Consider the following 65,042-nt stretch of genomic DNA (forward strand, 5'->3'; position numbering starts at 1 on the left):
TGGCCATGTACACAACTAGATTTGCCAACTATTTATTCATAGACCAGCACCTCTATGTGGATGTTGCAGAGAAAATTGAGTCTCACTGTAACAGGTTTTCTTCTTGCTTTCAGTGGTTGAGTACATTTGTGCATTTAGTTTCTTTTGTTGGTTTTCTCTTCTGAGATAAAAACTTGCCATTGTTTCTGAGATCTATGAGTGAAAGCATTCACTTAGTAAACTACAGTCATTGTCTGCTTGTTACTTTGGAATTTAAATTGTTGACTTTATGTTAATTGTTGCCAGTAAGTTGATCATAATTAAGAAACCAGTTTTGATCGGAAGGCATCTTTTGCTTTGTTTTCTCCCTCTAACTCTTTAAACAAGGAGAAGCCCAACAGCTTTACTTTCATGAGTAGAGCCTCATATGGTATTGGCTATTATACTTAATTGCTTTAGGTTTATTTCAATGGACACACACAAAGATGAAAAAAGTGGGCGACGTGGCAAAATGTTACAAAGGAAAGAGGAAGATAAGAATAGAGGAGCAAAAAAGAATGAAAGAGATACAAGAACATTTTCCTAGAAATCTGCTAGTATTTCTTCCGCTGTATAGGAAATAGTACAAGAAATACTTGCCCAAGGAAACAGAACATACTGTGTTTTTGTTTTGTTCTGCTTCGAAACCTGATCCTGTCCTGAGAACACTGACTGTATCAAGTTTATTAACCCCATACAATGGTGTATGTGTCATTTAGTAAGGGAGGAAAGGAGAAAAATATTTTTAATAACCTCTAATCTGATTCTTTGCAAAAATCCAACATCTAAAGTTGCTGTTGTGACTTGTAGTCTTTGGTTTCTTCAAATTATGTGACCAAACCACTTTGCCTGGGCACACAACACACCCAACCAGATAGTTTAAGTTCAGTTTTGAGAGCCTTTCAATGTTTTTTATATTTGTGCAAAAGAAGTGGGCATAGTCAATAATATGACACGCTGACCTTTTAACATGTCGAATAACTGAGTAAATTGTGATTCACTCGAGGTGAATGATGCGAAGTTACTAGAGGATATGCTTAGCTTGAGTTGTCAGACCACATAGAATTCACTTTTAATCATAGAAGTTGAGCTTCCAGACTGTCTGTTGCAGACTGCGATTTGTGGGTGTGTTTAGGAAAACTGTTAAGAAAATGAAGCTTGAATTATTTGCTTTATTTATTTATGTAAAAATTACCTTTTGCCATCAAGAGGTTGTAGATCTTCTTGCTGTGTCTAGCATTTCAAGAAGATTAGATGTTATCTGAGTTGATGATGTAGCTGGAGACCACAAACTACTGTAGCCATGAAGTCAAAGCTAATTGCATTAGCCTGTTTAGATTAAAAAGACAAAAACCCTCATCTGCGAATTGTGAATTTTTTTTGTGTATTTCATTGCAATTAAGCTTGTTCTAACCTTCCTACCTTTTCTCCACTGAAATTTTAATCTTAACACCCAAATAAGATTAATAACCAATGTTATTAAATGAACTTAAAGAAAAAAATTAAATGACCAGGTTGTTTCACAAGGGTTTTCTTGTCAGGCTTGCCCATTTACTAGAAGTCACTTTTATTTACAACAAAATGTTTTTTTCTTTCAGCTTTGCCCTGCATTTAGCAGAATCTGTCTTCCAGTCTACTCCAAACACTTTCTTTGTCTGCACTGAGCACACAACATAATGAAGTCATCACTGAGGGCACAATCTACTCAGGGTATTGGTATTGTTCTGCTACACCTACCAGTACCATGAGAACACAAGTTTATTTTCTTTTCATGAAGAACAGGTTCTTCCATGTTTCAATTATGACAAAGTCTTGGCTAGTCTGAAGTTGTCATGATTAATTTTCAATTTGCATACAATGCGCTTCGTGCGCTTTGGTGCATAAAACATGGTATGCAGTTTTTTTGTCATAAATAACTAAACCTACTTTAAGCTGCTCCACATGTCTTGTGCGTTTGTCAAAAATTGTCACACACCCAGGTAGTTTAAGTTCAGCTTTGAGAGCCTTTCAAAGTTTTTTATTGGACTATCTTACTGTCCTGATGTTCCCATTACAATTGAATGGAAGAGTGCTGGTTTTATCAATACATATGAGTCATGATTTACCATCTGTACCTTTTGTTATAAATGTTTTGCAGTACTTGCACTATCACATAGTATGAAAGGCTATCCATTGCTGAAAAATCAGAGGCTTTGTCAGTTAAAAATTTGAAGACTTTATGAATCTTTGTACTAAAAATCATGTCATAAGCTAAAAACATTGCCTCTGATCCAGCTCTGAACCAGGATAAAAACTGCACGCCATGCTTTAGATCTTGTATTTAAAAAATAAAAAAACAATTTCCCTCCACCTTATTATTATTTATTTATTTATTTATCACTGGAATGTTGTAAACTGAGTTTTAAAGTAATTATTTGGTGGAAATTAAATGGACCAAGTCAAGTTTGTAAAGTAAGTTGAGTATTTTGAGCTTCAGAAAACTTTCAGTATAATGTTTGTTTACCCAGTTGGCCAGAATTATTTGTCTGTCTTCCGGCTTTCCGTGCAAAACCACAGAAGCCAATAACGTGTGGAATGTGAGTTGAGACGACTGTTGCGCATTCACTGACGTTGACGGCTACCTAACCCACCTGCAGTAGATTTCAATGCGCGCGCACGGCTCCCTCCCAGCCTTGTCACAGAGGCTCCCGTCGCTTGGTATTTAAATAGCGCCCCTGCGCACAGAGAGCCACAAGCATGCCTCGTCTCTAGAGAGGCAGGGCGCGACTTGGAGACGCTTTGGTCCAGAGAGAGAGGGAGAGAACTGTGCAGCCGCTGCTGAAGCAGAGCGCAGGAGTTTTATCCCAACTTCACTGCTGCAGGTCGTTGAAACACAGCGACCTTGTTCTCAGGGGTAAGTTCCTGCTGCTGAAATATCTCAGCCCGCCGTCGTTGTTTCTCTCCTCCAGTGTCCGTGTTTATCCAAGCTGCGCATTCCACTGTTATATGACGATGTTGATCATGAGGAGTGATGAAAGTAATCTAGAAATTATTTAAACGATGCAAATTTACAGCCTTTTGCCTCCGAGTGTGGGTTTCCAAATTCTGCAAAAGTGACTTCACTTGTTGCTGATGAAAATAACGCTAGATTTGCGATTGATGGGGAAAATCCTGTTTTTCTCCTTCTCTACACTTACGCAAGAAAGGACGGCAATGAAAACCAAACATTTTTTTAAAAGAATTGTTTTTGGCGTTTTGTTTAGGTGAAAAATGACATGTAAAAAAATGAAATCTATTTGGACATTTATCTATGTGCTCATGAGTAATTGTTGTGATTGGTAACAATACGGAGTGATTTTCTTCTTATTATTTTTTTGATTTGCGGTAAATTCAAGGAGTTATATTTTACGTGTGAGACATTCGACAAATGCATTTCTGAAACCAAAAGTTCACATTTGAAACTTTGCATTGTTCATTTCGTTGCTGTCTTAACATGAACCCAAAATAACTTGCCCCTTTTTACGTATGCTCGGATTAAACAAAAAATATGCTAGAAATTATGCAGAACGGCCTTTGATCCCCGTTTACTTTTTAAATTCATATCCCCCCTATGAATGAAAAACGCTAGTTAATTCACTTTCTTTTTCACGTTCTGCAATGTGCAACCATAACATTAGATGTTGAAAGCACATTTTCACACATCGACTGAAAACGGAGAATAGGTGACCTTGTGGCTCCAGAAGGCACAAGAAGCTGGCCGGCAACCTTTTAAAAAAATGTTATAGAAAACTGGCATTTGCTTCTATCCATGAATTCTCAATCTATGAAAGCAAATAAATGCCCTGATTTGGAAGGAAATGAAATGATTTCCAGTTGCTATGAAACCAATCAAGAATTAACATAACAGACGACTTTGGGTTGTCGTCTGTACTGGTAATGTTGGTGAGTGTAGCAATTATCTAATTTGTGACTCCATATTTGTGCGCCCCTCCACCTTCCGCCCCCTTCCGTCTCCTTTATCATCCATGTCAGTTGCCAGAAGGTATGTAACCCTTAATTAATATTTGCTTGCTATTGTTAATGGGGTTTTTTTAAATCCCTTTTTAGTCATACCCTTCCAGACACAGCAGTATTCCCAGAAAAGACCCTGATCCCGATATTCAGAGCACATTCACCTTCCATTTCCTCATCGTCTCTGGTTATTTCTTATCTCAGTGGGGGGGGCGTTGCACATATAGAGAATTAAAGGGCCGCCAGATTAAGTTATTCCAGCCTGAGCCAAATATGAGTTCACAGTATTCATCATAAATGAGTGGCTGACGCCATGAACTGATGACACCGCTCTTTGATCTGTGGGTGTCTAAAAGTGCGACTTGTCCACATGAATATACTGGTGTGTACAGAACTTTTTGTATGACAAGCATGTGGGGAAAGACGTCAGAATCAACTTTACTGAGAATGTTTGTGGCACATCTGTAATACCTGAAAGTGAGGCGTGAGAACGGGAAACTGCTGGAAAAGCTGAACGCTGACCTTGGTGCTGAATTATTCCCGCTGCGCGCTCAGTGCCTGCCCTCCATGCGCCGACAGCGCGCGCAGAGCGGCGGCTCTCCTGTTTCTCTGACACGCGGCACATTCCTTGCACGCCACCCACGCGGTGAGATGCGAGATTTTCAATGAAAAACGCAACTCGTTCAAGCGGCTTTGCATTAAAAAGAAGAAAGAAAAAAACAAACAAGGGTGATGGAGCTGAATGTGCAGTTGATTTAAGATACAGACGTAATCATTTAATATTTTTCTTTAGCTATTTACAAAACAGGCGCTGTTGAAATGTTTATCCAAGTCTGCTAAATTTAGGCATGCTGTATCCATGTCATTGTCACTGGACGCACAACATTTGAGTACAAATAAAGTCCAGATTGACTTTTTATTCAAACATTTTCAACGGTTTTAAATGGAAACCTTTACTGTATTATAGTTGATTTTTAATGTGACCTATACAAGTATTAGATTGCTAATGAAAATATGCTTTATGTCTACAGTGTTTTGTGTGTGTTTTTCTTCTGCTGCTTGTGCAGCGGAGGGTGCAAAGCTAGCTAGATTTGAAAATGCACTACAAAAATTCTGATATTACTTGTGCACATCTGACATTGGAAGCCAAAAGTGAATGTCTGTTCAGCTGTTGTGACTCAGGGGGATTCGTCTTACAAAACCTCTGAACAGAGGGCAGCAGCACTTTCATTTAAGGAACAGGAAAAAACAGCTGCTACCTTCCTTCCTACTTCATTCAAATAATATTTTCAAGTTTGTTTTCAGAACTAATAATCTTTTTCTAAATCCCTATTTTCTAATCCCTATTTAGAGGTGGAACAGACATTTGGGTTAACTTGTGACCTTAACATTTTTGAATAGAGGTGTTTCTACGGCGCAATCTGATTTTCACAAGCATTTATTGCTTCTTCATTTGATTAAGTTTTCAAACTAATTGGCAAACTTCACTGTAATCTTCTTTGGACAATTGTTTAGGCATAAAGTTTTGGTAAAAAGTAATCAGGTGTATTTGCTGGGGCATTGGAGCACACTGGAGCATGTGCATCAATGTCACAGTAAAATTGATATTGTTCAACCTATGATTTGAATGTTGCATTATTGATCCTGGTATCTGATGTATAAGATGGGGGTTTTGTGTTTTCGTCGATTCAGAGAAAAAGAGATCCGTTGACACTATGGTCTGAGCGGTGTGGATCTATACTGTACAGTGTGTGCAGGCTATGCAACAGATTAAAAAAGGATTGATCTGTTCCATTTACTTTGAAACTACAAGCATACTAGAGAAACTTACAAGCAGACTGGAGAGCTATGAAAATGTACGTGGAGGTTAGGTCACTTGAGAGAGGCCTGTTTATGATTCTAAAAGATAAGGCTCACCTGCATTGCAGCCCTCAAAACAGGATTCAAATTTAAAGTACTTTTCAGAAAACAAAGGAACAGAGGAAAGGAAAATTATTATAAAGATGAAAAATGACAAAATGGAACCTTTTAATCATCAGAAAAACAGAAGCATAGCTGTGCTCATTTTTAGACAAAAAAGCTAAAACTGGATTCATTAAATCTTTTACAGAATATGAGAAAACACAGTCAACTGTAATGCTTTTAGTCCTATTTTAAGGTACCCAACAGTTGCTCTATGTAACAGGTTTGTAGTTAATTGGTTCCAGACCTGAGAAGCAGATAAATGAAATGTGCTCTCCCTTTCAGTTCTGAAAGTTGAGTCAACTCTAAGTGGTGTTGCAGGTTCATATAGATTTAGTGGCAAGACCATTTAATACTTTACTGACCATTAATCAGTTTTTATCCTTTAACTAGCATTTAGGCCAGGAATTGAACTGGGAACAACTGGGTAGGACTGTAGCCTCTGTATGTGGTGTGTTTGAACAACCACTCATCAACAGTGAGGTGATTTTATTTAAAAAAAAATAAATAAATAAAAAGCAATTTTCAAATAAAGCACCAAAATGTTGTTGAAAAATTAATTAGAAACAACTACTGTAGCTCCCTATTTTAAAAACAACTTTTTCCTTTTAAATATTAAGAAACCTTTGCAAGAAAATGTAGCAATATTGCATCTTATTGCATGTTTCTTTAAGTGATTCAATTCGATGTTACTAATTGGTTGCTTAGTCTGTAAAGATTGTTTAAGTCCCATTACAATGTTAAGTTTGTATCCTCATTACTAATGCTCTTTAGCATAATTGCGGCAAATAATTGAATGTTGTGGAGATTTCCAAATAGAAATAATCTGGAATTTATTTACAATATTCTAAATATTTGCTTTTCAAATTATTTGATACATGCATCTGTTCTAATGCAGTTCCCTCAGTGTGCAGAGGTTTAAACAGGTTTTAATAGATGGTAATTTCTGCTTGAGAACATCACCTGCAAGATAACTCCCCTGAAAGCAAACTATGCTACAGATCCTAGTCTGAATTCTTTTTATTTTTCTTACTATTACATCTGTTATGGTACTAAAAATATATCTGGGTAATAAAGGATGCACTTTCACCACGTGACTTTACAAAAAAACATGGTCACAAGACCATTTCAGCAGGCATTTATAAGCACTAAATAGATATTTAGTAAATTAACAATCCATTTTTTGCAGCTGTGTATAGTAGCACTGGCTGCTATGGTGATTCTACAGGAAGCAATGTTGGGCTTGGAAATTGATCTTGATGCAACATATAAACTGACTTGAGATGATTTCTAAAGAACTTTGATAATTGATTCCTACCCCTAAATCTGCCCTGGTCATTCTTACAAATCATTTTCAGAAATCCATGCAATTTTCTTGGACATTGTGCACATCTCTTAAACATTTTACTGAAGCTGGGGAGAATGTGTAAGTATCTCTGGATGAGAGATTTTAATTAAATCCTGTAAAGAGAAAAATGGAAAATACTGTACCCAAATAAATAACCAGTCAGTTTTTATGTGATGTAATCAGCCATGTGTATGTGGATTCTCTACTTATTGTAAATTATAAAAGCAAAATCAAAAAACCACATGATCCCTGACTTGCTTCTTGTTTTTTAGATGAAAATATAGAGTAAAATTTTACATAAAGTTTTGGCTACCAGCTTTAATAACTTCTGTACCCATTTGACTGACTTATCAGTTTAACTAAAATCATTTCTGTTTCCTCTTTTCAGAAACATTCCTGGGGGAAACAGTACAAGTGAACACATAGACACAAGTCACACGCACACACAAGCACAATGCAGGAGTCGGAGCCCACAGTCTGCCAGCTGCAGCCCAACATCATCTCAGTGCGCCTTTTCAAGAGGAAGGTTGGTGGTTTGGGCTTCCTGGTGAAGCAGAGGGTGTCCAAGCCGCCTGTCATTGTGTCAGACTTGATTCGCGGCGGAGCAGCAGAAGAGTGTGGCCTGGTGCAGGTGGGCGACATAGTGCTAGCCGTCAATAACAAACCCCTGGTAGACCTTTCGTATGAGCGAGCGTTGGAGACTTTGAAAAATGTGTCGCCTGAGAGCCATGCTGTGCTCATCCTCCGAGGGCCCGAAGGGTTTACCACCCACCTGGAGACCACCCTGACCAGAGACGGCCGCCAGCGCACAGTGAGGATCACCCGACCTGCCTTCCCACCCTCAAAGTCCTTCGATCAGTGGTCCCCTCTCAGTGCATACAGCCCCGGGCAGCAGCTCAGCAAGGAGCCCCAGCTGAGGGCCATTGAAAACCTGTCCTCTCCTTCCATCACTCAAACGCTCTTGCAAAGGGAAGGGATGCAGGGCCAGGACGGGGGCCGCGGAGCTCTCCTGTGCAACGGGCTGGAAGAAAACAATGACCTGCTTAAGGAGATTGAACCGGTGTTGCATCTCATCAAAAACAGCAAAAAGGAGATTAATGGTGAAGGCCAGCGGAATGCTGGGAGAAGAGATGCAGAGATTCAAGTGGCATGGTAATTTCTAATGTGATAAGTCATTATTGATCCCTTAATTTAACTGTCTTTTGCCTTTATTCCCCTCCAAGCTTATGACTGGAGTTAGCAGTTAGCAGTCGGAATTAGAAGTGAAACCCTTGTGGGGGAGATGTTATTGGCTTACACAAGAGCCTGCACCTGGTCTGGTTTCAGAAAGAATTCCTGTTCACTCTGTCACCATGCAGTCTCTGAACAGCCTGGCACATCTGTGTTGCATTAGTTGTTACATCCAGGCTGTCAGCGCTGTGACTCAGAGTACAGTGGTGTACATAATTCATGTCTGCATGCTGGCCTCCAGTAAACCCCACTTAAAGTGACAGTATTTGGAATATATTTGTCAGCTGCTTTTCTTAATTCGCTAAGCCAGCTACGATGGCTCCATTAAATGACTTACATCAGTTTGGCAGCTTTCCCTTAATTGTGAGGCTTGTGGCAAAATCCAACAAATTTGAAATGCATGGCAGAATTGAAATAATTTGCATGGGATATGTTAGTATTCTGCATAAGTAAGTATATTAGGGTTTTTTTGTCAGCTTGTGAGAGATTTAAAGTTCACAGCTTGGAGGAATTCAGTAGATAAATGTCAGGGCATTAGTTCAGTTGTCCAGGATGTCCTAAGAGGAAAATCTAATCAGGAACATTTTCCAGATGGTCATTAAGGTTGCACTTAACTATAGAATACTTGAAGTACTGTAAGCTTAAGTACTCATTTGGGACGAGGTTTCACAAGATCCTTCAGGAAAAAGTAATGAAAATCAATGTTTGACTTTGCCTAAATGGTCTGCACAGTGTTCTGTTATTGACATATCAGCTATCTGCTCCCACAGCCTAGTGAAATCACATTGAGGTTGCAGTCTGCTTTTGATCAATATCTCATTTTTTACCCACCAGTGAAACTCTTTTTGTGCATCATAAATATGCTTTAAGTGATTTGTTGCTTTCTGTGGATAAGTATACAGCATAACAAACAAATACGGGAGTTATGTTTTGAATAGTTTCAGATGAGTTCACATAAAATGGATTCAAACACAGTTGAAAACTAAAAATCAGAGGGTATTCAGGTGTAAGATGATGTGGTTAAAATTGGTCTTTATTTGCAGTGTCCAAAAATGAGAACTTAACCTTCAAGAAGGCACCTAACATTTTAAAATTTATTTTAAAATGCAATTTGAGGTTGAATGACGGTCTTTTTATAAAATACTCGGCAGCAAAACTAAAGTTGATCAGACTTGCAAACTAAACCCTAAAAATATGTAAACTGTTTCTTCATCCTTGTGATGAGTCATAGTAAAGTGATTCTCTTGGTTGTGTTCAGCATGAGATGGAATTATTTGATTCTTCTGCAACATCAGTCACTACGTGTTACACAGACAGTAAACACATGACTCCTATTTGGGTCAGAAACCATTTCCAGGATTAAGGAACAGATTGTGGAAGTTTTTACTCTGTAGACGTTCAAACCAACAAGCTGAAATTCTGAATAATCTTTTGTTTTTGTTTTTTTGCAAAGTTTCACTTAATTTTATTTTTTACTTACTTATTCTTAAGAAATCCTCCTACTTCTTGTTTGGTCTCAGACCTCAATGGTTTTATACTCCTGAACCTTTACCCTTCCTGATGAAGCCGTAACTCAATCAACTAATTTTATAACGGTACACAATATGATCTTATAAATTAGCTCTTAATTGTGAGGCTATAACTCCAAAAATATAGTCAAGGTAGAAGAAATAAGATAATTTGAATGTCTGCATGTCTCTTTGGGATCTTCTGCAGTAATGACAAGGGTTGTACAGGAAATACTCAGCAAAAACAGACGTATTAAAGCCAAACTTCCTCATTCAAAAGCACAATTGTGGTCTGAGTGTGTAACAGGGCATGCCAAAATCAACATTTTATGCACAATCAAGTTAAAGTTACCAGAGAGTACATTTCAGCAATCGGTAAAAGTTATATTTTAACTTTTTTTGGTTTCTGATAAAGATCTCAACTGAAAATGAACATAAAAAACTGGTTATTTTTAACATAAATTTTCATGTATTTCCGGGTAATCTTTCAACAGTAACGTTTCTGGAATCAGTTTTTAAAGACCTATTGTCAGGAACAGAAAAGCATGGAACAATGGCCCTTGCTTGTTTTCAGCAGAGAAGGAGGTATATTTTCACAGCTTCACGTCAGGCAGATGATGCTCTGCGTCAGTCAGCAGTAATCGCAAATGACACATGCGACTTCTCCCATTGTTTCAGCCCCTTTGAACTCCAACTCTGCAGCGTCGGAAAGAATATGCTTTCCCAAATTGTGGCAATAATGAGATGGAATGTGACGGGAAGTGTGAAAGAGAAAAAGGATGCCTATGAGGATTTTCAATTGCCACGGACACGTGCTCATGGCGATGGCAAGGAAAGCTGGGCGGGGTGGTGGTAGGGGGGTTGAGTGTGTGAAAGACTGTAGGAGGCGAAATGTGTGTGGGTGTTTTTGAATGGAGGAAACCAAACTTAAACAGGGAAATTAGTTGTTTTTTTTCCCAAGTCCTGTGTTCTTCAGTGTGGTGGCAGCTCCAAATCCCACCCACAATCCCATTTTCACAGCTCAGATTGAGATATCTCACAATTATGCACAATCCTTCTTCACTTGTAATATTTCCCTATTGTAATTTTTACACCTCCTGGTTTGTTCAGTGTTTTTATTTAAGAGTCATCTGGATTTAAGCTTGCATTTCTTAGAATTTGCTTGATTAGTTTTGCCACAAAGTTATTTAAATAATCCATTCCTAGCACTACCTGGAGCACTAAACAAATCAGTGCACCTGTATACTTTTGAAAAGACAATCCTGTTTAAGGTTTACCTTTTAGACACAGAAAGCTTTCATAATTTTAATAGCACTGGTGAACAAACAGTCTTGTATCCACAAAACCAAAATTGAGTATTGTTTGCAGTCTGTGTGTGCTTTTAATTGTCTGGGTTTGCTTTTTTGTGAGATTTTTAAATTGAATTGAAAGTACCTTGTGCAAGATCAGAGTGCACACACCTGATGGAAAATTGGGTTTCTCTTCCAGGGACCTCAGTGTGGGAAATGAGACATCCATCCAGCTGGGTTCGGATAATGACAGAATGTTGAAAGACGTGCCAGTGGCAGACCACAATGCTGATATTGACAAGGTAAAAAACAAAAGTACAACTAAAACAGCATGTTGAAATAATAGCAATGCTTTAAAAATGAAAACAATCTGAAAATAAGTTTATCCAAATTAGGTGTGAATGACCCACAAATCACGGTTGCTTTTTCTTTGCATTTGTCTGTACTGCAGTTTAAGTCTGGCCAGGCTTTGCTACAGTGTCTTATTTGTAACTCTTTTACATTTTGTCACATAACTGCAAACTTCTGTGCATTTTAGTACGTATGTGAAGCAGAAGGAGAAGGAAACACTTTATTTGTAAATATTTTTAAAATAATGTGTGGGAGGCAGTTGGATTCAACCCACCACCTCTGATGGCACTGATGGCACCAAATGCAGTGCACACAATTTCTTTCAAACCTCACCTAATGAGTAGATATGGTGCAAATGTGTGTAGTTTTACTTCAGCGTAAATCCAGCTGTCCAGTGAAGGATTTTGTGTTTGTTAGAGAGGATTAGTGAATAAACAGAATCATAAGAAAAAAGAACATGGCTTGTCAAGGATAATGCTGTGAAGAAGCTTAAACAGATTTGGGTTACTAAACAATGTCCCAAATCTGAAGCACTACTCCGTCTATCTGCCAAACATGGGGAAAAAATTATTGCACAGCTACAAATCTACCAAGACATGATTGTCAACTTTAGATGACAGGCTAGAAGAGCAGAACATTCATCAGAAAAGTGGTCAAAAGGACATTGGCACATCTGGAGGAGCTGAGGAGATCCATAGCTTAGGTGGATAAAAATGTTAAGAGGACAAATGTTAGTCATACTTATCACAATTCTGGTCTTTATGGAAGAGTTGCAAACAAAACAAACATTACTGAAGTCGGAATTATGCACATCGATATGCACAACCATATCGATGTGCATATGGTGGTGGCAGCATCATTCTGATCATTTACATTACATTACATCATCTACATTTCTTTATCAAGGACAAGGAAAGGTTACACCAGGGTGGGACTTCACCTTCCTATCCCCACCGAAGTTCAACGCATATTTTTACAATTTAAAACATGCATTTTAGTAGGGATATGTCTTTATCATGCATATCCCTTTTGCACCTGTGCACAAGGTGTCAAACTGTTTGCTGATCCAATCACCTCTGCATTTTATTTTACTGATGATTATTTGTTGTAGTGTTAAATCTGACCTTCCACACAGAAGGATCTCATCATCGGTCTCAGTGATGTGGGTAGTGTCGTAATCTGCACACAGCCCGCATTATCTGCACAATTTTAACGCTTCTCGAGGCTTCATCAATGCAACCGGATGGAGTGGAATATTTCCAGTAGACCTAATGAATACATGCAGCTGCAGTACGATTTCTTCCTATCGAATGAAACCTTTTCTTTGATTAATCAATTCTTTCAGACCTACAAAACAGAATGCAGATTCTTTTGGAATGTGTGTTTTGTTTTTCATAGAAAAAACAGATTTGAATGGCTAACTGACCTCAGAGGTGAATTTAATATGAAACATTTTTGCTCAAACCTGAAGTACTTTAAAAATGTATTGAAATGTGCATTTTGGGGAACATAATTGTTACAAAACCATAAATGAGAAATATTACTCCACAGAAAATCTTATTGAACAGTTAGTGGTTGTAGAAAATTGCATGTCTAATTTCTTAAGCTGCCAGAATTTGAGATGACACGCTCACCTGCAATTTAGTTTTCTCTCTGTGGGAAGAGATTGTTCTTAAATCTCCAACCTGAATTTCTCCTCCATTATGATTAATATATAATCACTCTGCAAAACTATGGCAGCAGATTGTTCTGTAAAATTATAACTGATTTCTGGTGGCACTCGCTTGAAGAAGTCACTGAAGCAGAAAACTGTACCTCACAATCTTTTATTTTTTTTCCTTAAATCCTAAGAAGTGCATAGATATTTTACAATCACCCTTTTTCTCTTCTCAAGCTGTCTGTTTTATCCACTTTCTATCAGCTGTTCCCATCTACCAGATTTTGCCGCTCATCATCTCAATTTCCCATCAAATGTTTTAATTGATGGGTGGAACATTTGCTTCAAATACTTTGGTAATTATGCTCCATCATGCCATTCTCTTAATCAGTTTAGCTGTTATTGTAATTTCTTGTACAGCAGATCCTCTCTTTTCCATCCATACCTCATTCTTGACATTGATATATGTTGATTTGAATCTGATGGGCAGCAGGAAGGAGGACCGGATCATTTAAAGAAAGGAAATATAAAATGGTCTTCATTCTGATAAATTGACCTGTTTTGAGTTGAGAAATACAAGAAAACCTACAGTGGTCAGAATTTATTTTCAACCAGCAGTTGATGTTCACTCTTCATTTATTCATTTGGCTTGCAGCCTCACAGAGGTGTGGACATACAGATTCATCTATAATTGATGGATCACAACTTTGGAATAGAGCTGTTTTTAGCAAATTGTCACACAATTCCTGCATTATTCAAAAGTAAATGACAAAAATACCATCAGTTTGTGGCTTGATCCTAACTTTGAACTTTTTTTCTCTGTATTCTGACAAAATATGAAGTTCTGTAAACATGTCAGACCTCGCCAAGCTCGCCTAACATGTCAACTTTATGACAGCAACAATGAAAAAGGTCTGAACAGGTATGTCATGTTTTGAGTGATTGCCAGGACAAAAAGATTGCCTTTTTTTCTTTAAAAAGAAAATGGCAGATTTAATCTGTTTTGCAGTACATGAGACTTCCTCAAACTGCACAAACTATTTACCTTTTTTCCTGCTGGTGATCAGAAAAGGTTTTGTATATCAGGCCTATTTGACTCAATTGTGTTGATACCTGAGCTTACAGCTAAAACCTGGCTCAATCTGGGTAGATGATCTCTAGCCCATCAACATAAAGTAACTTGGGTGTCTCGATGACAGTCAAAGTTCAAACCTCAAAACTTAGACACCTTCAAATCGCTGTGCATAATAGAACACCTGCACACCTCAAATGGAAGCTATGGTGTAAAAAATAAGAGTTGTTTTACAAAAGATTAGAACTTGTTGCCTTGCTGTACAATGTATTAAAAAATACTAGTTGTCAAAAGTATTTATTTCTCTTACCCTTCCTGTTATATTCTTCATCAAGAATACTAACCTTTCTCAAATCACACACATTCATAAGTTGCCCTGAGTTTTGACCTCTAAGGTGAATGGAACTGAGCTTGCTAGTATTGAAAATGTCACAGTCAACTTTACAGGGATCTAGACACAAGTCTGTCAACTAGCATTGGCTTGTATCTCCTTTTACTGACTTTCAGCAATGCACCTTATTCCTGGGAGGCTTACTGTGGAAGCGATTATGGGTCTTACTTCTGGCGTCTTACCACCGGAAGTAGCAGTATTTCACTGTAATTTGGAGGGTTTTTTTTCCTAATCTATATTCATGATAGAAGTTACATCTCTTTTCGACTATTGTTCAATATTTAGTAAAGCTTGTATACGGACACGCCGTCTGCTATCTGAGAGATGCTCGGTACAGAGGATCGTAATTGTGAGTTTAATCACGGGGAGCGACAGGAACACGATCGTTAAGTTTTGTAACGGAAACACTTAATTAGCGGCGCTGCTAGCAGCTCGTTTCTCTGTAGAGCTGACAGTAATAAAGAAGAGAAAAGCATAGAAGCTGGTTAGAGTTCTGAGCTGCCGTTTTGCACCGAAAGTGTAAAACAACTACAACATTGTGATGTGAATTTCATTTTTCGTTTGAACTTAAAAAATAAAGTTCATGAAGTGGCTGTGGCAAGTGTGTTTTATCATGTTTGGGCCAGCAATACATTTTTATAAGACAAAATAAAATATCCGGGTTTATTTAGTCCATCACAACCAGAACCTCGAGGTTCTCCGTTGCTCACTGTTACTGCAAACCAAGGGAGAAATGACCGCAGCTGCTCTGCTTCAGACCGTAATATGGAGAATCTCCCCATTGGACTGGGACCAAACCGAATCACACATTAACCTGTTATAGAGAGCAACTTGCCACTGGAAAGTGCCGTAAGATGCCCTTGTGGAGCTCGGGTAACTGTTGTGCTGTTTGTCGCTTTACTCTAATAATCAGGCCAAGTTTAATTTGTGGCAGCAAGTGTGTTTTGAACGTGCTCCCAAAACGAAAGCAGTTTAGGGGCTGTTCCGGTTTGCGGCGGAAGTCGCGCCCATAAATCACGCAAAACCTCATGAGGTCTAGGTGGATGCACGGTGCACAGAACTCTCATTGGTAGATGTTTTGCAAATTAATCTGGATTCAAGGCAGCCATATTTGAATTTTAAGGATGGTGTTTGTACGATTTTTGAAGTGTTGCAGATTTTCTGATTGGAAAATTCCACCTTGAGTTAAGAAACAAATGGAAAACTTTACAAAGCAAGCTCTTCTACTTCCACCTCCATTTTTTTCTCAAATCAACTGGATTAAGAATTACAAACTTAGCATGAGATGATCTGTTTTGATTGTTTTTCCTTTTATTATAGCTGACAATTATGTTTCTTTTTTTAAAGTTCTATTTTGACATTTAAAATGTGCATTAGTACGAGGCATAAACTTTAAAGAGTATGCTGACATTCAAAACTTGTACTTGTGGGAAAAAAAATCTGCTAAAGTCTCAAACGTTAATGCCAAAGTTACCATTTAGTCAATCAGCAGCTATATGTTGTGTCACTGTCAAGAGATCCTGTTTCAAAAAATCTTTTTTGAATTCTGGCAAAAAGATTTTCTTTTTTTCTTTTTTCAGAACACTAAATTCTTCCTCAACTTTAGTGTCAATCATGTGTCACTGTTTAGCTGTGCAGTGAGTCTTGGCTGCTGTTTGAGACTGAACGTACCACAAAAAAGGTCTTTATATGTACTGTTCAAAGCTCCAAACTCCTTTTTGCAAATTGATAAAACACAAAAAGACTCAGCCAGTGAACACTGTTGGCATTCTCTCCAGCAAGCATAATGATTATGTTCCTGTTGCTCAAAACTGTGTAATTAACAATGCAGTGGGAGATGATGAAAGAGCTTCTAAAGAGTGACATTGATTACTCTGATCTTTGGCAATCACTTGCTGCTTTTCTCCGGCAACGTTTACAGGCGACTTTGGGGTTAAATTGCCTTCATTGATCAGTCAGTAGCTTGAGAACCCCAATGAGGTGAGAACTGGCTCACCCTCGACTTACGGTTTCGCACTGATTGCCTTTATCCTAGAGTGGAAAATAAAACAGAATTGTAAGAGGGGAAGAATGTGAATGGTTTCTGTAATGGGCTCTGCTTCCATAAGCCTGTGCGAGAGGATCTTGAACACAATGCATAACAATTTTCCTTGAGAAGAAAGAGCTTGGGTCCAAGCTGATTGCATGGTGAAACACTTCTGGATAATGCTTGTTATCTTCATCCTAACTCTCCTGTCATAAGCTTCACTCACACCCGCTTCCTGGCTGTGGCACTTTTCAGCTTTTCTCGATACGACACCTGGTGAGAAACAAGTCGTCCAGCCAGCCCTGCAAGTGTTACAAGGGTCAGAACCTATTAGAGTAGTTATAGTTGTGACTAATGCATATATACATCTCTGTGTTCTCTCTGCAGTCTACAGCCCAGGGCAGGATCTCACCCATTAAATCTGTGCAGAATGGCAGCCCCTCCAAATGCCCTCGCTACATAAAGATCAAGAACTGGGAGACAGGCACTGTCTACAATGATGTCCTCCACCACAGCTGCAGTAAGGTAAGGCAAAACATATCTATTGTTTTTTTTTATTTTTATTTTATTTTTTTATTGACGTAACCACCATCCAATATTTAAGCAAGGGATTTTCCACTATTGTGTAAATCAATCTACAGCGGAAAAGCTAATTAATGTACAATTATCATAGGGATGAACGAGAAATGCTTTTAATCTGCCTCATTAATTTTATTTCAAAACAAAAAGACACATTAATGGTGCTTCCATGAACATAGAAAACACAACTTATATAATCTTAATAAATGGAAATAGATTGATACATTTATTTAAACTTTAATTACACTACAAAAACTAGTGATGAAATGCAATTTCAATCATTTCTCACTAGTTGCAGCTTTGTAGTTGTTGGAGGGCATACATTTTAATTTTCACAACCTTCAGTTTTCAGGGATTTTTCTTTCAACCTTAGCCTGGTAAAAACCAGCCCCTTTTTCTACACTTTGTGAACTTTGGTGATATTTGAAAGGATTTTAGCTGATTTTACGAAATCCTAGTGTTTGATTGTGATGTAATGCGCCAGTTTGACCGTGAAGGAAGCTACTCTATGGAGCTTACTGGAAATTGTATCCACTATAAATAATCTTTCCCCACTGCAAAAAGAGAAGTGCCGAGCTGAACATCTTTTTCAGCAATAAAATGTCTTGAGCATTCCTCTTGCGCCGGCTTTAATTGCACAATATTTGGAAGCGCAATTAGAACCGCATTCACTTCTGCTGCCATTGCAACTGTAGACAGACTACAATTCAAAAACAGAAGGAGTTGCAAATGAGGATATTGATTTTCTGCACTGTTTGCTGATTGGCCAGGATTAAATGCATCCTGAGAAATCCAGAAATACAATGGAACAAATCCCAGAGGGAGCACTGAAGGGAGATGAGAATTGAATGGAATTGCGTAGGAAGGTATTGACCAAACTAGTTCAATCTTGTAGTTTGTGATTTTCTTTAAAGCTTAAATTTTAGATTTTAATATAAAATCTGTTTTTCATCTATCATTTTAGAGTAACACTCAATTACTGAATAATTGGATGCATTATCTTGGACTATTGTATTAAACAGAGATAATATCAAAGGTTGCCATCGTTGTAGTCCCTAAACTCAAGTTCATAAAGGTTAGCAGAAAAATGACATGGGTATTTCAGTGTTTGAGATCAATTGAGTAGCAGCTATCTCTTTTAAATGTGTTTTTGTTTTTAAATTATCCCCATGATTTGAACAACAGAAAACTGCACAAAGAAAGTGAAATCTTAATTGGTCATTATCCAACACTATTATGTCAGAATTGTTTGTGTTGCATGTTTATTACGTGACTGGCTATGCTGTTCTATTCCTAATTAGACAGCCATTGTCCGTGAAATACAGACCATAGGAGCCCTGACAAGTCTTTTAAAATGCTTCCTGTAAAACAATATTTGCAATTACTTGTAACCCATAAATTCCAATGTGGATCAAATTCTTGTATAGTCAGATGTGAGCCCATCTGTCCACAGATTAACCTTGACCCATGCTGGGTCACCCAACAGCACAATGATCACTAAACACGCTAGTAAAACTTCAAACGACTGTCGAAAATGGAAAATAATTGCGTTGTTGCTGAAGCTGGGTGATGGGCTCCTAGATTTCCTGGTTATTCCAGACCCATGCATAAATAAGTGCCCCAAAATGCAGCAACAAAATCAATATTTTTATTTAATTTCACGAACATAATATAAGAAAGGGGTGGAGGTATGATCATGTGGCACGCAGGTTCACAGTTTACGGTTTCAAGTGTTGTGGCAGCTGATGTGTGCAGCACTGTGGGACAATACCTCTGAAACTATGGGGCCTGTTTTTTCTCTAATCTTGTTTGGAGAGTGCAAATATCCAAATGGCCAATCTTCATTTTTTTAAAGTTTCTATGTATTTGACATTATTAGAAAGCTTAGAATCCACATTTTCAGTATCAGTAAACAACTCTAGTTGCTTCCAGGGAGACCTGTTCCTGGTTTTGTCGTGGCCAGTCATGAATTCTTGTGCTGTGACCAACAAAACCTAAGAAATGTTTCTGAAATATGGCATGTATTTTCTTACATGACTAGCTGCACAAATTTGACAGGTTATTTGTATCAAAAGGTATCAAATTGACATTGGGTCCATTTTGGGCTGATATAACAAATAAGTAAGAAAAGGCCATGTTTGTGAGGAGACATGTAGGACTTTGTCAGATTTTACTTGTAAATATAATGGCTGCAGAGCTTCACCTTGTACTACAAGCTGGACATCAGAGGAAGTTTCTCAGTTGACTGAATAGTGTGCACACTCACCATTGCACAGCTTGACTTCAGCAGTCTGAAATATAATAGCATAGCTTGGTGTGTCTTTTTTGTTGTTCTATTCATTCAAGAGCTAAATTTCCTTTGTGAGGATTCTTGTCTGATGATTTATAGTCAAACAGCAGGGGATTAGATATTATGGAGTTTTTTTTATTGAGTAATGAGTGTCTTATAATAAAATAATATATCATCAGTACACTGTTATTGGGCAGTTCTTCTGTAAAAGAGAACTAGGAGAATCAATATAAAATTTTCATTTTTGTGATATTCTTTTTCTTGGTACTTTTTGTAAATATGTAACAAAGCCATCCTATTTGACACCTTTTCTAAGAAATTACATTTCCTCCACATTTTAGGCTCATAAAATCTCTAGCCATAATTGGCACACTGGTCAGCTGTCCAACAGCTGCTTATAATGGAAATGTTATAATTTTCCTGGTATGGGGTGCTGATTTGTTAATTTCAAGAATTGTGCCTTTAAAATGATTCTTTGCAAAATTCTCGAAAAAAGTTCACATCACAACTTTGGGTAGGAGGGTTTTGTAAATGAAACGCCTAACTAAAAATAAATGTTTGGGCAGATGAATTTTTACTTATATTGTGACCCCATAAATCCAACAGACTTCTTGTTCAGGTGAGCTTAGTTGTTGCACTTAGTTGTGGTCCAAAGATGCTTAATCAACGGACTGTGAGTTTACAATGTAGACATCAAACATTGAACCAAAGTGACTGCATGAATTTTATGTTTTCATGTAAACATCTTTAGGGATGACATACAATTTGAAGAGGAATGTTTGTAGCTAAACAATGTTTAGATAATTCAGCTTGCTGCCAGCGTTAAAAAAATAGAACTGGCAACGTCTAAGGATAAAGAGAAGGAATACATTTGTAAAAACAACAGTCTCTTGTTCATGATTTTTATTTTTATGTTTTTTTTGTTTTGTTTTGTTTCTAAGAAGTTGCAGAAGTTACTTTTTCTAAATCAGCTGGTATTTGATATGTTTTGTAGGCTATTTGCCAAGTTAGCATAAAAACTTTAAATGTTTCACACCTTATACAATATTATATAATTTTTAAAATGCTTCTTTACATGTTTTTAAAACTATGTGGCAATTTCACTTGCTTGGGTGAACAATGTCAAATGTGGTGCAGGTGTTTGACTCACCTAAACTTGCAAATCTGTGCGCATCTGACTCATGGTTGCAAGAACACAAAATAAACGGGACCAAGCAAAAATTATTACTCTTTAAAAAGATAGAAATACAAACACTTTTTGTTTTGTTAACTGACAAAAGAAATAAAAATCAAAGACAAAACTGAATCTTGTTAGCTCAAATTATGTCAAAGAAATGCTGTCAGAAAACCCCCACAGTTTGCCGGTTTTAAAAGAATGACAACGAGGTTCTGCTCAGTAAATTATGAAAAAAGGTTGGCGGCTCCTAGGTAGTTGAAAAGTTTGCTTTAGTCTTGAGCCAACTTTCTAAATACTTGATGAAATGATTCAAAATTACTCCCTGAATTATTTTTGGTGACAAAATATTATGTTGGAATCTGGTGGTACTCAACATTTCTTTATTGTCCACATATTTTTAATCCAATGTCAAGCTAAGTCAGGTATTTTTGAATGGGATAGATCTTTTTCCAGCAGAAATACAGTATGTCGGCTGGAAGGTTAGCATCCATTACTTCGTTTGCAACACAAACTAGATGCAAAAAAAAAACTTTATTGATCCATTTTAGAGACCTGTGTGATATTTTTCTCTGTGATATTGCACAAAAGAATTAAAATAAGATGTTCAGTCATTTCCGACACTTATGGGACTGAAAGTCTTGGACGATAATATTTTTTTTCTGTTCATTTTTCAGTTGCTTTGGTTTTTTTCACATCATATTTTGTCACATCGCCAAAGTTTCTATTTTTAGTCAATGAGTCCACCTACCAAAGAAAAGGTGATCATTGCTGTTTTTAAGCATGCACCGTCCATTTGTAAACAGAAACCTAATCCCTTTGACTTATTGGACAGCCTGTCATGTGCATCCCAATGAATGGACTGTAATGGCATCTTCAGATTTATTATATATCACAGATGAGCCATCTTATTCCAAAGGGACAGCTGGCTGGCATGAATGCCCAGAGCAGTGTGACGAGCGGATGTGCTGGAGCATGAGTTATTCCTTTATTTTATTTTTAACTCTCTACTCATCCATTTTTCCCTTTTTACTCCGTCACCTCTTTGTTTCATCTGTCTTGCTCTTGCTTGTCGGTTACCTCTCCCCAGTTTCCTGTTTTTTGTTTTTTTTTGACTGCTTATTCCGACTTGAAATCCATTTGTCTTCCACTGTTGTTTTTTTCTTTCCTCAGTTTGCTCAAGGATTTTTTTTTTTCTCTTCATATTTCTTTTTCTTTTTGAACACATTCTTGCATTGTTGGCAAAGTGTAAGTGGGTGGTTGAGTTTAATGAGACAATTTTGGGCACACTAGGGTCCTAGTCAAATTTTCTCTTTGCTAACACCCTCTACTTATGCTGCTCTCGGTTCTCTCTCCAAAAAATTCAAGGTGACTGTTGACTAAACCTTTAATAACATGATGACCACACAGGGTGGGATAGATTTTATTTTCATTGTAGCCATCTGTTATTTATGTGTTTGTCGTTTTCTTGCCTGTTCTATTCTTCAAGTCCCCATTTAATGGAACGACACCAACATGACTCACTGACTTACTCATTCATTGATACACATGCCATCCATTTATATAACAATAGGAAATGTAACATTTGCAGTCTCTGGAATTCTTAAAGAGTTAAAACAGCTTTACTTATTATCCCTACTTGAAAGTAATTCTTGAAGTATTTGAAAGGGCTTGAATACACCTGAGTTAAGGACTCATTGTGTTGATTGTATGGAAGCAGAAAAAAAAATAACTGAGGCTGATTTAACACCTAACTGTTTCAACAATGGCTCATGAGTGTTTTGGTTATTGAACTTAAGGAACCAGATGAAAACTGAACTAAAAAACAAGTTTTCTAGATTTTTATCATATGAAAACCTAAGATTCACTAGGACTCTTCTTCTCCAGACTGTTGGGACCTTGATTTTAAAATGAAATGCAAATTTTACTTTCATCTGAAAATATGTATATATTGGTCTCCACCCTCAAACTTTGCAATTGTGGTTATCCTGAAACATAATACAGCTGTCTGCATGATGTTGAAGCTGAAAACTAAAGGTTTTAACATGTTTTCAGTTGAAGCAACATAACTCTGGATGTCTTTCCCATTGAGTGTGAAATCTGGAGGATGATTTTTATTTTATTTTTTTCTTAAGGCAACAAAAATCGATAGCTTTTGCTTCATTGTTTGAATGTTGTGATGATGTTTAATTTTACTTTTGTACAGTATTAACTTGCTTGCTTATTTCCAGATGCCAATCTGCAGTGAAAACGTCTGCAATGGTTCTGTGATGGTGCCAAGTCAGGGTGTTCACAAACCAGATGAGGTCAGAACTAAAGAGGAACTTCTTCCTCTGGCTGCTGACTTCATTGACCAATACTACACCTCCATCAAAAGGCAAGTTCAGCTCATAATACCGTAAAAAAATAAATAAAGTCTCTAAACCTGTGTGACTTGCTATATGGAGATTTTGAGTTTTTGGACAGTTAAACTGTCATCTAATTAATCATAATAAAGTGACAAGTCTGTCAGCTCTGCTCACTGAGATATCACTACATGGTGCAATATACTTGGGTTTCCAGTGAGTCAAAGAACTGACCTAAATTCTCCTTCTTCCCCCAAAATATGTTTAGTTAGAAGACTCATTGTCAGCTCTATATTTTCCCCTGTAGAAGATTTTAAGTATAGTAAAGAAAATATTTGAAAGGCCTGGTTTGGTTTCAGCTGACTCTCTGTAAATGAAACAAAAAGCATTCTTGGTAAATTAGAGAAGCTGCAGTGGCTTTGGAAAATGTACTTCACTACAGACTCCACAGGATTTGTTAATGGAAGAAATCTAGTCTACAAGAGACATCCGGTATGAATAACGTCACTGAACAAATCTGACATTTCCAATGAGTTTTCCAACTGAATTTAAAAAAAGAAGACTAGCAAAAAGAGCAATCAAATACTTTAGCTTGTCAAACATAAACAATGGGTCTGTAACCTTTAGGATGTTTCACATCCAAAATGGATTCTGAAATTAAACTGAGTGTTTGAACACTCAAATAGTGTGCATCACCAGCACACTTGTTTGTTTATGTAATTGAAAAGGAAGGGAAAGATTTTATTGTACAAATAATTAATTTAGGCAGCCAACCTTAAACAATCCTGGTGAAGACTACTGACTTGACATTTGTCAAGCAGACTAGCATGATCATGAGATCACATGCATATTTACAAAAATAAACTCTGTGCTTACTGAATCTGAGTTTCTCTATTTGAAATGTGTTATCACAACATCCTTTTTTATTTTCTAGTACTCTAGTCATAAAATTTGTTTTTGGGATGGATATTCCAAATCAAGTTAATTAATAGATGTTACACAAAATCTCAAATGTAAAACCTTACTAAAGGCTTGTTTTTTTGTTGTTTTTTTCATAAGATTAGAATAGATCACACAGAGTTCTTTATACTTGTTTTTGATGTATTGTTTATTGATCTTTTGGTTTTATTGATTTTACATATAGTTTGTTCCACTTTTAGTCACCATGGTCAATTTATCATTTCCAAATTTGCCCCATCAGTAAATTTGACATCATCTGTATTTTGATTCATGTTTATACAATGTTAACATGTGAAACCATGAAGATAAGGCAACCATCTTTTACCTACGGGGGTATTGTTTATGATGACTATAGACAGGCCATTGCTGGTACGCTGTAGAAGAATCCAGTTTTAGTCTTTCAATGAAAACTTTAGCAGTTTAATTTATTTTCACGTTCAAAGCGAGAAACCTGTTTTGAGATTCTTTATCACACTAGTCACTGTTGATTTCTGAAACATTTCCCCATTTAGATGTTCCTTTGCTTCTCTTTTAGATTGAGTGCATGTATACACAACACCCATGTGGGAGCCCATATTCTCAATGTGTCAGCATGTTCTGTGACTGCTTCTTAACAACTTATCATTTGATACTGGTTTGACAACACCACATGTCCTCACAATTTAGTATTCTGTGTTGTCAGTTGTTATACTGTATCCTTGAGCCTGTCCTGCCTCTCAGGTATGGCTCCAAGGCTCATGTGGACAGATGGGAGGAGGTGACAAAAGAGATTGAAGCTTCAGGGACTTATCAACTAAAAGACACTGAACTGATTTATGGAGCCAAGCACGCCTGGAGGAATGCTGCCCGATGTGTGGGACGGATTCAGTGGTCCAAACTACAGGTTGTACCCAATATGTCAACGATTCTGCATCTTGCTAGTAAAAAGTTTTAACTTTTTGGTAGTTGTTTCAAATAAGTTGGTAATTTTGGGGGGAAGAGGGCATTTGCATAAAAACCTATACATTTGGAAATTGTTGAAATGAACATGGTAAACTGTGGGATATGTTTTTTTTTGTTTGTTTATTAGCTTCTATTCATCATCTCATTCTCTTAACCACGAACCCCATTATAATCTCCAATGGACGACAGAAGCCTTTACTCCATCAAGGTTGAACTTAGCCAACTTATCACTTATCTGGGATCTATTTTTATTTATTTTCCTTTTTTGGTCATTCATAATACATATGTCATGGCCATAAGTAAGAGTGGGTACCTTGACAAATTGAGAAGTTCACATTCAACCTTGAGCACGTTCACATATCTTGGTTACTTGTGCACAAGAGATGTACATGCTTGAAGCAGAGGCTGATCCTGAAAAGGCAGAAATCCACTTTTCTCTTTTTGACCTCAGATGAAGATGAGCTGAGAAGATTTGCTTGTTGTTATGCTGAAGGCTCTGGACAATGTGGGGACAGATTATCAAACCTTGGATTATGTATGACTGGTATGACTTTCGTGCTGTCCTTGGACCAGTCCACCAAATCTTTACTCTCCCAGAGTTTTTGAACAAATCATGGGAGTTTATTTGTCCATTCCACATGCATTGTAAAAAATTACTTATAAGTGTCCGCCATATTTCTGAAGAATGCTTTAGCAGTATTGCCCCCAGGGATGCCTTAAGGGTTATTTGGTAATTATACACCCAAAGCAGCAGATGTCTCTGCTTTCCTGACACAAACTTGAAGTTCTTGTTTCATTCCTGTTTGTGGACAGGATCTTCAGTTGTAGAAATAGAAAAGAGGGCATCTGGTTCAGGAACCATGATTTTGTGAATCATGTCATACTGTTGGCTTTTCAGGTCATAGGGTGCACTGGGTTGGTTTTCAGGAACTGGACGAGAGTCTGCTGGTTTTAGTAAAGTTCTTAACTGCTGAACGTTGCAAAAACATAATTTTAATTTCCTGTTTCATATTTTCTTTTTTAGGTTTTTGATGCCAGAGACTGCACAACAGCTCATGGAATGTATAACTACATCTGTAACCATATCAAGTATGCCACCAACAAAGGCAACCTTCGGTAAAACCACACACTAAGTTAATACTATTTATACCATTATTTCTTTTCAGTTTTCTTACTGTTGCAGCTCTGCCTTGGTTCCCCTCATTGCATCTGATCCATCTGTCGCTCCATGTAGCTCATCACCCCTCTCCATCTCCAACTACCCCGACTTGACCCTCTGTCCCATCTGTCAATGTGCGCTCTGTCTTAACGTCGTATATGACACTATCTGCTGCCTGTCTATTTATCCGTCAGCACTTCAGCACCAATCATTGCCCGGCTGGTAAGGCGGCAGACCTCGCTAACAAGCAGTCATTTGTCAGACCCCTGTGCTGCCCTCACACACATTCTGCCAAGTCCTAATCACATGTGACATCTCACATTTACTTCTCGTAAGATGGATGCATCCTGACTCATTACTACAAGTCTCCTGGCCCTCTGAAAGCTGGCTCGGATGCACATGTCAAAAAGAGGCGCCACACAAATGAGACTGAAATTCTGGCTTGTCTGCTTTAACATCGATCAATAAACAATGTTTAAATTTTAATGTAGTTCTTTATAAATCACTAAGGGAAAACATGTCAAACATTATAATTGAGGACCTCTTAAGCCACTGTCATGTCATCATCTTAGTTGTCAGTTAGCTGTCATACCTGAATAATCTATAATGTGTAATCCTTTTTAAATTTGTTATTCTTTTTTTTCAATGTAATAAAATCTGAAGTAATTTAAAGCTGGATTATGTTTCCAATTATCTGCAGCTTTGTTCTATAATTAAATTGAGAAGTAGAACATTTTATTATGATGAAAAGCATGCAGCTAATCTACTAGAAGCTTTATAGCAGCCTTTCTTCATCACATTAAAGGAGTGGGACACTTTATCTGATTTTTGCTGAACTAAACAATAAGTGCATTAAAGACCATCCTGTTTAAGATTTAATCAGGGAAGCAAATTATTATTCACATTTTTTCTTTTTTCTTCCCAATCAGGGCCAATGAAGAGAAGTATTGGTGGTTTTGATCATTGGCTAGTTGATTAGTGCATTACTACAAGTGATTGATCACAACATGTGTTACTCCAAAGAGAGATGTTTGCCTATAATTTCTTACCATGACCTTGTTTCCAATGGATGCAGACTTGCAGCACATCTGGCCCAGATTCAGACAAGCTGTTCAGTAAATCCATCACACCCTCCTCAGTTACTGACAACCAGCTTACCAACATTAACAATCTCACACCGTAAAGAGCATTAAGACACCAGTGGGATTTAGATTGGGCAACATGTAGCCAGGCTTTGACAGTATCATCCATCAGATAGTGGTCTAGTTGATTAATGCAGCACTTACTGTACATCACCTGATGTGTTGTTACATCACCTCTAACTTCAAAACCAGTGTGTACAGAAGCCACAAACATGCAGAGATGTCAATATAGCTCAGCATTCTTTTTTTGACTTTACTTAATTGCATTACAAAATAGAGCATATTCCTTATTCCTCTTTTGCAGGTCAGCAATCACCATATTTCCACAGAGAACTGATGGCAAACATGATTTCAGAGTGTGGAACAGTCAGTTGATTCGCTACGCAGGTTACAAGCAACCTGATGGAGGTATTCTGGGAGACCCTGCTAATGTTGAATTCACAGAGGTACAGATCAGTAAGATTCAGCTGCAGAATTGTCTGTCTCTTTGGCTAACATTTGGTACTTTCATCCTTAGATCTGCATGCAGCTTGGATGGAAAGCACCAAAGGGTCGATTTGACGTCCTTCCACTTCTGCTGCAAGCCAATGGAAATGACCCTGAGCTTTTTGAGATCCCTGAAGACCTAATTCTGGAGGTGCCTATCATACATCCAAAGTGAGTTCTGCTTTTTCTTTTTGGCATGCATAAAACATACAGGATGTAACAAAACGACAACAGAGAAGGCTGTACTGAGGGACATCCACCCACTTGCACATCTTTTTAACCACACTTCTCAAACAATGGGCTCCTTTCATGGCAAGAAAGCTGATTGGTTATCTTTGCATTCCAACTGTGCTGATTATTCCCTGAAAGCACAACTAGTGCTTGTTTGTTTTTTTGGTGGTAACCACGGGACTTATTAGTGGAAACTTCGAGCTTCTTATTTGTTATTCGTTTTGTTTACTTTTCCTGCAACAGAATATCTGAAGCCAAATCTTAAAAGCCGTAAAACCCTTGGTATCTTAATCATTAAGCTCACCTTGCACGGTACCATTGTAATTACACAAAAGAATCAGGTTTTACTGCCACACTATCATTCACAACTACACACTTACACATGCACTCCAAGCTATAACAGCATTGTTAAACACTACAGAGTGTTTCAGAATCCCTTGACACACAGATCACCCTGCCAGACGCTTCCAGATTTGGCTTTCTTTTCTCCATACACATGCATCAGCTGGCCCTTAGCTCTGGCAGCAGCTTGGCACAAGCTCCGGCCACGGATAGTGTCTCATCATTACACAAGATTAAACCCAGTGCTGCAAATAATAGACTGAAAGCAATGCTATCAATCCCCCCAAAGGTTTCAACAGGCCACACTTCCTTTGGCCAGGATTACAAAAGCCTTAACAATGGGTTTCATTTTGGTAATGTTAGTTTTTGGACACACAAATTTTTTACATGCCTCAGTGGCAATTACACTGGCTCTTAAGGATTCTAGTGATGAAGCATATTGCTAGCTTGGTGGTGGATAATGAAGCAAATTATCTGATGTAACCCTTTGACTACGTCACAGTTGTCTCCTTCATCTGCCCAGGTTTGAGTGGTTCAAGGACCTGGAACTGAAGTGGTACGGCCTCCCAGCAGTTGCAAACATGCTGCTAGAGATTGGCGGTCTTGAATTCACTGGATGCCCCTTCAGTGGCTGGTACATGGGCACAGAGATTGGCGTGAGGGATTTCTGTGACAGCTCACGCTACAACATTCTGGAGGTATTTTTCATGCCAGAAAACATAGTCATGTGACATTAGAAGCAGGAAAGAATTGAAGGCACAGATTGACTGCAGCCTTGTGTCAAGACAAGCATGTGTTGTGTCATCAAATGAGCCAAAAACAATGTAACTAGGCAAAATGGAAAGAAATCTGATTTGCAAGAAATTTGCAAGAAAGTGTTTGTGTGTTATGGTGTTAAGCTATACCTAAGCAGTTTAGCTTAGGTATAGCCATAAAGGACTCTAAAGAATCCTTTATAGCCTTCAGTTAAAAAAAGGTGATATTGCAGATGGAAAATGCTGAACAAACTGTTGTTTTTGTCTGTGTCATATGTCACATAGCAATACTCAGACATGTAAAGAGAAAGGTTTCCAAAGATTTCACCCCAAATCAGAGCAATCCAATTTTGAGGAGCACTTCAAGGCACATGGATGCCAGCTTTGGATTTGTCTTGTAACTCAAGTGCTTAAATTGTGGAGAAGGCTATTGGCTTCTTGCTGCCCTCTGGGTTTTTCTGTTTTATTCAGCACTAAGTAATTTGCCAAATATGAAACCATGGTTTTAACTCAAAGACCTTGCATGCCAGAAATAAATAATCTTTTGACCAATTACAAGTTCTTAGGTCAATACAGTCTTGCATTATTAAAATATGACTTCTTGTTCTGCATTTTCACAAAATGCAAAACATAACAAAAACATAAGCTGAATATGGATGCGACGTCTGTAAAAATAAGCACACATCTAGAGTATGAATGTACCACTCATAGGAATAGCATTCTAGTACTTTGCTGGGATGAATCAAATAAATGTGTAATGATAAGATAAGTGACCTTGGAGAAGCAAACTGAAAGGTTATCTGGTCATTTTGAAATTTCACTGTTGGTGGGGATGGGGTGTAAGGGGTTCTTAGGGTGAGGGGGGTATTTTCATTTAGAAGACATTCCAAACATTTGTCAATTGTTACAGGTATTCCTGCAAATTTCCTCAGAGGTCAGACTTTGGATTGGTGTGGGTAATTGCCAACATCTGAAAGAGATTTCTTAGATTCTACATCCTACTGGTGTTAAAGTTCACTACAATATAATCAGCAAAGCAATCAATGAGTTTATCAGGAAAGCCATTCATCTCTGTGAAAAGTACAGGTTCATGGCTTAGGATAGCTTTTACTGAAAGAACAACAGGAACTCTGGAACCATGCTATTTGGAGAGACAAAAAAAAAGTTGAGATATTTGATAATTCACAGTGACATGTTTGGTGAAAACCAAACTCAACAAATCACTACAAACTGTCATATTAACTGTCAAGCACTGTGTTGATGAGCTCTTCTGCATAACATCCAGAATCAATTGTGAGGCTGACAGGTGAACATGGGCAGAAACTGTATGCAACAGAATGATATCTAAATGGATACTTAAGAAAAAGTCTATGTGGCAGTATAGCTTACTCTTTCAAAGTAGTATATAAACTTTAAAACCACATAAAATTTCTTTTTTAGACATAAACAAAAATGGTCATGTTTGATTATGTATAATTGGCAAAAACAGCTCACAACACCAATCACACAAGGTAATAAGTAAATTAGTTTGGCTCAAGTTTCAACTACAGGCTTGGGCACCTGGAAGTGAATTATAGAATGAACTCTCTCTATAAAAGTATGACACTCAAGAAAAACAGCAAATATAAAACAGATTTTGCAGTAGCATATTTGAAGTGGAATTTTAACTGAACTATTCTGAAACATGTAAATGTAAACAAAATGAAAGTAAAATGAAAAATGTACTACAAAGTGATGTGAAGATACTTTCATATAGATGATGGCTTAAAATTACTTCTGTAAACAGTAGCTTATTGGTTTTTTTCCAGTTTCTTGTAAACTGCATTTTCATCTTGACATAGATTTTTATAGATTTTTGCCTAGTGATGTGGGATCGGATGGGGTGTATGTACACTTCATATTTGATTGAAAAATCCAAGCTTTTGGGAAACCCATATAATCAAACCTTTTTATCAAACAAGAAAGCACAATGCATACAATTGGTTTTCACATTAATATCATCTCATTTATCTTATGTTTTGTAGGAGGTTGCCAACAAGATGGGCTTAGACACCAGGAAGACATCTTCCCTTTGGAAAGACCAGGCACTTGTGGAGATTAATATTGCTGTTCTCCACAGCTTTCAGGTGATTGCATCCTTTGCTTAAAGTTGTTCTAAATATAGATTTCAAGGGATTTGAAGGTGTGTGCATTTTCCTCTTGGGAAAAGAGAGCCTTTTGTCATATTGGATTCACAGCAAGTTCCTTGTTTACAAAAGTGATCTCATCTCCGCAAGCGCCCTTCTGAGTTATATGCTCAGTGTAGAACTACACATCATAAACAAAGCTTAATAAAACATTGACATTTACATGGCTGTGGTGCAAAGCCATAATAATATGGGGTATTTACCCTAAAGACAGACTTTTCAGAGTAACAAATAAAATAAAATGTCTCTTGACTTGTCTGAATCATTATGTTAACTTCTGTTATAAGCAAGCTTTAGAGGGTTTATAGAGTGCCAATTTATCCACATTTAAATTTGTACTTTTGTCAGGGCTTTATGAGAGGGATTTTGTGTGATAGAACAACACAAAATTGTGCATATTAGTCAAGTGATAAAAGTATTACATGGATTTTCAGGTTTTTTCTCATAAAAACTGAACAAACACCAATATGAGGACTAAGGAACACAGCAGTCACTTTAGGAATAAAATTGTGGTCGGAATAAAGGCAATATCCAATTTCATTGTCAATTTTATTTATAAAGCACTTTAAAAACAGATATTACATATTACAATGTCAACCGTTATGGAAAAGCTAATGAATAAAATGAGTTTTAAGAAGTGATTTAAAGTGTTCCAGACTGTGGGCAGATCTAATGTTAAAAGGCCCATGCTTCAGAGCATTTTTACCTAGCATAATTCAATTAACTTTCTGAAAATTGTAGTAAAATTGGAGAACCTCCATAGAATCCACTCTTTCGATAAAACAATTTAACATAGCTATTTGCGTTGCACACAGTGGAAGAGTGACAGGAGGAAAGCTGTTTGTAAAGAAAAGTCATAAGATGCCCCATTTTCATTTAGTTAAAATAAATATCGTGGATAAAGCAACATGTGGCAAATAATACTTTGGTCATGTTCAACCTTTGTGGTCAAAGTACAAAACTGTTTGCAGCAAAATAATTTTTACAAACATTACCCTAAATACACAATGTCTATGATGAAGCATGGTGGTGGCAGCATTATGCTTAGGGCATGCTTTTAATCAACTCAGAATATTAAACTGTTCAGAGTTGATCATAGAGCTGAATGCAAGATCAGTTTTAAAGTAAACATGCTGGCATTAAAAAGATTGGAGTACAGTTTCTAATTCCATTAGGAAAATTATCAAAACATTAAAGGACGTTGGTTTGAATGGCTATGTGAAAATTTAGATTTATTCAGAAGTTGTGACATGACTAAGACATTTCTTTCAATAAATTGAGCTATTTTATAAAGAAGAATATCAAAAATAAACTTCAGCCTCAAGATCGGAACTATGTTAGAAAATTTCTCTAAAGATTTGCTGCTTAAATGGCAACAAAAGGTGGAACAATATTTTACTGGGGCCAGTATATAATACAGTCATACTTATGTGATTTAAAAATAAAAATAAAAATCAGGTATTATTTTGCTCCTTTTCTTTAATATGAACATTTTGTGTTCTACTTAATACAATACTTGAACTGTATGTGGGGGGAAAAGTCCATATTACAACAGGTGTGATTTCTTTTGCAAAGAAATGTTCAGTTTCTGAAGCAAACTGACAATTAGATTTTTTTATTTTTTTTTTGCAGGTCAGTATTCTTTATCACTGGAGGATTAACCTAATTTCCAGTTTTAACAGCCTTCCACAACTTGTTCCTCTTGGCTAGACATGATTAAGGCATTTTGGGAAGAATAAAAGCTAATGACTCAAGATGCCTATTACCCATGTTTAGAGCTTTGGGTTTTCTCAGACCAGCTAATTTGAATTTGCTCTGTTGGGCCGCAATTTATTCTATTATGCTTTTTCAGACATTTTGTGTACTATACCTTATAATGGGATGACATGTGCCTCCCACAGTGGTATCTCGCACATTTGCACGTTATGCAGTGATCTGACTGGTTTTATTTAAAAGAAAGTTATCGGTTTTGTTGGAAGATTTATTATGACATTGGTTTGTAAAGTTGCATTATGAAGAATATATATTTGCTTAGGTTTACATGTCAAAAATCCAAATGCAGACGACCTAAAAACTACTACATTTAGGGAATAAACATACTCATTGTGCAGAATATGTTATATCTCGTTAATAACTGCTTCCAGCTTGCAATCTGCTAAATTAGCTTTATTTTTTTGCCAGTAGGTGATGTGTGTAATATCCACAGTATTATTTCAAAACCACTGAATTGAGCAGTGCTTGACAACATATGGAGGAGGGACTCGCATTCATTACTTTTGGGTGCTAGATGCGTTATCTAACTTAATTTGGGTCACACTTGGTAAACCTGAATCCATGTACTTATTATACACTTATTTCATAGATTTTTTTAAGGGTTGGGAAGTTTATGCCACTTTGTTCCTTACGTTTTTTCTTTTTCCATTCCTTACTTTTAAAATATTACCTTTCTTCCCATATTCTTGCTTTATACTTCAGACTTGCAAAGTGACCATAGTGGACCATCATTCAGCCACAGAGTCCTTCATGAAGCACATGGAGAATGAGTATCGGGTGAGAGGAGGCTGCCCTGGAGACTGGGTGTGGATTGTGCCTCCAATGTCAGGAAGCATTACGCCAGTCTTTCACCAAGAAATGCTCAACTACCGTCTTACACCTTCCTTTGAGTACCAGGTGAGAGGGTTGCAATTAAAAATAACCCCTGCAGACCAAGAGTGGCTGCCTTAGATGTGAAACATTTTTTTGTTGAAAAATGTCTTATTGTTTTCTTTTTCTGTGTGAAAAAGCCTGATCCTTGGAACACCCATGTGTGGAAAGGAGTCAACGGGACACCCACAAAGAAAAGAGCCATCGGATTTAAGAAGCTTGCCAAGTAAATGTGCTTGCTTATATTAAATTAGTGATTTCCTTTATTGGCTCACTGAAAGAGCCAAGTATACATTGCAGCCCCAAATGTCAAAGATAATAGATTGTGTGTAATGCTAATTTACACAAGTAATCACCCTACTGATAAAAGCAAGACCCATGAAAGGGAGGCTAATGTGCTCAGCAGTGAAATTCATCCAATCAACCCCTCTGGGAGTAATCATAGTTCTGTCAGTTTTCTTGTCTGTGCATGCGCTTTTGTGCATGTATGATCTGCTATTAATATAATTGCCTCAAGGAAAGTACAAGCTAGGTAATCAGTATTACCACCCATCCGTAGCTACCTGCAACAGTAGCTCAATAACAATTGCTTTGTGATCATGGCAGGAGACACAATGACTCCACACTGTGCCCTGAATTAGCTTACCTTGGATGGTTCAGATTCTTGCTCTTTTTATTTTCTCTGCATCTCATTGATGTTGTCTCTCTCTTATCCCCTCCACAGGGCTGTGAAATTTTCTGCAAAGCTAATGGGGCAAGCCATGGCCAAGAGGGTTAAAGCCACCATACTGTTTGCAACTGAAACAGGAAAATCACAAGACTACGCCAAAACTCTCTGTGAAATCTTCAAGCACGCCTTTGATGCTAAGGTACTCTTGCGCCTACCTTGCATCAGTGTTTCCAAAAGTTGAGCAAGATGTTTTGATCGATTTCAGCGAAATCTAATTGGAAAAGTACAAATTCAAACAATTCCTGTCTTCTCTCTGCCCCTGCCTGATGAAGCCAATTAAATGCAAACTGAGACCTACAGAGAAAAACTGAAAAGTTTTTATTTTTTTATGTCAACTTTTTGTCATGCAGTGAAGAGCCAGAGTTCTGGGCCAATTTTACTCACTGAGGCATTGAACAGATAGTTTAAAACAACATTCTGAAACACCTTTGGCTGTGCAAATCTGTTAAGCAGGAAAAGATGCTGCTCTCTATCATGTACTTGGTGGATTTCCTCTAGGGTGCATCTTAATTCTCCTGTTTTTGCAGTGTGATCAATTACACAAGAAGACAGTCATGCATGCAATTGTGCGTCACAGAGAGTGGGTGTGCACAAATGGAGGGCAGATGTGAACGCCTGGGGCAAACTTTTGTTGTTGCAGGGCTAAAGCCTGTTTCCTCTTCACGCCTTTTGCTTGTGCAGCTTTGCATGTGTGTGTATGAAATCAGCGCGTGGCCCATGGCAGACACGCACCCTGCTGAGTTGTGTGCATCATGGCCACTCCATGTGTGTGGCAGCAGCATATTATCATCTCGTTAGAGGTGAAGACAGAGTGGTCATTACAACCTACTCCTTTGCCAGCGGCTGTGTGTTCGGCCCTAATTTACAGGCTCAAAGCATCTGTTGAGTGGAGTGTGCAGAGAGGAGTGAGATGAAAACCAGAACATATTGGTAGCTGAGATCTACCACTATGTTCTGAGGAGAGATCTTTCACCTGCAGGTCATTTCCATGGATGAATATGATGTGGTGGACTTGGAGCATGAGACGCTGGTTTTAGCTGTAACCAGCACATTTGGCAATGGGGATCCACCTGAAAATGGAGAGGTAAATATAAAGTTTCTCAAAAAGCCTTTTTAAATGATCACAGCATAATAACAGTCTTTCACTTGCTGGTGTAGAAATTCGGAGCTGCCTTAATGGAAATGCGCCACCCAACTTCCAACACAGAGGACAGAAAGTGAGTACAACTGTGCCCTCTTGAACCCCATTTTCTTAAGTAAATTCCTTCTCACCTCTCTGTTTTGCCCTATCCACAGGAGCTACAAGGTCCGATTCAACAGCGTGTCTTCTTACTCAGACACTCGAAAGTCCTCCAGTGATGAACCAGAGGCCAGGATCAATTTTGAGAGCACAGGACCACTTGCTAATGTCAGGTAAATTTATTAATAATTAATTTTGTCATTATAACTAAAAGCTCTATAAAAAAATCCCATTAAATTCACGAGAAGGTCACATATGTGGTTCACAGAAACGTTCACATGTGAATGACATGTAAATGATGTGAATCACATGTAAAAGCACATGTATACATGGGATTTTGGATCATTTCATGGTAAAAACCTATGTGATCCCCATGTTTTCAAGTGTATCACGTTTTCGCATGTGATACAAATAAAAACGTGAAACGGGTATGTTGGATACACATATTTCCACATGTGTATTCCATATAAATTATGGGATGCACATGTGCATGTGATATACATAGATGTGAAATACATGTATGTGATACACATGCTATACCTATGTAGCATTTGACTGATATACATGTGACACACATGTGATGTACATGTATATCACATGGGATACATATGTGACGTGTATCCCATGCATGTCATGTGATGCACATGTGTATCCCATGTGCATGACATGGGATACACATGTGCTACACATGTTTTTATATGTATCACGAGTTTCATATGTGTATCACGTTTCCACATGTGTATCACATGGGTATGGCATGGTGTATATATGATACACGTGTAAAAGGTGCGGGTAAATGGACTGCACTTGTATAGCACTGCACTCAAAGTGCTTTACATTCACATTCATCCATTTGCACTGACAAACGAACACACATGAATCGAACTTACAACCTTCTGATCACAAGGCGACTACTCTACCCACAGAGCCACAGTCACTCTGACATGTTTTCACATGCATCATAAAATAGTTGAAAATATATACATTTATAAAGTAATGGGAACCACATTTTTATACCATGAAAATTTCCAAATTCTTCATGCAATTCACTTTTATAACATGGGATGAATATGAGGTCGCTTGTCGATCTTATATCATTTTAGAATTAGAAATAACTGCATTTTGAATAAACTTGCAGCTATGAATCAAGACTTCCAAGACAGAAAGTCTTATATATATATAAAACTATTTATTTATTTCTGTTTGAAACTGAAATGACTTTTAACATCTGAGCATGACACCATACAGATTTGCCCCAAATCAGACCCAGACAACCAACAGAGGGGGGAAAAAAAAGAACTTCAGGTAAAACCTCAGCGACTGGTCTTTCACCTTCTTTCAGGAGCAACTATAGCATTCGACTGTGAACCTTCTGAGTCTCCTTAATGTCTTCAAGGAGGCTTAGAACACACACACACACATGTTGGCATTGGTGGCTTGTATGGGGTCTTCTTGGACTTGGCAGTAACTACAGGTGAAGGCTCTGTGAGTGGGGGTGCTCAGGTGATGTGTTTCCTTCTCCAGTGCTGAAGGTGGTGAGGTCTCTGGCTGTTCTGCTGTGTTGTCCCATTCATTCCTCATCTGAGCTTTACTGGATCACTGGCTTTGAACAAAATAGAAAAATTAATAAAACAAAGCTCATATGATCTTGAATACATTTTATGTGTATTTTATGTATGCACACACTCGCGCACACACACCCCTACTTTTACATTGGTATGTAATTTATCAGAATGGCATGGGTGCCCTGATCTAACAACTGATCTGCTAAATAAAGAAGCACAACATGATGGTGTTTGGTGTCTATCGTTTGTCAGACTAAAGAAAACACTTAAGTTGATAAAAACTATGATTCTCTTGGCATTTAAAAGAAAAATCATACAGTGTTAAAAACAATAATTGGTCAATTTCTGTTTTTGAACTGGGAGAATAAAATAAAATGTTAATGATAAATTATGAGGTCATCATAATAGTGAACTCACTCATCGGCCACTGATGACTGCATACTCTCCGCTCCGTACACGAAGGGAGGGGCGAGAAATGGCCGTTTTATTCTAAAGGTCTTCAAAAACGGTCTTCTTTGTTTGGGTTCAATCACACTCTCCATGGTTCTTTGAGTCTCAAAGCCTTAGAAATGGTTCTGTAACACTTCCCAGAGTGATAGACGCCGATTACTTTGTCATTATGACTTTTTTTGAGACATTTTAGCTTGCTTGATAAAATAATTGGACAGCTGTTATAAAATTACTGTGATGTGAAACATTAAGTGTGGCCAAAATGATAAACTGTGTGAAACTGGGAGGGGTTTGGGGGCTACATTTTGATGGCCATGGGCTTGTCTGAGCAGTGTTGGTTTTCAGGACATCAAACAGAAATGTGGAAAATATAAAATACTGAGACAGGTAAACGGGATTCAGAACAGAAATCTGATTTCTAGTTCATTAACTTCAGTTTTTCCTTGTCTGAAGATGGAAATTACAAGTTTCCATTTGAACTGAAATGTAACATGATGTAACTTGTATTTTACATGTCACTGCTTTCATTCATTAATACTTTTCCACTCCACTGATGCCTGCCTGCAGGTTTATAAGTTTGCCAGCTGTGCGCCCTTTGTCATCAAGCTCACACTGTAGTCTGAAACTGAAATTGTCTCCACCTTTACTTGTTTAACCTAAAACAATCCTTGCAGCATTGTCTTAAATCACTTATCCTTCTAGTTGATGCTAAGAAGAATATACCTTGAAATGTTGCTCTTTAGTCATACCAGCTCTTTAGTCATACCAGCTGCCTTTAGGTTCAGAGGCAACACCAGCAAAGTTTCTACATGCTATATGAAATCTGCTGTGGATTTGTTACCATTAAGTGTCACATTACAAGAAAAACTTCTCAAAATGAAGATACTGTGAATAATTGTTCAATCATCTGTTCTAGACTGTGCTGTCTGATGTAAGGGTTTTAAGCATATTTTGCACCTTGGGACACTTCATTATTTAATGCAAAAACCTAATAACACCCTAAAATCCCAAACTATGTTAGATGAATATTCTGCAAAATTTGAGTGTCACTTTAAAGTCAGATGCATTTTGTTCATAGATTGTCTTGCTTTGCATAGTCGTCTAATGCTCATGTCAGCAGATTTTGAGGGAAGATTATTAATCTCAGAACAAAGCTCAAGACTGTTTCTCAGCGTAGAGGCTATAGAAAGAGTTTAACTACTCTATGGTGATGATAAAAATCCCAGGGCATCATAACAAAAGTATACATTATAAGAAAGTATTTGCCATCTTAAAGAGTTTGTTTCAGATCATCAGACAAAATTACCAAAGAGCAACCAAGATCTAAATAAATTCAAGAATGAGACATTGTTCTTGTTGGCACCCTTTTCTCTTAAAAGGCTCACATTGCCATTTCTATGGCTTTTGGACTCCAGTGATCAAAACTGAGTGCCATTATTCACAAATCAAGAAAACATGGAACAATAGTGAAATAATACCAAAATCACTGCGAGTTAATAAATTATCTAGGAAGTCGCAAATGATTAAAGAACAACAAATAAATGGGCTAACAATGGCATCCATGAGTGTTCTAAGCCCAAAGCCAATGCAGATCAGTAAGTTCACATAACCCAGTCTCAAGCCAACCCATCTCAATGGTCCCAAAGGTTCACATAACCCAGTCTCAAACCAACCCATCTCAATGGTCCCAAACTTTTGGAAAACTATTTTCTGAACTGATGCGATAAAGGTTGACCATACTTGGAGTACTGTCATAATACGCTAGGGATAAAGCTAACACAGCAGTTTAGTAAAGGAAAAGAGTATTGAAATGGTGGTGGTAATGTGAAAGTCTGTGACTTTTTTACTATTTCAGGACCTGGACGACTTGCCGTAAGTGATGGAATCATGAAAAAAACTTTTGTTTTGTCACAAGTTATATTTGTCCGATATTACAGTTGAACTCAACATTGCATAATAGTGTATAAAATAGTTTGATTGTTATTAAGATTTCTAAAAGTTACATACCAGCCTTGTAAGCTAAAACATGTTGGATCAACATGCTTACCAGCAACAATAAAGGTTCTGTAGTGACAGTTGGTGGTCATCCATGTTTATGTTTTGCTTTTAAGTTCTTTCTTTCTTTTTTGTAGTTTTGATACATTCGTTTTTGTATAGGTTCTCAGTGTTTGGCCTTGGCTCCCGGGCCTACCCACACTTCTGCGCCTTTGCCCACGCTGTGGACACGCTTTTTGAAGAGCTGGGGGGTGAGCGCATCCTACGCATGGGAGAAGGAGATGAGCTGTGTGGCCAGGAGGAATCATTCAGAACATGGGCCAAGAAAGTTTTTAAGGTTTGTTCCTTAGGTGAAGACCTCAAAGGCTTGTGTTGTGGTTGGATAAAGTGCATCGTGACATTAAAAAAAAATAAAATAAAAAATGCTGGTTACCTTCCAAGGCAAATTTTAAAAGCCTGCAGCCACAGAGCGTCACAAACAACACCAAAAAGCCATATAACACTTTCACACAACTTTAATTTATAAAGTGGCACTTTTATGTTATTTGACAAAACCTTGAGACTGGATTTGAGGAGTTCTTTTTCTTTTCTTTTTTTTTTCTAACAGCGATATTCTTTCCTGTGGTTGTCATTGCTTTCCAGGCTGCCTGTGATGTGTTCTGTGTTGGTGATGATGTAAACATTGAGAAGGCCAATGACTCCTTGATCAGCAACGACCGTAGCTGGAAGAAGAGCAAGTTCCGCCTAACGTACACAGCTGAGGCCCCTGCGCTGACAGAAGGTAGTAATCGTGTGGGAGCATAGCTATGAACTACTAAGGGGTGACTTGATTTTAAGCGTCCAATAAGTGCTGATAAGTAGCTTTACACAAAATAACTGTAATTTATCAGTGACTCAGCTATTACATCACTTGGAGATGTAATCTGAGGCTTGACTGTGGAAAGAGATTTTAATGCAATTTCAAGCGATTTTACCTTTTTAAAGGCTTGAGTCAAAAATAACACATTTGGTCTGTAAATGTGAGAAGCTCAGCTTCATACATACAAGGGTGTAACAGGATTCTAATATATAAGGAAGACTGTTTATTTAAGTAAATTAATGTTTACCAGTGAATTAGTCCCCAAGCTGTATAAGCAAAAACAGTAAGGATAACTGTAATTTAGAAGCCAATAACAGTTTTCTGTCAAGTTGCCACCCACACAAATATTCTACTTGGACTAAGAGTGGTGAGGCTACAATCAGTTGTGGAAATATTAAACTGAGACGCACAAAGGCATGTTTAATATGAAGTAAAAGGACCCAGAAAAGCAGCGAAGTTCTGATTGTTAAATCAGAGTGCATTTACAGGTGCATCTAAATGTATTAATATATAATTGAAAGGTTATTTCAGTAAGTCGAATCAATAAAAGAAGCTCATAATAAATTAATTGCAAACAAATATCTTATTATGTCTAATAATAAAATATGTTCTTGTTTGTCAGCAGAGGGAAGCATAAAACATGCTAATGTTTTCTGGTTGATCACTGCAGATGTTCTTTAAAATTGTCACTTTCTGAATAAATTAATTGTTTTTGCAGTTTTAAGCCATAGCTATCAATTGTATGCCTCATATAATACCTAATTTTTCTTTAATTTCCTTTAATGACTTGAATTGAAAATGTCTTTGCTCTGAAAAGATGCAACAGTTCAGCATACTGTACTTATGTTGGCTTACATATACTGTACCTCTGTAAGGTTAAACTGATATACAATTGCATTTTTGTGTCTCTTATGGTAATTGTTTATCACAGGTAAATATTGATCTGTTACATTACCACATTTTGGTTAATAGTTGCCAAGCTATAAAAGCAATAATATAACTGTAGTTTTAAAGTGTGAAACCATATTTTCTACCAACTAACCACCCACACAACTGTTTGCCTTGGAGTATTGGTGGGGAAGCAACAAACAGCTTTCCTGCAGTTGTGCAAAAATAATGGCACAGAAATACAAAACCTGAGAGAATTAGGAAACAAAAGGATTGGAACTAGAAAATTACTACTAGCACAATTACAACAGAGGACAATTAAAATACTTTCCCTGTTATGTATTAAAAATCTGAAGAACTACTGTAAAATGAGATGATTCTTACCAATAAAAATAACATGATTTAATTGTGTGATGCGGTAATTTAATCTCTTTCTGAGTTATAATATGTTATACTATTTACATATCTGTGTGTGGGGGGGTTGGGGGGTAAAGCAAATGCCAAAAGGCAGATCATACAATTTACATAGAAAATAAGAGGCATTAAATGTGATAGTTTGCTATGAGAAATAACCATGGATAAAAAAATAAACATGGTGATTATTAAAAAATGTAATAAAATATTTTTGTTTGTTATTGTTAATATTATCCTCTGAAAAGGTTACAATTAGTATAATGGTGTTTGCAATGCACCCACACACTAATTAGTTCTACTGCACTGTTCTTCTGTGGGTAAGCTCATTCTATCTAGAAGTTGTTTACAAATATATACAATAAACATAGTTAATAGCATATTTTAAAATCACTTCTCCCCTCTTCACTAGAGCTAATTGTTTTTATTTATCTTTTTATTTCCACCAACTCAGATTGACTCTTGCCCCCCACTGCTATAAGTCATGATCACTAAAAAAAATAAAAATAAAACATTCAATATCTTTGTGTAAAGGTCAAAACTCCAGCAAACCCCAAAGTTCTAGGAAGCAGCTTTATTAGAAGACAGACAAGTTTCAGTCTGTGACTCTGATGAAAGTTGATCTTTTAATAAAAGTGCTTCCTAGAACTTTACGTTTCACCTTAGGAGTCGGTACAACTGTGCCAGAAACAATTTAAATATCTACGTAATGAATGTATGAAATACCTTTTCAAATGGAATTCCTAAAAACGTTTTGATGATGTTCTACTTATGGAGAAACCACAGTCAATGATTCTAGTCAGAATCATAAACATCAGAGTCAAAACTAAGTAAATCAATGACAAAAGGCTTAATCAAACAAAGATGGTGTGTTATCAAAATATAAAAATCATGTAATCTAAAGAAATTCTGGCGTTGTCTTTAAGATAATTAACATGTGAATATTTTTTTAGAAACTTACCTAGTTTTCCGTTTTCATGCTTTTTTGTTAAATCAGACACAAAGACTGAGGGTACTCTCAAAGTGTATCAGCCCTACAAAGTAGAATGCAGAATAGTTTGTGATACCTGTAATAAAATGTAATTTCTACCTTATAGCATTATACAGTGTCCAGAAGAAGAAAGTATATGGAGCAATGATGATTGAAGCTCAAAACCTACAAAGTTCAAAATCCAAGTAAGTTCTTGCTTTAGCTATAATATGAAATCCATTCAGTGTATTCTTTGTGCACAACTTATTCATTCTGGAAAGTGAATGAAGCAGATGGAAAAGGGTGCAATATTTTTTTCTTCCTTTCCTGTAAACCTCTAGTCTTTTTCTTTTTCCTTTTAGTCGCTCGACCATATTAGTGAGGCTCGACACAAACAACCACGACAGCCTGCGCTACAAGCCTGGCGACCATCTGGGCATCTTCCCTGGCAACCACGAGGACCTGGTAACAGCACTCATAGATAAACTGGAGGATGCTCCGCCTGTCAATCAAATCGTCAAAGTGGAGTTCCTGGAGGAGAGGAACACGGCACTAGGTGGGTGATGTTATTAGCAACGTCACGCCACTGTGTGAATACAGGGGACATGTAATCAGGAGGCTTTCAGTTCAAAATCTGGGAACGAGGTGAAAATGGAAATGTTAATAAGATACAGTTTTTCTTACCTCAATAGACTATAGAGTTACACTTGCAGAGGGAATCTGTACTCAGAAATCTTTCAGTTTTGGCACTTGTGGTAACACTGGATGATGCAACTAAGCGACAGATACACTGTGACTGTAAAGCAACATGATTTTCTTTCTTTTTTTTTAAGTGTGTGAGCTTGATTTAAAACACTGCCTGACAAATTGAGCCATTTTTGAGGGTTTGGCATCCTCTCTGGTAAAATGATTTTTACCAGTGTGAAACAGCAACCATACGATCACAGAAAAGGGATTTTGTTACTCATTTATTCCTACACAGCAGTTTAGTATTTACAAACAAAAGTAGTTTTATATATGTTTCAATGTTTACAGAAAGAATATAAAATAAAAATTCATGCCATCACTACAGGAATTCCAGTTGTTGGCAAAAATGAGTAAATGAATATAAATATCCACCAAACTGTCTAAGACTCTATTGACATAGTTAATATTTATTTCAGCTTCTTTAATCACACCAAGTTTTGTTATCAAAAGTTTCCACTTTTTAGACACTATGGAGGTTTATTAGACCGTCTAGCACCACAAAATATGACGAAAACATTCAGTATTTATAAAGACTTTACAAACTTAAAATGGATAGATCATTATAAATTTTGTGTTTAACACAGTGCATTTGTGTCAAATGATTAGATGCATAACCGAGTTCATTTTAAAATACAATACTGGCATGGTCCTCTAACCTCAACTATGCACTTTATATCAATCAACTATGTGCATGGATTCAAACCATAAGCTGCAACTTTTAACTTCTTGCAGTATGGTGGGCAATTTGAGTTTTGCAAATGTAGAGAAACATGACAGAATAATTGATTTTGAACATCGACTGGCTCAGCATGTGCAAATAAACTCAGCATATAAATATTTTCCACCATGATTAATTTTAATTGCTCATTTTATGTGAAGTAGTTATACAGCAGATTTCAAAATAACATAGAGACATTATCTTATAGCAAGCTATAACCTGCTCCTTGATTAGAAAATAAAAACAATATCTTTGCAATTGTGAAGCTTTGTTGACTTAATGCAACTGTTAACATTTGAGTTGTGTACATAAATCAAATTTGATCTTCCATGGTGTTTGGTCTCATGTAATATAATGGCTGCAGTTTTAACATAAAAATATAATGCTACACAAACTTTTATGTTCCCTTTTGCATGCAGGGAATTAGATTGTTGTGGTGGTTTGGAGACTTGAAGACAGGACAGAGATAATTTCTAAAATACAATACTTTGCAAAAGTATTAAAACCCCTTGATGTTTTTACAAACTGCCTTGTTAAAACCAACAATTTTAGCATGGTTTTTTAATAGGATTATTTGTGATTGATACAAAATAGCACACAGTTCTAAAATGGAAGGGAAATTATCTATGATCCTAGATGTGTGTTGGTGTGGAGTGCATTTGTACTCTACTAGTAACTGAAAACCTACACAATCGGAAGTCAGTCATTTAGTAAAAATAATCATCTTTTTCATGAAATTTACTCAACTATCAGTAAAGCTATACTATAAAGGTTTCCTATGAGATATTTTTGTTGTTGTTACTTCACAAGGTTCTCTAAAAAAAAAGGCTAGATAGAGCACTATAGGGACACGAAGAAAGTCACTGTGATAAGAAGCCATTGGAGTTTTGTTTTCAGTCTCATTAGAAATGGATGGGATGCAGAAAGAAAAGTATTCTGTAACCATGGGGTCAAAAGTGAACATTTTGGCCTTAAATGCAAAACATGTGGTTTTGTGTGCCATCAAATTAAATTAATTTAATTTAAAAAAAATCTATTTACATACCATACATAAATATCTTGTCCAAAACGACTGAAATTAAAATACTTAACATCAATTCAAATCCTAGTTATACAAGACTGCAGTAAGGTTAATTATATTTTGGTGTACCACATAAAATCCCAACAAAATGTACATTTTGTGGTTACTATACCACAAAATGTGCAAAAGTGCAAAAATGTGAATACTGTTGCAAATTGCAGTAGCTCAAAAACAAGCTAAAATAGTTTTTTTTTTGTTTGTTTGTTTTTTTTAAGAGAACTACAACCAATGTTTACATTCATGCATTGGTATAACTAATCTGAACTGACCATTTTTTTACTGTTTTTGTGTTTTATCTGCAGGTGTTATAAGTAATTGGACCAGTGAGACCCGTATTCCTCCCTGCACTATCAACCAAGCTTTTCAGTACTTTCTGGACATCACTACTCCTCCGACCCCTGTGCTGCTGCAGCAGTTTGCAGCTCTGGCAACCAATGACAAGCAGAAAAGGAAATTAGAAATCCTCAGTAAGGTACATTTAGATGGCATTCTATGTCTTTCCTCTTACAATCAACTATTATTGAGATATTATTAAGCATTTTCTCTGATTTGTGGCCACAAATGTAAAGAGTTCACATAAAACCATTTTTTATTTTTTCAACTTTTAGCTTAATACTTGCAAAAATGTGGCTTTGACATTTTCATTTAATATGATCTTCCATTTGGCATGAGCCCCTCTCCCTCGACCCTGCAAGGAAAAGTGGATATAGACAATGGATGAATGATCTTCAATTCTAACGTCTTTCATTCACCATGTGCCTCGGCTGCAACAGTAAAGATCACCTTCATTATGTTTGCTAAAATATGGGAGATGGTTTTCAGTGTCTTAAAGGAGATTTGATGCACTTTGCACCATTGAAAATGGGTACAGTAGGAGTTAGCTGGAGCCAAATCAGAGCTGTTGATCGCTCTAACCCAGGAGTCCTCCCCCCATTGTGGTGCCTCCCACAAGTCAACCTCCATTTTTGTTGATGTGTGAAAAAGGCTGGAGGAGGCCAAGAAGTGACTCATGCGTAGAATCACTGTCACTAAAGTGAGAGCAAAAGATGGAGGGCTTCTAAATTTGTAAAATAAAATGGTACAGTACAGTGAGCAGTGCAGATCATTTTTGATTTTCAGTTTAGATCTCAAACCAGTCTTAGCCGTGTTTCCAAAGGTTACCTGCCTATCATGTCTTAGGATGTCAGAATAAGATGATAAACCTGTTCTCACAAGTGTGGCAGAAAGTTTGAAAGATTTTTGGTTTGCGAAAATCACGTTTGTAATGTTTAGAGCCCCCTAACTTCATCTGTTTATAAGGTGAAAAAGCTCAGTCCTCAAGGTTCTTTGCTGTTCAAAAACTGATTTAGACTCAGAATTGTGGATTCTACAGACGTCCTAATGGACTATGTTGCTCATTAGTGGCTTGAAAACAAAGCAATGTTCAAATTATTGCTTTCTTAGCCTGGAGGCAATGCCCCAAATTTGTCACCACTAAAATATCAGTAACACAAAACAGTTGAGTTCTGAATGGTGACGGGCTCTGCTTGTTGCCGTTTCATGCTTTCGATGCAGAAATGTTTATGTGACTGAAAAAAGAAGAAATTCCTCCATTTCTTTTCTCAGCCTTTCACTGCGAATGCACTACATTTATGCAAAAGACAACAAGATAAATAAACACATAGAAATGGTTATTTTGATGCAGTCTGTTTTTCATACTGCTACCTTCTTGAAAACCCAGGGTTTGCAGGAGTATGAGGAATGGAAGTGGTACAACAACCCTACACTAGTGGAGGTGCTGGATGAGTTTCCCTCCATCCAGATGCCATCGACTCTGTTGCTCACTCAGCTTCCCCTGCTGCAACCTCGCTACTACTCCATCAGCTCCTCTCCTGATCTGTATTCAGGAGAGATTCACCTCACAGTGGCTGTGGTCTCTTATCGTACCAGAGGTGAGAATCCACCAGTACTTCAAAGTTATGTGTCTGGTGAAAGCTTTTACATAGTTTAGGAATTTTCATTTCCAAGTGGGTGAGGGTCCCACAATGTCAATTGTATAATCTTGCCCTGCACATCGTTCTTACAGACCTACATTTGCTGACAGCATCTGTAATCTTAAACAGGTAATGTAGGAAATGGCTACAGATGAACCAGTGTTTACTGGTATTTGCGCTATTTTAGCGCATTACTATGATTGCATGACCACTTGCTGTATTACAGTGATTTTTTTTCCCTTCTGTAAGAGAAAATAAGAGATGGCTTTAGCCTTGTAGGTGTGCTAGGGCCACTCTTCTCCTGTTAGTTTGTGCACTTCAAGTGAGTGGGAGGCAAGTTGGAGAGAAAAAGGTAAAGTGATTACTTGGTAATCATCTGTTTCAGGTGGGCAAGGACCTATCCATCACGGAGTATGTTCATCGTGGCTCAACAGGATAGAGAAAGGAGAAATGGTACCGTGTTTTGTCCGAAGGTAATGACTAAAATGAAAAACATTCTTGTCAAAAACCTAGTGTACAATTCATGCCACATTTTTCCTTCTGTAGATAAAAAAAATAATTCTGGTAGACCATCCTTCAGCCAACACTCCCTACATCTCCATGGTGGTGTAACTTTATCACTCCTGTACAAAATCTTTTCCCGGTCATTATAGTGTTTAATAATTTTAATAAATTGAAATGCCACATGAAGATGTAATGTTGGTTTCTTATAATTTAAAATAATTTGTTTTTTGACTAAATGAGGTTTTCAAGAATACCCAAAGCAAAGACGTCCAAGATACAAGTATGTAGAAAGCTAGCCTGTCTGATTACACAGTCTGCTTGCTTTTCAAAGTAAGAGTAAGCTTGACACCAAATAAGTATGTGTGGTTTTAGTGTGTGAGCAGCACACAGCGTAACACTTAGGCCAAAGATATTACTTTTAACCTACATCACTCTACAGCCATGATTAAGGCCTTGATCTTCTCATACAACTCCTCTGCTTTCTGTTTCCACATGAACACACTAAGATAATGTGATAAAACGGTTTTGATCCTTTGTGTCATTGTAGTGCACCATCATTCCAACTTCCAAAAGACAATAAAGCACCGTGTATCCTCGTGGGTCCAGGAACAGGCATTGCCCCATTCAGAAGCTTCTGGCAACAAAGACAATACGACCTTGAGCAAAATGGTGGGCCATTTTTACCTGTTTGTTCAATCAGTAATTGAGGAGAATCTTACCATAATGTCATGTGAAAGACTTGTGAAAGTGTCATTGGATTTTCAGATAATTGCTTTTCAGTGTTCTGTTTAAATCAAGTCATTCGCAATGACTCAGTTTGCATTGATTCTATTGCAATTTCATTTTTCATTTTTTTGTCATCTCTAAGGGATTAAGTCTTGCCCCATGATCCTGGTGTTCGGTTGTCGACAGTCTGAGATGGATCACATCTACAAGGAGGAGACTCTCCAGGCCAAGAACAGAGAAGTGTTCAAAGAGCTCTATGCTGCGTACTCCAGAGAACCTGGCAAACCAAAGGTAAAACCACCAAACAGCAATAAGCATTTGAAAGTAACTTGAGAGGTTTATTTCACTCTTACTTTGATTAATTGGATTGGCTAAACAATTCCTGAATTTTATAAAGAATACAAATTAAATCTGCAGCTCATTTATTTTGATGTTCATTATATTTTTAGCATTTCAACATTTAGTTTATCTTTGTCATATGTTGAATTAACTTCCACATCATCCCCCTTTTTGTTCTTACACTTTGTCTCTTAACTACTCCAGAAATATGTACAAGATGTGCTGCGTGAGCATCTGTCTGAAACTGTGTATCAGTGCCTGAGGAAGGAAGGAGGTCACATCTATGTGTGTGGGGATGTAACAATGGCAGGAGATGTTCTGAAGACCATCCAGCAAATCATCAAGCAGCAAGGTCAAATGAGCATAGAAGGTGCTGGATTCTACATCAGCAAGCTTAGGGTAAGAAGCTACTGTGCCATTTATTGTAATGGTCTATCATTGGAAATGTTGAATTGCACAGCTGTTGTTTTTAGTATTTCCTCAGTATGTGTGTAACAAAAAGATGAGCTTCTAATTAAAGGCCATTCGATTATTTCCTGTCAAAATGTATCAAATAAGTCAAAGTTCTGTAGATCCAGACTTTTTAATAAAGTCACTTGCTATCCATTGGGTATCATTTTTCATAATTTCTCATGATGTATGTCACTCTCCTACCTTCACTACCTTGTTTTTGCCAGGATGAAAACCGATACCATGAGGACATCTTTGGGGTCACTCTGCGCACCTATGAGGTCACCAATCGTCTTCGCTCAGAGTCCATTGCCTACATTGAAGAGAACAAAAAGGACTCAGATGAGTAAGTGCCTTGGAAGTTTTAGTTTTTCAACATTTTCAATTGTAAGAGTAAAAGACTGATTTTACCAGAAAAATATTGTAAGTGGTTATTCTAATAAATTACTAACTAAACTGAAGATATATGGCTAAAGACATGATGCCTCACTTATTATCTTGCAGATTTTCTGTTCCGTTATTTTATAATTTAGTTCATTTCATTTAGTACTAAATAACTAAATATTTTAAGAATTATAATATATGTAGTATTCACTGCAATTACTTTTGATATACAGAATTAAGAAAAAAAATTACCTGCTAAATTTTGGAGTAGTTTACATTTACTGAGTCAGTTAAAATATCTGTGGGGTAGCAAGTCAGTAGTTGAGTGCTTAACAGATATGCTGCGAGTGAAGGCTGTGCTCCATTAGTTACATGCTTTTACAGTTGTTAACTAAATGGTAAATTGAATTTATATTGCGCTCTTCCAGTCATGCTGGCCACTTGAAGCACTTTACACTAGAGCCACATTGTCCAAGTCACTCTCAATAACACACACATTCATACACACCAACGTACTTGACAGCTCAAGGTTGCAACAGGTGGGGGAGAAATATTGTTGCATTACTACATGCTTCAAACCCCTAGAGGAAACTTTGGCATTTAAGGACTTTGAACCATAGGAATGATGGAAAACATAAGCAAATTTTAAACTTCTTAAAATTCTGGCATAGCTTTGCACCCGTAACTGGAACAGTCCTGTACACACCTAATAAAAAAAATTAATGAAAGATATAGATCACTTTTTTTTCCATTTTAAATAATATTTCCATTGCTGACATTCAGACATCACAGCAGGTTTGTCTGGATTTCAGAAGATAAATCCACTGAGATGGATCTCAAACAATGAGATTAGCATTGCTATTCTTATAAGTCAACTCTGATCTGCATCCTGGAGTTGTTTGGCAGCAGCGTGTTGTCACCCCAACATTCGGATGAAAACAGAGCGGGTAACCATAGAAACGTGTGGAGAGAGGCCTTTAAACTAACAGGATTAAAGTGAAAGCGGATGGCCCTGTTCCATTTCTGTTTTTGTTTCTGACGTTGTTTTTGCATGTTCAAGATTATACACTTCATATACCCGTGCCATGAGAGCTAAACAAGGGCCCTACATAGCCATTATGCCTCATTAAGTACCAACATAATGCATCACAGACGATGGTTCCTGTGTGGATTGTCACTTGAATTTCACATTTGGCCATCAAAGCCCCTGCTCGTTGGATGAGTAATGACTGCAACATCTTTGTTTTCATGTCTCTGTTTCTCTGTGTCCGTTTGTCTTTCTCCTGATTTTGCTTTCCTCTCTCAGGGTTTTCTGCTCATAGGTCGATGAATGGAGGGCTTGCTGAACACAACCAGTCTGAAGGACACGGCAACACTGGTTAAAGAATACTGTGCCAATTTTTGTACTGTTAAAAAAAAGGGTTTTGTTTCTTTTTTTTATACCACTTAAACAGTTCTGTTGGGCTCTGCAACTTTGTCTGTAGCAAGTTGGAAATGTTCTGTTCTGATATTGTTTTTGCTTGTTGATGATACTTCCAAAAATTTACAAATTGATCATTATGATTCATAATGTGTGCACTTAGTGTAATGAACTGCCTCATTGTGAATGCATGACAAAGAAATTAATATAATCAAGAAATATAATATACTCTGTGTTATTGTTGCAGTTAAAAGGCTTTTATTGAGGTTATATATTTGCAAGAAAATGTGCACCATTGATTTAAAAAAAAAGTTCTGTATTAAATTTGTCAACTTTACATTTGGGAATGTGTAGGGACTGGTAAATCTGCTATATTTTGGGGGTTTTATTATCAATAAAGGCATAAGTAGACAAAGTTAAGACAGTGAAGCATGTACAGGCATGTTGAGAGACAAAAAAAAAAGAAAAATTTACAAACAAGTTTGGTGTGTTGACAAATTTAAATAGTGGAAATTGTGATTTGGTCATGGCGTCAATGAACGCATCTATAAATGTGCCACTGGGAGTTCATCAAAAGGCATCAGCTTCAGGGCAAGTGCTCTTTAGTGGGATGTTCATACTGTCATAACATTCATAACATTTTCATGTCTCAGCTGGTGCTCTCCAAACAATGAAATCCAAGAGCTGCTCAGTCCTAAATTCAAACAGGAATGTGTTTAAAATCTTAAGAATCTTGAATAAATTTAAATGTCTTTTAATGTTGTGTGAAATAGGGTACAATGTATCAAACTTACAATTACAGTAAAGGCAAATTGTATTATAAAGTACCCTTTTTGAATTACAAATGAATAAAGTAATGCAAAACAGGAACATGGCTTAAAAATGTTGGGATTTGTTGAAGGGTTTAATAAAATGCTTTATGGAGAGGATGTCACAATCAAGATTTTTTGTTTTATGACATTGATCCAAGTAATATAAGATTAAGTGTATGTTGATTCAGTGTCTCAGATACTTTTTATACAGAACTGATTTGCACACTACATACCACAATTACAATAAAGTTATCTCAATCAATGCATGCAAATTGTAGGCACTTCAGCAGCTCTGGAAGCTTGAAAACACCAACTATATTCCTCTTGGTAGCCTCCTTTCCTGCATTGCTGGAATGTGTGTGTGCGTGTGAAACAGCCCACACATCCCCACACAACTTCTTACATAAATGTTTATATACTTGCATTATTACATGTTCACATATTGTGGGCATGGTCTTTGGCAGTTTCCCATATATTTACATCTTCTTGATTCACAAAACATGCTGGGCACGTAACATGGACTGTTCAGATCCATTCAAAATTCATCCAATGTGCTGTAAGGCTAAGCAGTAATATCAGGCAAACCTCCAAAGTACAGTAGATATATAATGTAAAGCAAGTATCTGTAATATCAGATGGTATATCTTACCATACCAACGTTATTTATGAAGCACTTTATACACCGACAGGACCAAAGTGCTATACACAATCACAATTTTGTTTATGATGGATTTTTTTTTTCTTTCAAGCATAAACAGCATCAGAGATTATCATATTCATCCTAACACTATATTTTCCATCATTGAAATAGTTTGGTCAGTTACCTGTTTTGCTGTCTTTTTCTGAGATACTGCAGCCTCCTGGAAACATACCCCTTTTAGTTTCCTTTATACTGTTGCTTTACTTGCTTGCAAAATTAGCTGAAAGAAGTTGTGAAGTGCAACAACAGCTGCAAATATTTGTAGAGAGGCAGAGGTATGGAGCATTTACCAATGTCAAAGCTTAAGCAGCTAAAAAAAACCATCAGCTTTCGGGATGGGGGGTTTAGTTTGCTTTGCAGAACTTTACTATAATCAAGAGACAAGTTAAACAAGTTTGGCACACTTAATTTTGCAAGTTTTGCAAGAATTAGTGTTTAGGTTTTGGCATTGCAATTCTCTGGTGAGTGCAATAGCAAGAAGGTTGGGTTTTGTGAAAGGTCATAGTTTAACTTTGATCGTACTGCAACACAAGACTAGAATATTTATGCAGGAATGATAATTTTGCACTTCGCCACTATTCCAGTGATAAAATACAGATAACATTTTAGTAATGGTGACTGAGATTGTTACTAAATAGGATGCATTAAAGGAATATAAATTTAAGATTTTGGTTTTCCTATAGAACAGATACTGTAGAATTTCTGTAGAATAAATACACCATACCAAGAAAATCTGTTTTCATATTACCAAACCTGAAAACTCGCCTCATGTGAACAACTTTTAATTTTTTACACGTTAGCTTTTGTACAGAACAAAAACTCAAAATGTAACATAATGAGCTTTAAATGTGTTGTTGGGAAGAATTCACTACTTTTTTAAGCGTGCCAATTCATGTTTTTAAACTTTTTGCTTAGCTAATTGCATCCCAGCTGTAGCATTATATTTACTCAATTATCAGCAAGCTGGAGAGCATTTTCCCTCGATGCTGTTTTCTCAAGAATTAGCTGCTTCATAGCTAAACATTAAGGAAAGCAAATGATGCTGCCCTGATCATATCCGACAGCTGTCGACTTGCACATTCATCACCAATGAAGCTTTTAAAGAAAAATGCAGAAAATGCATTTGCAGCATCATTACTTGTCTGCCTCTTGCCTTACATTACCTCTTTGCCAACATTTGGTACATTCATTCATTCATTCATTCATTCATTCATTCGGCTTTCTGCATGTTTTCTGGTGGCTTAAGTGAGACCCCACTGTCACTGCAAAATAAACCTTGTCTGGTTGTTAGCATGTGTATTTGCCTGCCTACTTGTGCCCCAAAAATCATCTCCTGTGCATATCTTTGAGTGGATGTAATAGAGCTTGATCTCAGGTATGTTTGTTCATTCCTCCTGTTGTTTCTCTCATTGTTCGTTTAAAAACAAAACAAAAAAAAAACAACAAATCTCAAACATGGACTTGACATTTGCACAAGCCTGCAAATTTGAGGTTGCAGATGGTGTTTTGGTAGCAGGAAACTGCCCACGTGGATTTTAGCGACGATTTCAGCAGGACAGTCCAATTGTTTTAAGTTCTAATTAAGGCTTCTGGTCGGAGAAAAGAGATCATCCCACACTGGCTTTGGTCATTTGCTGCTTTAGTCAGATTTGAATTTAAAAAATATTGTGCAAGCGCCAATTTTATTTTATTTTTTTAATCTTTTATGACTCACTTTGCCTTAACATGCTTTTCCTTTGTCTTCTGAGTCCTGTGTATTAATTTCTGTATCTTCTACTCAAATTAAAGATGGCATGATTAAAGGATTTAAACTGATGTCTCCATTTGCCCAGATTATTTTTGTGTTCCGAGTCAGCTCTTTTGTTAGCTGCGTGTTTCCCGTTTCTCCAGTTGTTGCTCATTTTGGGTGAATATCTCCTCCCATTCCAGATATATAATTTGCTTGATCTCATTTAGTTGGAACGAGAGTGGTCTGTGACGTAACTCTTGCAACCAGAAAAGTAATACAAAGTATGATATGTAGCACCATCTCAATATTTTATAAGAATGTATTTTGAATATGTAAATGGAAATCATAAAAATTGGCGTGATTTTAAAAAAAGATAAGTTAAGGAAATATTTATTTTCTCCCAAATTCTTTAGGTGTGAGGGTAAAGGAGCAGTATTGACCAAAGAAATGGATGTTGTGGTCTCCTCTCTGTTGCTTGTATAAAACAAAATTCTTCCCAGTGCTGTCATTCAGTGAAGCAGTATTTGATTTTAGAAAGGAAGCCTAGGGGAATGGATTTGAGTTTCTTTCTGTGCTTTTTTGCACATCTCTGATGCTATGAACAACTCTGATCCAATCAGTCTACGCTGTAAGGACCTTTTTGTTGTTCACTTGATTGAGGAAGTTCTATTTTGTTGCATCAACTGCAAGGACTTTGCATTTACTTCCAAATAAAGAGAAACATTTACAGAATATGTCAACACATTTACTTGGGTTGTTTTTCTTGTTTAAAGACAGTTTAAATCAGACCCAGTTAGAGTGTTTATCCAGGTAAATGAGACTGTTTAAGCTTCATGCATTTGCGAGTAAAGATCTGTTTTTGGGCTTCAAAATATTTTCTTTAGCCATTTCCTTCTCCTCTTCTCTTCTGGCCTCTACAAGTGGTGGTTGCCATGGCTCAGAGGGCTGATGATCAAAGTACTACAGTAACCTGTCAACAAAGCAAGAGTACTTGGAGTATTTTGTGCTAACCCCGTAGTACTATGTTTTTGAATCTAACATCAGTAACTAAAATGATTTTTGGAAAATGTATGGTTTCTTGCTTAAAGAATGCATGATTTGTAGTTATTTCAATGTATCAAACACACTGTGTAAAAATGAATAATGGGAAGAAGTTGTTGAAGACTGCCCTCTGTACTGGACGATGCAGCAGAAACACAAGACAAATCACAATATGACGAGGTAAGCGGTTAAACCTTTAATAAAGGAAATGTATTTTTCTGAAGGCAAAGTGAGACTCGATGAATTTCAATGTTGGAGTTTTTCAAAGCCTTAACTAAGACGCTCCAGAGAGACTTTGAGATTTCAAAGCATGTTACAGACCTGCTAAAGCATAATAGGCTTTGGAAATGGAGGTCATAACAACCATCTCTAGGCACGTCTGAGCACTTTCTTTGCCTGAGGCGAAGAAATAAAAGCAGAAAAACAACCATTTCTTTTTAAATAAATTGCTCTTTTGACCTGTGCACTCATGAATTTATTCAACAGGGGGAACTGTGCCTCACTTCTGAAATCTCTTAATTACCCTTTTATATAGTCCAGTCACAGGGCAGCATATGATTAAAATGGAAAATACATTATAAAAGCAATACTCTTAAATAACACCAAACTTGTGCCTACAACTTCCATAAACAAGCACTTAAGAGGTTGAAACATGCCTATTAAAGCATGCTGACTCAAAGGATAGGTCAGGATTACTGAAATGAGGTTATGTTAAAAGGTTATGTTAAAAGGTTACAAGTGTGGCGCCTCCCCTTTATCCTGTCCAAATAATAATAAAGAATACAAATGCCACAAAAACCTTTTACAAAAAGCTTTAAGCAGTTTTATGTCTTCAATAAAAAACGTGTCTTCACTAGGCAGCAGTGAAATAACATAAAATTTTGCTCACACAGAGTCCATTTAAATATATTGTACGGTCACTGGACACTTTAGATTCCTTGAACTATGTGTAGTTCACACTCCAACCAATGGATGGACATAACACTTCTAAAGTAAGTAATCCGTTTTCAGTTGTATGTTATTAAATTGAGATTCATATGAACAGCTTCTTCTACTGTTTGTTAAAACACAAAACTTAAGTTTTGAAACATAAAGCAAAACCAAAAGACAGCCATAAATAACATTCCTAAATATCCATCCTACAATACAATTGTCCAGCCACAATAATACCATAATATGGATTTAATTACAAATCTCTGATGGGTTTTGAGTCAGTAAGTAATAAATTTCATTAAATTGAGATAAGGGGTAGGATTGAAAAGTGCTCACTTCTTCCTACTCTTTTTCAAACAGAAAAGTAGTGGCATTCTATTTTATTTATGTTCTTGGTTATGTATTCATGTGTCTTCTCTTGTCATACTAATTCCTTGTGTTCTGTTTTTTAAAACTTGTTTGAAATAAATGAAATTAAATGAGACACATCTTACATCACAGAGAGTGCATTCTTTGTGAAGGCAGCTCAACAGGTGGGTTATTTTCTTTTATCTTCAACTTATATGTCCATGGATGCACCCTCTCTTGTGCCCAAACAAGTGTGTTAAGATTTTCCCAATAAATTGTTTTTTTGTTGTTGTTGTTTTTAGGGATGCTATTGGTTGGTTGTCTTTATCTCTAGACCTGTGTCTTTTACACAGTCTTTTATTCCATGTTCAGCCTTGACTGTATCCATTGCATTTTGTTGTTGTGTTTTAGCAAAACCAGTGCACTGTTTAACAAGTTTCAGAATCCCATTCTACAGTAAAAAATTATGCTATATATTGTACAGGGTTGCATAATGGACGATAAAACAATGTATACTCATCGATTGACTCGGTTGTCCAGAATTAAGTTACCAGTTTCATTCTGCTGGCGGCAAATCTATCATATTTCCTTACATAGGCTGCCAGCAAAGGAAGGTTTAACGAGTCACGATGTGCTGCTTTCTCATTCTCCATCCAGCAAATATCGAGCCAGACAGAGGTTGATGTGCGTGGGCCAAAAGACCAACGCTCAAGCCCTGACGAAAGCAGTCGAGACGGAGGCGAAAAAGAAAGTGGAGAGATGGAGGAAGGAGGGGAACTTCCAGGAGAGGAGATCTGATAAGGACTTTGAAACAGGCCTGGACCTTAGTGGTAAAACTGAATATGGCTTAAAATAAGATAAATAGAGTGAGACACCTATTAGATTTCACAGTTGGAGGTGTGATGTTCATTATTAGAAAACACTTGTTTTGTGGCTTGTTTAATTCAACTGCTTCGCTCTGGTTTTACATCTTTTGATAGTGCCTTGTTTTGATCATGATCATAACAGGCATTGATAAGGAAAAACCCTCCTGTCTTTCCATCTGCTCCATCTTTTCTCTCAGAAACCCCTCCATGTGCCCACCCACGCATGCAGAATCCTTTTCTGCATAATGACTTCATCTCAGTCTTTGTGTCAGACTCTCTTTTTACCACAGGCAAAAACTGTCTGGTATGAATGAAATTAATGTGTTCTCTTGTCAGGGTAAAATCAACCAAACAGGAGATTTTGAAATCAGAATCGAAAGGTTCTTCACTGCTGCTGGAGTGGCTCAACTTTTAAATTCAGAAACCCATGTCTTTTATTCATGCTGCAGGTAAGGAGGAGACAAGTGATTCGACAGGGACGACGTGATACATGAAGGCTTACAAGACTTTAAAAATGTTTCCTGTCATTTCTTTCCTGGAAGGCATAGAAAATAGTGAGATGTCTTTGATGCATTGGGGCTGTGGCCTCAGGCCCTGGAATCAAGTTGAAAATTATTTAACAGAAAGGTAGGCATAAGTTAGTAGCAGTTTATAACATGTGTTTTCAGTTAATTGAAGGCAAGTAGATTCATGACAAGGAGAAAGGAGTAGGATTGAGCCAGTTTCCATATTCCAGCACTGTCACTTTAAAATGGTTAACAACACCAAAACACATTCTCTGCTTAGATCTTATAATAACATGTTTTGGTTGAATCCTTCAGTATTAGACTTGAGTCAATGTGAGCCAAAAGGTAAAGCAAAATTATACATAGTGCATGTGCCATCACAGAATCCATGCCTCTTTCCATTGAAGGATTCATTCATTTATAAGAGTACTCTCCTATAAGGTGACAGTTCTGTTCATAAGAAAAGTCCAGAAATTTTGAATTATGAACAACACAACAGAGCTTTGAAAAGTATGTATCAAAACAGAATAAAAATAGTTCAGGTTAAAAATTAAAATAATCCAGCATCTGCAAGTCCCAATATGTCATACTGGTTGACTTTACCTTCTTCCCTTTTTTTTATTTCTAAGAAAAAAAGCAGGAGCTGTTTTATGTGTCTTTCCGCATTTAATTTCGTCTTCAGGTAGAAATAAGCAGCAGGGCTCTCTTGAGATTCCCCCGCTACTGTCTCTGAATATTGACATCCTTTTTAGATCCAGAAACTCCCATAATACTTTTGATTTTTGTCTGTTTGTGCTCTATCCAATCTGCTTTGCTGAATTTGGTTGAATGGGGGCAGACAGTTTATCCCTGTGTGCTTCAGAAATCATCCAGCTGCCGCTTTCTTCTCTCAGATCAAAAATAAACACCAATGCTTTAGAAAACGGTGACTCCTCATTCTATTCAACTCCTTCCGTATCACTTCTATTTTATGTTGATCTCAAATTGCCTTATCTGAAGAATGCTGTTACTGATATGAGGTAATTATTGGCAATTTTCAGTCAAGTTTAACCTGCCTTTTTGCTTCTGATTACCGTGTTTTGATTAATTTTGTAAATGTTCTTCCCAAATCTTCTGTTCATAGAGTATTTTTGATGCCAATCTTCTAGATTACTCTTTACTCAGCTTGAAGTTGCTTTACCATGAATCTATTCATTGACCAATGTTGTCCTTCTTTTGTCCTGATTAATTTATCACTGAACTGGTTTCTTCTGAGTAACAATAACACATTTAGTTAATTCAACAGTTCGAAATAGAACTGCAACCCTTCAGTTCAGTTCCAGACCTTTTACCCTCGAGGGTAAGAGTAAGAGTTGTTCAGTGGATGTAAAATATATATCTTGCATTAAGTAAGACAGCAGTCAGAAAGCAAAAAGCGAGGATGCCATGTACTGATGAATTATTATCAGCCATAAAAGGACAGAACCGTGTTACTCATTATTTCTAAAAGCTAAAATCATAGCTTATCTTCTTTCAGCAGGACTGTTAACCCGCTTCAGAAGTCTCCGTTTCTTCTTTAGTGGTTGGTTGTAGCCAAAGCTGTGGGTTTTAATTTACAAGTAAAATGAGTGGGCTAGCAAGGCTTTCTGTTCTTGCTTTATATTTAGATTCTTCATTTATATTCGTCTTGATTCCTCGCCAGTTGGTAACTGATGGAAAATGATCCATTGCTTTCAGGAATATTGAGTCCTTAATACGCATCAGCAGAAGCCACAGGTAAAAGCAGAATGTCTGTTTGAAGCTGCAGCTACAAACAGTGCATCAAGAGGAAATGATTGGACAAACTTTAGCTTTTAAAGGACTGTTCATAGGTGATTATCACAACAAATAAAAAAGTAGGAATTTAGCTGGAAAGCTGATCAGTTTTATTAAAAAGTTTGTTTTCTTGCAGCTATTATTCTGGAAGATCCTTTCTGTTTCCTCCAGCAGCACTGCCAGGAATATGTGGATATGGAGCTTTTCTAGTCATCCTGTTCAGTCAGTGTTTTTTTTTTTCACTTCACCCAGCAGCTCATACCAAACCTCAGTTTGTAAGGGAAACTGGGATTAAAACGCTCCTCAAAGGAGGTAACAACACGGCTGTCCAGGAAGAAGCATTCAAACAATTTTCTAAATGCAAGACGTCTACTCATCTAGATATCCTGAGGAACTGTAAAAACTAAAACCTACATTTAAAATTTTGTTTGTTTGTTTCTTTGTTTTAAATAAACTGCTATGGTGAAAACGGAATATTACTCCCTACGTAAATATTTATTTTTCACAATCTGGAAATTTCTCCCACTAAATAAATGTTGCCAAATTAAAGTTGTATTTTTCGAAATTGTTCAATTACAGATTATAAGATTAAAATGTGTTTTCTTTAAGGCTTTCAAATATAATATATACATTTCTAAAAATAATTTTTTTTCTTTCAGCCAGGAACCCAGTTGAGGCAAATCTAAAACCTCTGAAATGACAACTGTTGAAATTTCTTTTTTTTTTTGAGCACTTATGGGTTCGTATTAAACGGACTAACAACTCTAATTTCCATGTACTGTGAGCTTCATTTCTGACCCCCTGCCTCCACACAGCTCCCTTCTGCTTAATTTGTCTCACACAGGTTATAATAATCCTCTGTGTCTCTCTGCCCGCCTCCATCTACTCTTTTAACTGGAATCCAGATAAGAAAACATATTTCCATGAACAAACAGAAAAGATTTCACTTTGAGGGGGGGAGTGGTGGGGTTGGGCAGTGTGTTCGCAGGGCAGCAAAGCACTGTCGGTTCCCTTGGCAACCAAACACTTCATTACTGCCTGAACCTGCGAGATAATTGGATGGAAGGAATGGGCGGAGCTGCTGTAGTCAGGATGTTAAAGAAAAAATTTTACATTACAGGTGGTTGTACTGAGGACACAAGCATGCACACTTGGTTTTATCCATGATGGCACTTTTTAATAAAAATAAAAGAATTTAATTTCAGTTCAGTTATTCCTTCTGGTGTGATATCTCTAATTTATTAACTATCCTGTTGCGTTTTCTTGTTCAATACTCATATTTGCAATGAAACACACTTCTTTTCGTTAGATAGCTGTGTTCGCTTTATTGCTAACGTTCAGGTTATAAACTTCTTCACTTCCATTGGTTAGAACTGTGCTGCCTATACACAATAACTCGCTCTCACTGCCCCCAGTGGACAACAGCAGTACAACATGCACATAAACAGAAAGTGACAGGATACAGAACTTGCCACTGTACCTTTCAAAGTAAATTAGAAAACATGAACACATAACACAAAATAACTCAAAGATAAGTTAAGATGAGAACATATTCTAACATACCCACATATTAATGTGGGTAGTTACCATGAAACCTTTCTTTCATATTTTGCAAAATAATTAAACAATTTGATTCCTGAAGTCCAATTTCAAAACATGCAATGGACCAATTTGAATTCTTAGTGGTGATTGACATCCGTATGCTGAAATGCATTAACGGAAAATGATCAAACTAAATGTTCTAATTTACATCTCATCAAAATGTATCAAGAATTAATTCAGTCAAGGAGTAACTCAAAAATACAGTGTGTGTATGGTAACAATGAAGGCAAAGGCATAGTGAAAGTCAAAAAAGGCATTTAAGTTTGAGGCTAATGATAGCAATCCACTGTACTCAAGATGTCCATGCTTAGATGCTGATGCAAGTGATAATTAAGTCTTATAGCTAATGTCTCTTAATTAGCAATAAACTGCCACAAAATGTCCCTAGTTACGAAGTCCAAATGACCAGAACTAAAGGAATTACATTTTACATTGTTTCAAACCTCAGATAGTTTGCAAGTCATCAGCACTTCTGAACTAAAGGGTCCATTTAATCCTCAGATAAACACATACAGTAAAAGGGTTTTTAATGGAAGCGTCAACATCAAGAGTCAAGCGAAGCAAGTTGCTACATGATGTTTTTTAAGTTTCTTTGGAAACAAAAGCACATTTTGATCATTTGTAAGTTATGGTTGGCTCGGTATCAAAACATAAATCATGGAACAAATCTTTATTCTTTCAAGTTTTTGTTTTGGTATATAAAAATGCTACTTGATAACAATTCTAGACAGTTCCTCTAAAGCAACACATTTCTTAGCTTTGTAGATTCCAATTTCCATAAATATGAATGTTATCACCTTTTGTCCAAATGTCCAAAATGGTGCTGAAAATAAAGTTATTGCTGTAAATTCTAAAAAAATCCATCTAACAAAATGAATTGAAACATATAATTTCTAGATGAACTCAATAGTCAATAGTCTTTTGGAAAGCTCTTCCTGTATAAAATATCACATTTAAAAGATTTCAAAGTTTGATTTACTCCACCAAGCTGTAGTAAAAAAAAGGAAGTTTAGATAAAGTATAGTGAAGAAAGAAAAAATACCATCAAACTCAACTTAGGCATTTTTGAAAGATGCTCATTCTTTTCCTCAACACAACTTTTGTTTCACCAATTGTGTTTTATGCCAATGTTCAAATTTGCATGTCAACTTTCAGAAGTGGACTTGTCTGACAATAATCTTGGGGATTTTGGTGCCAGGGTCATATCTGCGATGCTTAAGGAAAATGGCACCCTGCTGAGGCTACATCTGTCAGGAAACCATTTCACAGACCAGTCCACTGACTATCTTGCCTCCGCACTTATCACCAACTCCACGCTGCAGCACCTCCACCTAAGCGGCAATGCTCTAGGAGAACATGCAGGTAGTGAGGCAATTAGCATTCCACGTTACATTTCTTGTATTTTCTGTTAGGTCATAGCCTTTCAACGAATGAAACATTATCCATGTCTCAAATTTTTAATATGAGCTGGTATTAAGGATTTTGACCCCTACACTGTTTTTCACTAGTTTTCCATTAGCATCTCCAGATAAGTGAACTTTAGCACTAATAAATTATATGTTGCATCACCACAAGACAGGAAAAGGTAAGAGGTAAATTGGTCCCCTAATGTTAGTTTCTCTTTTTTTGTTTTGATTATAGCAATGTTAAAAAGGTTTATATCTAACCTTCAAATCTCTCAATCTTCCTCTTTAAGTAGGACTACGTTTTATCTCTGCATTCCTGTGGTTTACACTTTCTCTCCTACGCCTGTTCTTGTGTCATGCCAGGAACACAGAGTCTTGACATCTTTCTCATTCAAATCCACACTTTCCTAAGTTGCTCCTTTGATATCCTTATCTATTGAAATGTGCCAGAAAAGGTTCTTAAAATTCAATTTGACATTTCAGCAACATGGCACCCTATCCATCAGTCCCAAACATCAGATCTCCATGTAAATATTTTACAGTGACAAGACATCTTTGTCCATCTTTGTTGTTATTTGTCACAATAATATATAATAATTTTAAAAAATAGTATGAAACATATATTAAAATGGTTCTTTGTTTGACCTTTCTGAAATATTCATTCAATTTCATGCGATACAGATACATAAGACAAAGTAAAAAAATTTACAAAAGTGCTATGTGTGTATGTGGCTGTTAACAGGAAAATGTCTTAAACACAAAATTGTTGCTTACATATTTTTCAAGTCACTCTTTAGATAGAGTTGAAACCAGAATTTTACATAAACTCAGTAAAAACACACAGAATCTAGTTTCATCACAGTATGATAATTAATCGCATGACGTTTTCCTGTTTTAGGTAAGGTAGAATCACCAAATAGAGATGCCAGAATTTCTAATTATGGACATATTTCAGTAATTCCAGTATTAACTCTGGAATGTCACTAAACTGTGGCCATTTTGTTAAATATCCACAATGTGTATTTGCCGTTTACTAAGTCATGTCTTCTGACTTTTTAAAATGAAATATGCCAGCAAAACTCTTGCTAAAAGTTACTAATAATTTCCCTTTCATTTCAAATGTTTGCAAATGAATTAATGACCTCGTATTCTACACCCTGCTTTACCTTCATATAGTGGCTGCTGAAAGCTTCCAGATACATCTCCACAGTCCTCCATCTGGCCTGATTGAATGATAACTGCATAAACAGTCGAGCCCTATGAATTGAACAATTACTGTGTAAAGTGCAGCGATGACACCATGAAAGCTCGGCTCCAGCATTATTAGATTTCTTGAAAAAGCCATTTCTATAAAAGAATTTGCAGCAGTAGTGGAGCTTCATCCCTACACATCAACATCAGCAGGCTGTGGCACTGAAAGGTCAGGAACGTTGCACCTTCATTAAAATCTCTTCCAATTATCATGTGGATGAGTTTGTGATTGGCTGCTCTGGGAAGAATGGCAGAGCAGGAGACGGAAAGTCTCTTGCAGGTAATTGGAAATGAGCGTGCCAAAACGGGAATGCCTCCATGTCTTATTGCCATATGTGCAGGTATGATTTATCTCCATATATTTGGCCTTTTCTCCTGCTGAAATATCAAAAGGAGTCATCTGAAGTCTGGAGAGGTCTCTTCCATAAAGAGACAGAGAGGCCAAGTTGAATACTCTGGCATTTATGTTATTGTTTTAATGCATTTTAAATATTTATATAATGGGCTGTCTAAAGTGGGGTTTTTTTC

At 36.9% G+C, this 65,042-nt stretch overlaps 1 protein-coding gene across 2 annotated transcripts; it reads left to right on the forward strand.

The window, feature by feature from the left end:
* The first annotated feature begins 2,727 nt into the window (after positions 1-2,727).
* nos1 (nitric oxide synthase 1 (neuronal)) lies at positions 2,728-54,853 on the forward strand. 2 transcript variants are annotated; one of them, XM_028034322.1, is made up of 30 exons: positions 2,728-2,911; positions 7,707-8,470; positions 11,545-11,647; positions 17,230-17,367; positions 23,117-23,262; positions 24,911-25,073; positions 26,157-26,248; positions 27,738-27,879; positions 27,951-28,090; positions 29,016-29,190; positions 31,272-31,373; positions 33,909-34,103; positions 34,217-34,302; positions 34,801-34,945; positions 35,786-35,890; positions 35,965-36,023; positions 36,103-36,219; positions 37,295-37,351; positions 40,219-40,393; positions 40,699-40,837; positions 43,312-43,390; positions 43,547-43,740; positions 46,033-46,202; positions 47,451-47,661; positions 48,089-48,176; positions 48,755-48,876; positions 49,076-49,224; positions 49,477-49,671; positions 49,950-50,068; positions 51,413-54,853. In XM_028034322.1, the coding sequence occupies exons 2-30, from the start codon at positions 7,773-7,775 to the stop codon at positions 51,426-51,428; spliced, it is 4,320 nt and encodes a 1,439-aa protein (XP_027890123.1). In that variant the 5' UTR covers positions 2,728-2,911; positions 7,707-7,772; the 3' UTR covers positions 51,429-54,853. The 2 variants fall into 2 exon arrangements, with proteins under 2 accessions (XP_027890123.1, XP_027890124.1); XM_028034323.1 differs by lacking the exon at positions 37,295-37,351 and having other exon boundaries at positions 2,729-2,911.
* Positions 54,854-65,042: the final 10,189 nt, after the last annotated feature.

Source organism: Xiphophorus couchianus, chromosome 12, assembly GCF_001444195.1.
Source record: "Xiphophorus couchianus chromosome 12, X_couchianus-1.0, whole genome shotgun sequence".
Lineage (NCBI taxonomy): Eukaryota > Metazoa > Chordata > Actinopteri > Cyprinodontiformes > Poeciliidae > Xiphophorus > Xiphophorus couchianus.

Coding starts and splice junctions, on each gene's coding strand:
- nos1 (XM_028034322.1), top strand. CDS start 7,773: ATGCAGGAGTCGGAGCCCACAGTCTGCCAGCTGCAGCCCAACATCATC. Junction 28,091..29,015: donor GTGCCTATCATACATCCAAA/GTGAGTTCTGCT, acceptor TCATCTGCCCAG/GTTTGAGTGGTTCAAGGACC. Junction 48,177..48,754: donor GTACCGTGTTTTGTCCGAAG/GTAATGACTAAA, acceptor GTGTCATTGTAG/TGCACCATCATTCCAACTTC.